We start from the raw sequence: 72,089 nt of genomic DNA on the forward strand, positions 1-72,089 counted from the left end.
GCATACATGGTGAAAGTACATGATCAGGGAAGCTGGAAGCTGCTCACTTGTGACAGTAAGGAAGCAAAGAGCGAGAAGGAAAGAAATTGACCATGGTTCTTCTTGAGGGCATTTCCTCTGTATTAGTGTGGATCCCAGAGATCAAACCAAATTTGCCAAGCTGGGTAACAAGTCCCTTTACCCATTGAATCTCCCTGCCGGCCAATGCGATTTTTTTTTTATATTCATTATTTGGCTTGTTTGTTCACCCATCAAACATGTTCTCTCTGAAGACTTCTGGGAGCCAGGTTATGAGTGAAGCAATTGGGAATCCCTGGAGGTTATAGATAAGAAAGCAACAGGATCCGACAGAAATTTGACTGAACTCTCTTCTGGATGGTTGGGCAGAGATTAACTAAGGATTAACTATTAAGAGATTAACTATGGGTGGAGTTTATGAATCTGGTGAACAACCAGGTTTGGAAACTATTTTTCTAATTTCAGTATAACAAACAAAGAAATGTACTGTAAAAAAAAAAAAAACTAATGGGGCTAGTATCTCAGACTTCTTATTAACTCTTATAACTTATATTAGCCCATCATTCTTATCTGTGTTAGCCGTGTGGCTTGGTACCTTTTTCAGCAAAGAGGTCACATCTTGCTTTCTCTGTGTCTGGGTCACAACTGATTATTCTTATTTATTGAATTTTATTGACAATTTTTCCAAGACTGCTATTGACTATTATATAATGGCGACACAGTTCCTTTGAATGAGACAATTGGATTATTTTGGTCACTTATTTGTAGTGGTTTTCCTCCTACATAAGTGGTAATTAATCATGTAACTTAAGGTGGAGTTTAGACAGTAGTTGTTGACATGCAACATGTAATAGGAAGTCAGAGCTGAAGAAGCTGCTGTATCTAATGCTAGAAACATCTCTAGATTTACTAAGACTCACAGGTGCTGGGAGAGGGCAATCTGAGTATTCTGTTGCCAGATTTCAATTCTGACACAATTGTGCTTTTATTATAGTAATCATTGCTAAAACAACATTAGTAATTATTAGATAAAAGTAAGAAATGTAATTTAAAATAAAAAGAATTATGAAGAGACAACTCTCTTAATTTCTTTATACTAAGTCCCTATGACAAAGATCCTTTTAGAAGCTAAAACTGAAGTCTCTACAAGAGACACATTTGTTTGTTAACCAAGATGATAAAGATGACAGCTACTTCCTTCTCTCTAGAGACATTCCATGGCAGTAAGGTCAATTTCCCTTTCTAGAAGGAGACACACAGGTTTACCAGAAAGCCTGAAAGATCAGGCATCCTCATCGGAGAGTTTCTTAGGTTTGGCTCCACTTTCTGTTACTGTCACAGATACTTGAGACGAATAAGCACCAGAGGAAAGGTTGGCTTTGGTTCACAGTTTTAGAGATCCCATTCTGTGATTGATTTGCCTCGAGCAAGGCAGAATCCCATCAGAACACTGTGCTGGGAAATGGCTGCAGGAACAAAGCTACTCAGTTCCTGCTCTGAAAGGGAGGTTAACACTGCATGAGAAATGATGTCATGCTTTTTTTTGGACTGCCATCCTTGAAATCAGAGGCGGACGAGTCTTTCATTAGCCATTGCAATAATGCAACTCGTCCATTGCCTACAACATGTAAGTGTTCCAAAGAAAACCAATAAAGACGGCCAATGTGCCACGATAGTTCTGTTTTTATTCATCTTTATTCAAACTCTAAGCAACCAGAAAGTTTAGATAGCTAATTTCTTTATCATTCTCTTAGGACAGAGAAGTGACGAGTTCATAGCAGATTAACTTCGAAAGCATCATGACAGGCTTCACTGTGATACAATGGTTTAATGGAGTTCATCAGTTCCACCCAGTCTATGTCACCAAACCAATAAGATCCAGTTCCCACAGTGAAGTCTATCAGAGCGGCCACACCCTAGCGTCAGCTGACCTCAATCGCCTAGATTTAGAAACTGTCAGCTGAAAGCCTGTGTCCACTTAACTGGGAGTCTGCTTTGAGTCCAAGACATGTGGCACCAGCTTTGGAAGTGATCCTAGAGGTGGGAACCAAAGCTGCCACTTGCATGGGTTTGGGGCTTGGTGGCAGCACAAATTTCATTCATTACATTTTAGACTCAAAATGTCCTCACCCATGCTTTCATCACACCAGTCTTTCTCTGGTGAAACACATTCCCAGATTTTTTTCCTTTCAAAACCCCCTTTGAAGCTTATCCTCAAACTTGATTGATTATCCATCGGTCTTCAGTCTTCTGTCTCCTTTTCTCTGGCCTAATATGAGTACTCATAGTTTAAATTATTATCTTATTTTATCAATATGAGTGTTTTCCCACATGTATGTCGATTCACTTCATGCATGCCTAGTGCCCAAGGAGACCTCCGTGACCTCTTAAAACTTACACACATCCATTCATACATACATACATATATACAAAGCAGCTCCAAGTGGAAACTGTCACGAAGTATTGCTGTCAGCTTGATATAAATGGGGCATCTTGTTCCACAGATGAAATAGCCTGCCTGCATAGGTGAACTGGTAAAAACCTTGCTGTAGGCAGTTGATTTCTGAGAGTACAACCCTGCCAATTGCGCCGGGGAGTACCAGGAAGATGTGCTCAAGGCAGGGAGTTCACGAGTTCAGGAAGACTGCCACCGTTCTTTGTTCGCGTGAATGTCTTCAAATGGATTTTCCATCTTAAATGCAGTAAAGCTCAAGGGATAGGGTCAAGGATCAGTCCTTTTGTCCTACAGCAAACTGGGTAACATCTCTTTAACTGAATTAAGCCACTCTGTCTACAAAATTTTAAACGTCCAGTCTGCAACGATAACTGAGTTCGAACTCATCTTCTCATCAAGCTGTACGCGTCCCGTGTCTTCCCGCTTCAGCTTCTGGATAAATTTCAGGACACGGGCAGAATGAAGCTAGACGTTTCGTGGGGTGTAACACGAATGGTCTCTAGTCCTAATTCCACTAACAGTCAGCAGAGAAAAGAATTCTAGCCAGAGCACAGACTGAACTATAACCCAGAATACCCACCCAAAGCAACCCATTTCTCAGGGAGCCCCCACCCCAGTAAGTGCTCCACAGTCTCCCAAAAATAGCTGTACCACCTGCAGATGAGGTGTTCAAATACGGAGTGGGGGTTGGAACATTTCGTAGCCCAATTCTCAGCACAATTCAAGGCCTCATGCTCTCTGCCAAGCCCTCTGCCACAGAGTCACACTCCTAGCCCTGAGCATTTAAAAGTTCCTTACTGAAACCCCAAGATGTAGTGGATGTGAACACACACAGCTTCTGTGTATCCTAGACCCTCAACAGTTGGTAATCACTACTATAAAATAGGACTTTTCTTATGTTTTCTGACTCTCTGCCTTCACTTATTACTACTTTATTTCTTTTTAAACATGTGCGTGTGTATGTCTGCATGTATGTGTATATTTGCACCATGTGTGTATAGATCCAAGATAGAGTCGGATCCCTGGAACTGCAATTAAAGGAGATTGTGAGCCACCTCACATGGGTCTAGTAAATGCCCTTAAGTACAGACCCTTCTCTCCTTCCCCACGGCTCTCATGTTTAATTTAATTTCTTTATTCTTATCTCTGACCAAAAACAAACCAACAAAAGTTGCAGAAAGACAACACACTCACTGTGTAGTGCATTATTGTGAGCAAAAAATATTTTAACTTTTTAACATACTTGTAGGTACTGTGTTCCCTATATGGGTCAGAAGTTAGGGATCCCATAAGAGATGAGCACTTAGATACAGTGTATAGTCAATTGAAAGTCTTTATTCCAGCAGCCTGTGACTACACCTAAGTATTCAGGGATCTAGGTAGAGTCTAGAATGTCCAGAACACAGGGGTTTTCAAGGTAGAAACTGTGTCCTTTCTCTAGCTGAGCAGCTGCTGGGGTGCATCACGGAAGCAGACAGCTTGAAGCAGGCAGTTTTAACAGAAGAGCCGGTGGTTGAATGGGGTTCTGCACGAACACATGGTTTTAACAAAAACTAAGATAAATTGGATAATACATTCTGACCTTTGGTTCCTAGAATAGAGTTGGGTAGTTTTCTGTGAAATTCTCTATCAAGGAGATCAGATTCTAGTTAAATAAGGAATGGCCTCAGGAAAAAATATAAGCTGCAAGAACCTCTGTACTATCTTGTCCTGCCATGTGGGTCTGTTAAAACCAGAGAAATCAAAAGGGAAAAGAAAATAGTGGAAATTATACAATTAAAGCATCCAACGATAAAAATGTGTGTTCTGTGCATACTCCCTCAACTTAATCCCGTGTGCACAATGTAAAATGCAGACATTGTACAATACAGAATGGAGGACGGGCCAACTACCAAGCACTTGCAGGAATAGTAGAGCTATAAGCTTAGACAGAAATTCCAGAGGTGAAGCTATCTGAGAACACTTATCAATAGGCAAATGCCATGTTTTCAAAATCATGCATTATATATATGGGAAAGAGAACATCCAAGGCTGATTTAAACTGCCCATTTTTGTTCCTCTTAATTGTTACAATGTTGCAATTTATTTTCTTGGTCAACATATTATTTAAATTTATTTATTTAAATATTTATTAAAAATAAAATAGATAAATATAGCAAATGGCATAGCAACTAAATATATTAAAAATAATTTGATAAACCCTAAAGCTGATTTAAAATTGCACTGAAATATTTGATCAGATTCTGAAGCTATACTGACCCTCCCAGAAAAACCAAAAAGTTGCAGAAAGACAGCACATACTCTGTATAGTGCATTAAATTGAGCATAAAATACTATGTAAATAAATTTATCTTATGCACTGATAAATTAATTTAACAATAAAGAAAGTATTAACAAAATTTAAAATGGTACTGTATCGGCCACATTCTAAAACAGTCTGGTTTAATAACAAAATGTTGCACTACAAATAAGTTCACAAAATGAGAAACCGAGACTCTTAAATAGCATATAGAAGAAGTTGGTGATCTAACAAAAGCCATACTTTTTTTTTTTTTTGGTTTTTCGAGACGGGGGTTTCTCTGTAGCTTTGAAGCCTGTCATGGAACTGGCTCTTGTAGACCAGGCTGACCTCGAACTCACAAAGATCTGCTTGCCTCTTCCGCCGGAGTGCTGGGATTAAAGGCGTGTGCCACCACCTCCCGGCAAGCCATACATTTTTAAAATTACAAAAAAAAAAAGCATCTCACCATTTTCTTAAGGGATATAGTTATTCTCAAAAAAAATGTAGGCCTAGTCTATGTCTTTATTACTAAAAGATCATATGAATGAAAAAGAAAAAAAATAACACTAAAGCAAGCTAAATATGGTAAAAAGAAAAAAAAATCACTATGATTTAAAAGTGACCTTAGTTAGTTAAAAACCAGCAAAGTTATTGGAAATAGACCAATCCAGGAATTTTTTCCCTAACATATTAAAAATTAGTTGTATTGAATGCTTCATTAAGAAAAAAAAACAGAGAGAAAGTCGTTATCTAAAATATGTGGAATTTTGAACATGTTAACTACTTCAGAAAAGATGAAAGTAGAGATCCTAAAATTCACAAAGATGGAGATGTCTGAAAAATCTATGAAAGTATTAAATGAACTTACTTTTCACTTGAACAGCAAAACAAAGCAAAGCTAAAAACTTCCCATGTACTGAGGAATTTAATATATTTAAATTTGGTAATTAAATTTAGAAGGACAGCGACGATTTTTAACAAGGAGCACCAGAAGCACAGCCAGTCAAAACATCAGTGACTCTGTATCATACCACACATAAACAGGACCTCAGGTGATGTAGAAACGCAAGGCTACAATCAAATAAATACGTATCTGAATAGCTCAAAGAATTTTTAAAAATCTGAAATGTTTACATTTAAAACAACTCAGAAAAAGGGGGTTTTCATCAGGAGCCTGGTGAGGCTGCTAGAAACTTCTGAACCCACTGGAGGCAGTGGGCCTTGTTAGGGTTGTTCTGGGCGGAGACCTTGTTGGTCTCATCAGTCCTGTTGCTTTTCTGCAGGAATTAAAGTACCTTGGACTGACAGGATGACTCAGCAAGTAAAGGCTGTAAGTAATTCAATTGCTTGACGATCTCTATGCTGCAATTTATAGAATGAAAGTTAAGACTGAAAAAAATGGGGAGGGAGAAGGGAGGATGAGGGAAGGACTGGGAGGAGAGAAGGGAGTGAGGGGAAACTGTGATCAGGCTGGGAAAAAATTAATTAAAAAAAAGAATGAAAATAAGATTGAGGAGAAAGGTGTTAACCATGTTACCATTTAATGGACATAACCCAAAATATTGCTTCCAGTGTATAATTTATGACAGTGCTCTAAATATTTCACTTAACAATTTATTCAAAACCTCAGGGTCTCTCACTGAGCCTGCAGCTCACCCATTTGACTTGGCTAACTGGCCAGTGTACCCCAGGGAACTTCCTGTCTGTACCTGTCCAGTGCTGTAATAGGGCAGGCACCGCTGCTCCTGACTTTCTACATGAGAAAAGGTGTGGTACACAGGAACATGGCAAGCCCTTGACTAAGTCACCTCCCGAGCCCTTTTGTCAGAGTTTAAAATCATCAATGTGATCACTAAAGTTCATCTATCTATCTATCTATCTATCTATCTATCTATCTATCTATCTATCTACCTACCTATCTACCCACCCACCCATTCACCTTAAGAAGGTAGAGGAGAAACACATAAATCTCTCTGTCATTTCAATTATTATGCACATTAAACACTTCAATTCACCCTGTCATTAATTGAGGAGGGTGTCTGATTCTGAAAAGGATGGAACTTCCTCATCTTGGAGAAAAAGACAGTCTTGACCTTCACCCCTGCCACCTTAGGGCAGCAGCTGGCTTGGTTCTGCTCTCTTCTTGGCAAGATGCAGTTCTGTTGTTTCAGAACTCACTTTGTTGAAGTTATCTTTTCCTCCTGGCATGGCCTATAAACTGCAAAGCGCTGAAAATAAAACGATGACACGTATTTTAGTCTTCCTGTTGCTCAATATGTGTTTTTAAGTTGTTTCAAGCAGGTTAAGTATTTCTTAAGTAGTTGGACTCAACTTTTACAACTTCTTTCTTCTGCTGGATGAATGTATCTGAAAGTGACCAGAACAACGTAAGAAATACGAAGTTCATCATCCACTAATGTAAGTGTTCACCCAGTGAAAACTACTCATCTGAATGCTGGAGAGTAAAGGGGGATATTTTGTCAACATTTAATAATGCGCATTGATTGATGAGGCAACAAAACCTCGGGTGCTTAGGGCTTCCGCTCCAGGACAGCAGAAAGATCAATTACACATAGCTTTAAGAAACATTTAGAAATAGGCAAAGTAATAAAGTTGGCCAACAGTACTCTTTAAACACAGCTGTTTGGGAGGAACCTCTGAGGAGGTAGAGTATTTACAAGAAAGAATTTCCCAGGCCGTGCAATGGGCAGTCATTAAGAAAATGCTGAAGTATTACAGGCAGAGAGGTTAGAAAGACACAAAGGCCATAAAGAGAAAAGGAATCTGGACAGCTTGGTGGGCAAATGTTTTCTGAACAGTGAGCAATCTGAGGAGTAAAGGATACGTGAGGCCAATCACACAGGGCTCATAGGATTTCACCACGAAGGATAAAAATACCACTGAGTGAGGTGTGATAAACAGGGAGGTTTCTTGATAAGGGAAAGAAAGCACCATGGTGAGGATTTCTAGGATACATTGCTGACCAAATGAGGAAGGGGCAGGAGGGACAGAAGCGGGACACAGCAGGAGAGACATTAGGATTCTATCTTGTGCAACAGTCCAAAGAAAAGAATGTGAAAATAGAGGATAGTTACTGCTAGTAACAGCAAGAAGAGATGATGGATGGTCCATTGGACAAACTGCAGGGGTAGATGCTGAGTCCAGGAGGGTACAGACATTGAGGTTATCAAGTTTGCTCCAGAGGGCTATTCCTGTTCTGTGGCCTATGGGAAAATTTCACCTCTGGTGGAACAAATGCTTCTCTAAATTGTTGCTTTCAAAGCTTGGCCTGATGCAACGCAAGTAGCTAGTGAGGTGGGAGTGGGGTCGTAGAGTAGAGATTAGCTGAGCAATTCACAGCTCATCGCCTTCCAGTCTGGACAGCTCACGTGTAAAACCTGTTTCTCTCCCTCCCATATTCGACTGCATTCACCATCAGAGAAGTCTCGCTTTCTCAGCTCCATTCAAACATTCGAAGTTAAAACCCGAAGTCTTTGCTTGGTTGTTAGGGTTACAGTTGCCATCAGGGCACCCACAGAAAAGTCACTAACCTTTCTAACCTCCTGTTTCCTTTTCTATCCCCAGAAGTAGCAAAATCTGAAAGCTTACCCTCACTTTGAAAGAAACAAGGGTATATTATATACATGCCAATTAGCTATTAAAGTATGAAGAGTAATTCTTTCTAATGTCATAAGCTCAGGAGTCCATCGAATTCTAGGATGTCCTATTATTTTTTTTATTCGTTATCTGAATAAAACTAGATTATTCCCATATTTGATATTTAAAAATGAAGAAAGTGACCTATAGCTAACAGGGAGCACATTTTCAGTGGTCTTCACGAATCCAGTCTAGGATTCATGTTGCGATCATATAACCATTCTCTGTCCACTCATCCCTACCATCTTGTGAGCAAGGCCACACATTTTTGAGACAGTTGTCCCTGACAGGATGTCAGGTAGAACAATATTCTAGCTGAGTTGTTCTTAGAATATATTATTCATGTGTTTATGGGGGTGTAAAAGAAATAAACACTGCTGCCAATCACACAACATGGCTAATGAACCATACAGTACATGCTATTTAGTAGCAATAGTCAATGTTTATCTTCTTTTGCTTTCTGACATAAGGTCTGATTTGCAGCCCAAGCTGGCTATGGTCTCTTGATCCTTTAGTCTCGGCCTCTCGAGGGCTCTGACTCTCTCTGTATCTGCAACACTGTGGTCAACAGACTGCATTCCTTCTTTAATTATTGTTTTAGAGGGTGAGACTTCTAGTTATTAGAAATCAGTAATTACTGCAACATACTATATTAATCATGTTATCAGTGCAACAACCTAGTCTGCCTTGTATGTATCATGTCTCTTCATTGTAGTAAAAGACCATTCAGAGTCATTGGCCTCGATGATCTGGGTTTTTATGGATATACTCTCTGGTGTTTGCCAACCTCACTCAGTGCACGTCTCAGGGTATATCTCTGCTGCGAGGAGGCACACACATGGAAAAAGTTTTGAAAAAAAGCATGTCGCTTGTCACCTTCAGTGTTTTGTTATTTATAGGAGGATACTGCAATGGCTTTGAACACTTAACAGCGTCTCTCAGTACTGGAGAGGATCTTTGCTTTAGAGGATGGAGGGGGCAGGTGGGGCCAGGATTCTGGAAGCTCCAAGGCCACCAAAGCTGCCCTCAGCCAGTGACTTTCAGGTTCTTGTCTTGCTAATGTAAAGAATGAAATTCGTGAACCACAAATGATGGGGTTGAGAGAGGAGTTTATTATAGACTCATACGTGAGAACGAGGGAGATGAAGGTGAGGGAGATGGAGGTGTGTGGTCCCCAGGAAACAGAGTATCATTGAGCTACTAGTTTGAGGGCTTTTCAAGGGCTTACGGCAGAAAGAGGAGTGAGGCCGGGGAGCGGATGAGCTGATCAATCCAGTTGGCCCAATCAGGATTCAGGTGCCTTTTTTAGGTTTCAGCCAGTAGACACGTAGTCAGGTGGTTTAGTGCAGCTCCTAGGCAGCAGTGTTCATGTTGAAGATAGTGAAGACACAGAACTCAGAACTCTCTTCTTGCCTCCAGCAAGGACATTCTGGGAATTGATGCTTGGGGGTGTCCGTGCCCTGCATGTCCAATTTTATCCCATGTTATTACCCTTATTATTAAATAAATATTTTTTAAAAAATTACTTTTCTTTCATAGTAGAATAAACTTCATTTTGGAGTCTTTATAACCTTCACGAAGCTAGCCGATCATGGTGACACTCATGTGATCCCTGAACTTGGAAAGCAGAGACAGGCAATTTGGATGAATAGAAGGCTTTCCTGGTTTGCTCAGTGAGTTTGAGTTCCAGGCCACCCATGAGTCCATAGTGAGATCTTATCACTCAAAAAGGAGCAACCAAAGGCGCTCTGAGCTGTGAGAAGAAAGAGAGTGAGAAAAAAATGTAACAGTGCAATTAGCTAACTAGGTAGCTTTATGAAGATAGCCTGGAATCAGGTGACCGTTCCTTCTGGCTTCTCTTCCTGCCTGCCTTCCTTTCATTCATTTTGTTGAGGAAATGAATGGGAAGATATTGACTAAGCGCTGTGATACAGCTTGATGTACAGAATTAATACCGTCCTACGGTGGAAAAGCATGAAGTCTTGTACAAAAATCAATCACATCACTAGGACGAACCACACAGATTAAGCAGGATGAGGGGAGTTTTGACCGCTGTCTAGAACACCGTATAGAAACACAGGAATACACCCAGACAGGACATTATAAAAACCCCAACAAACTACTGTCTCTCTTTTCCTTCTGAGGATACTTTGGAACACAAGTATCCCCACCCACCGTGGCCACCAGAGGGGCCCCACTAATTTCTTTTCCTTTCCAAAGCACCTGCTATGCAGTGTTCACAGCAAGACTCCAGGATCCACCTCAGCATCCTAATCAGGTCAGCCACTGAAAGTACAGCTCTCATGCCAGGGGTGGACCATTTCTGCCCAAGCTGCATTTTTCTATGGGCATTTGGAATACCCAAACTCCTTGCTGAACTAGCTATGATTACCTCAGACCTTTTTCCGAGGCTTCTTTTTCTCAATTCTTTGTTCTTCCTTCCTTACCCACCTTTCTTGGCTCTCTCTATACGTGTTCCCTTCTCACTTTTTCTTCTATAGACATTAGTCTCAAGTGAGTTCTTTGAACCTCTGTTTTACTAAGAATAAGGACAAAGTACATAGTAGTTTATAAAATTATGCCATACCTATTAAATAGGATGGTATATGTTTATTGCCCAGATATTATTTATTAGATAAGTTGGTAAATTGCCTTGGTAAAATATAACACACTAAATAAAAAGCTATGATGATCATCATCAATGCCAGAAGTATTGTAATATCAAATCCCATATCTAGAATTGGCATGTCCAGTCTTCCCTCTGCCTCTAAGGTCTTTTATTTTGATGTGAAGTCCAGCACCATGCTTTTCACGTTTATTCACAAGGCAGGGGATATGGAATTATGATGCCAAATATCATTATACTATTCATTCTTGTAACAAAAAATTGGAGATTAAATGTGTGACATGAATTATTTAGTATTAGTATTTTGAAGTCCAATGAGCAGGGAAAAGTTATTTAATGGAAATATATATAGTGACAGACTCTTGAGACACCTCAGTGGGTGAAAGCGCTTGCCACAGGCCTGAATACATAAGTTCGAGCCCTAGAACCCATTGAGGTGAAAGGATGGAACTTACCCCAAATTCTGTGTACTTCTTCCTTACACAAAACAAACACATAAATGTAACAAAAATGGTTTTGAAATATATAGTGTGCTAAACGTCTGATATCTGAAGATATCTGCTAGAGATTCGCTTAGTCATTGTAAAAACCAGGTGAGATAGAAATAGGAGATATAATTATGCACACATTATATATTTTACAAAATCCAAAAGACAATAACAGATCTACAACAGCTGAGTCACAGCCAGACTTCCAGTTTGAGTCTCAGGGCGTCCCTGAAGAAGTACCCTAAACCTTAAACTGAGCTACATTGTCCAAAAGATGGCCAGAACACACACTGTTGGAACTTACCTCAACCTTGTCAGTCTGACGGGAATAAGGTAGGACTCAAAGATTGGCATTTTTAGTAAATTCCAGATTGATGCTGACATTTGCTGGCCCTGGAACTCCATTTCTAGAACCATGCTAGATTGCCTCTGGAAATCTCCCAATGATTGTGGAAGCCCAGGGACAAAGGGTGCTTTGCCTAGAAACTCATTTTATCTCATATTATTCAATATATACTACACTTTGGAGCATAAAACATATATTCATTGTCTGCTTATTTGTAATAACTGGCAATGGCATTTAACAAGTGATTCGACTCTCTAAATCTTCATTTCCTAACATCAGAATGAATTCATTAATCCAAAGAGGCCCACACTCTCTCTTTGTCTTTGCAGAGCAGTTGCTTTAAATTTCTTTCACTACTAAGTGTTCTAATTTGATCCAAAGAAATCCCCAGATTCACTTTTTAGTTCAAGATATGGACCATTTAGTAAGATTTTTAATATTTTAGCAAAGGCAAATTTTGCAGAAATTTAGGACAGTAATATTACTATATAATGGTGCCTTTAAAAATGCTACCTTAATTATACAATGTCATTGTTAATCCTTTAAAGACCTATGAAGTGTCCAAAGTGTTGTCCCCTCCCCACTTAGTTCTTGTAGCTGAGTTCACATGTTAAAGAGCACTTTCATCCCTTAGTTCCCATGAAATACTCCTACCAAGCCTGAGTGTTTTTAAGGTAGAATCTGGAGACAGAAGTGGTTGGTTCTTCAACCACTTTGCTTCCTCATATTGCTTCTCTCAGTGAAAAAAGTCTGCATGCAAACATCTGTGATCTGTGAGATGGGACAAAAATGAGCAAACGTAATTGGTCCAAGAGGCACATTAAGTTTGCCTAGTGCATCCACCATATCCTCAGGTTAGCTCAGAAGGGACAAATCGCCTAGCCTACAACAGCCAGGCAACTCAGAACGGTTCTCACAAGAAGGGAAGGCGACTTCTTTAAAGATTGCTACCTAACAATTGTAGGCAAGTAGACTGAAAGAGGAGCTAAGGTTCCAAAAACTACTCTCCCATGAGGTCATGAGGGTCAAAACCTGACATGGGAGCTCAGACTGCTGCTGTCAGCTCACAGGGGACTAGCTACTTCCTCTTTAGCCACCTCTTGATTTCATTCTGAAAAGAGAAGGGCTTGAGCAACGTGATCAACGGAGCACTCTGTAACCATCTCTCCCCTCTCACCCAATTCAGTCCTAGAAGAGGGAAAAACAAAAACGGATGCACAGAAACTGCAAATAGGCGCTACAATTGAAATCTGGTACATAGGCAGAGAGGAAACCGAGAAGATTTACAAAGGTAGAGTTGGGCAACGGAACAGAAGTTCTCAAACGACTCGAGTGGCTGAGGTTAACAAGTAAAGTTGTTACACAGGCGACAAACAGCCGCACGCAACTGGACCGAAGATTAAGAGAAGGACAACAAGGGAAAGAGAATTACACTCGGTAGACCTAAGGTCAGCTCTGTCTTAGCCCGGGTTAGGTTCTATTTTAATCACACTGGCATTACAAAACTCAGCAATCTGGCCAGACCCCTCAGAGCCCTCAGCCGGTAAAGGGCAGAGGTTCTCCTGCCTCCCTCCCCCCCCCCCCCCCCCGCCCACACACACGTGGTGCCCATCTCCACCCCGCCCTATATCTAATTCCCTCTGGTCACCTTGCCTTCTACCCCACCCAGATCTTCCCAGCCAGTCCGGCCTCACCTAGTCACACCCTGCCCCGCCCTCAAGCCAGCCTCTCCACCCCCATCCTCGCAGCCTCGCCGCTCTCCCCGCCCCCCACTTCGTTCAGTTCTCAGTGCCCTGTAACCCCGCCCCTGGGTTTAGGGTTTCCGGGCTCTTGGGTATTTTAAGGCGCGAGCCACTAGGGTCGCCTGACTCCCATCGCTCTGCGCTCCAGTTCTTGCTTTCACTGCTCTCGGCTTCCCGGGCGCCATCAGCAATGGGTCCCCGGCTCTATTTGGCGCGCGCCGCCCTGTTGCTGGCGCTCCTGGGAGTGTGCACGGTGCGCTCCGACACACCTGCCAACTGCACCTACCCTGACCTGCTGGGCACCTGGGTCTTCCAGGTGGGCCCCAGACGTCCCCGAAGCGACCTTAACTGCTCGGTGATGGGTAAGCCGCGTCCCGGGGTCCCCTAGTCGTCCTTTTCTGTCCCGAGTCCCCTGCTTTGGGGCCGGCGTTTGTGGGTGACTGGGAAGTTAGCAGGCGACCGGTCCCTTGGGGGATCAGATGAGCCAGGGCCGCCAAGTTGAATTGGAGCTGATGAGAACTTCGCACTTAACTTTCTTGAATTTCTCACAACTTGTGTTTCCGAGAAAACTTTGCATTTTTAAAAATTGTTTGAGTTGATTTCTTAGAAGAAAGTGGAGACCTGCTTTCTTCACCTTCCTCTTCAGTGTGGCAGGTTCTTGTTTTTAAAAACCCTGTTGACCTCAGGCTCGGTACAACGTAGCACGTTGTTGTTAGGGTTGTTAGTTGTTTTATTTGGGCATCTGGGAACCCCCGCTCGCCACCGCGAGACGGTGGGACAGGACCATTTTCTCAGACGATTATAAACTCAGTCTCTGCTACCTGCTTCTTTCCTCGATACTTCAGGTTGTTCTATTTGAAGACTGCAAGAGAGATACAAAAACTTTTTTTTTTCCTTTCTGTTTCTTTTGTCACCTTTACCCTGCAGTATTTGGATATGCCTGGAACCGAGCACTGTGCCTAGCTCAGGGAACGCTCTCTGGGAGTCTGTAGTGAGCAAACACCGGGGCATTCCACGTGCCGCAAGACTAACTGCTTGCCCTAGGATACTAGTACTGAAAAGGCACACTTCTGGTCTTCGCGGTCAGTCTTGACTTTTACAGACTGTTCACCTCTGGGCTGTAGTCTCCTTGTCCGTGGAGTAAATGCTGTCACATACCGTCATCCCCACCCCCACCCCGTCCCCACCCCCCTACTCAAGCAAAAAAAAAAAAAACTCATTTTAATTAATTCCAGGTGACTAGGGGCTTTGCCTAGTCCTGAGCGGTATCTACTATTGTTTCTTTTCTAAGTTTGAGCGTGGATATAATAAGATAGAAGGAGTTTGCATAGCCATCCTCCAGGGTGTTGGTCTGAAAGCCAGAAGTGTGGATCTCTGCGGATGGACTTAGCTGAATGCTTCTCTATGAGTCTCTCTGCCTACAAACCTCCTTTTGCCCCTAAGCAACCATTAAAGGCACCCAAAGATCTGACCCCTCCCTGCTCTTATGAAAGTTAAACTTTAACACCTATCAATTCAAACCATTATACGTATTATAAGCCTCGTGCTTTCTGAGTCTTTGGAAGGATTCAGACCGGGGTGTTAGCTTTTACAGAGGTTGAGGAGAGAGGAGTGTCATCTCCTTGAACAGACCGCTTCCTGTCTCCACAGGTTCAGCTTAGGAGTTGAAAGCTGCCGTGTTTCTATGGTCTTCCTTATTTAAATCAGTCGTTTTTGTCTTTCCCCTGTTCCTTTTGCAGTTTTGAATAGTTCCCTCCCCATTCTTTGCTGGATTAACATTCTACTACTGAGTCACAACACAGAGGCACACTTTTTTTTGTTGTTTGTTTGTTTGTTTGTTGTTTTGGTTTTGGTTTTGGTTTTTCAAGACAGAGTCTCTGTTGTCATGGTTGTCCTGAAGCTTGCTTTGTAGACCAGGCCTGCCTCTGCCTCCTGAGTGCTGGGATTAAAGCTCCTGTGCCTCCCCTACCTGGCAATTCTTCTTTTTTGTTTGTTTTGTTTACTTATGTGTTTTGGTGTTTTTCCTTCATGCATGACTGTATGAGGGTGTCAGGTACCCTGGAACTGCCAAGTGGGTGCTGGGAATTGAACCTGAGTCCTCCGGAAGAGCAGTCAGTGCTCTTAACCATTTGAGCTATCTCTCCAGCCTCTTCCCCACTCTTTACAAGGAAATTGTTTTTCTCTTTTTTTCCTTCTCTCTCTCTCTCTCTCTCTCTCTCTCTCTCTCTCTCTCTCTCTCTCTCTCTCTCGGAGATGGTGCCTTGCCATGTAGCCCTGGTTTGCATGTAACTTGCTATGTAGACCAGGCTGTCTTAGAACTCTCAGAGATGCACCTACCTCTCAGTCTGGACTGCTGAGATTAACATACCCAGTTAGGGAACTATTTTCAATGTTTGGTTGCATGGTGGTAGCTCTGTATTCTTCAGAACCCTCACTTCATAGGCTTGCCCAGACCCCTCCACCACATTACAGAGGAAGCAAAATTGAAACTTTTGAAGAAGTCTTTCTGGACAGAGTCTCACTATGTAATCCTGTATGGCCTAGAACTCACTTTGTAGTCCAGGCTAGTCTCCTAGAAACCTGCCTGTGTCTGTATCCCCACTGCTGAGTTTATAACTGAAGATTTGTTTATTTATTATATATACAACATTCCGCCTCCGTGTATGCCTACAGGCCAGAAGAGGGTACCAGATCTCATTATAGATGGCTGTGAGCCACCATGTGGTTGCTGGGAATTGAACTCAGGACCTGTGGAAGAGCAGCCAATGAGTGCTCTTAACCTCTGAGCCATCTCTTCAGCCCCGTGGGTTTGTAATTAAAGGCTTGTGCTATGGGGTCCAGCAGAGCCCAATTTTTTCATGAGCCAGATCATGAATCCCAGTTAGGTTGCAAGGTAGAAAAATACCTTAACCTAGAAATTATTGAGGCAATGCACTCCCCTAGGTGTTCAGTTAACTTTCATGTGTTTTCTGTTTCATTTTCTTTAGATCCTACAGAAAAGAGTGCAGAGGTGGTGGTACACCTTAAGAAGTTGGATACGGCATATGATGCATTTGGCAATTCTGGGCATTTTACCCTCATTTACAACCAAGGCTTCGAGATTGTGCTGAATGACTACAAATGGTTTGCCTTTTTCAAGGTTAGTTTACCATTCCCAGTCTTTGCTTATCTAGAATGTCTCCTGATTAGGGACCTCCTGGAGTGTTATTTTTAGACCAAGTACCGAACCAGAATAGACGTTAGTTTTCTAAGACAAGTTGGATATTATAAAATTGACATTTCAAAATTAAAACTTGGGTAAGTTTGATTGTACATTTTAAAATGTATAGTCTTTTGTTTATATATATAATCTAACTGTGGAAAAGTTTTTTATTAATTTTAAATGTTCCCTCAGTCACTGGCTTTGTGGTGAACGTGTAGGAAGGATAGGAGATGATGAATTTCATTTTCTGGATTGATGCTGTCCTAATCACGACCTCCTGGCTCTGGGAGACTGTCCTCAAGAGCTCATTGGAGTATTAAAATGTATTACATATGCTAATGTGAATAATTTCTTGGCTCTCTAGCCAAGAGAGAGAATGCACAAAAGTCATTATGCTCCTTGGGCTGATTAAAGCAAAAGACAAGCTATGTGACACAGCAAGAATTTGATTTCTCGGACTACTAGTAAAGACCCATTGTGTGTGCCTGTATTCAAACGCTTCTAGGTAGGAGCTCTTTCTGGGTTACAAAGGGTGGGGCTCTCTAGATTCTGTCCCTCCCATGTGTTCTTAAGGAAGAGGTGAAACTCTCCCTATAGGCTTAATATTCAGTGATTCAAGTAAATTGACACTGAAGCAGCTGTTTCTCATTATTCTTGGAATGTATATATATATGTATATATATATATATATATATATATATATATATATATATATATATATATATATATATATATATATATATATATATACAGAGTTTTCCATGGAGCCTTGCAGCCGCTGGAACATCTGGTAAGGATACACCGTTTATAGAGACTTCTGGGAAAACGGGGAATGCATCTGTTAAAAGTGGCAACAGACAGCATAGGAACAGAGGCCTGACCTCGCAGTTTGATTTCTCATGTGACATGACTTATCACCAGGATATAGTCTTCTGAGCCAAACATATTTCGTAGAATAATAACTTCCAGAAATATTTTAACGCAGACTTCTCTTTAAGTAAGTAAATAAAGTAAATACATGAAAGGAAGAGATCCAGAATGCTTAATTTCTCTCTGGTAACTATCTAGCTAGTAAGAATCAGTCTGGGAACTGTTAGCTTGGAGCCCATTTGATTAGTTCAAGCCCAAGTATGACTAGCTGTGAACTATTTTTGAGGACATCTAGCATTGCACTAAAATTCATCCTAACAGCATCTGAATCTCCTGTTTCGGCTGTATGGTGGGCGTATTCATTCTGAATTAGTTCTCAGTGTGTATTTGAATGGGCCTAGGTTTTTCTGTTTGTTTGTTTGTTTTGTTTTGTTTGTTTTTTGTTTTTTTCGAGACAGGGTTTCTCTGTAGCTTTGGAGCCTGTCCTGGAACTCACTCTGTAGACCAGGCTGGCCTCGAACTCACAGAGTTCTCTGTCTCTGCCTCCCGAGTGCTGGGATTAAAGGCATGCGCGCCACTACCGCCTGGCCTGTTTGTTTGTTTTGATATACATTATTTCTGCCTTCTGTTTCCTCCCTCCAAACTCTCTTATATACCCTTCCTTTCTTTTTTTCAAATTCATGGCCTCTAATTTTCATTATTTCTTGCTACATATATCTATGTATGTATGTATATATGTATACACACACACACACACACACACACACATGTTCCTAAATATATAAGTATAGCTTTCTCAGCATGTTTGACATTATTTGGTATCAGCTTCCCTGAGGAAGGCTTTCTCCCCTTCTCAGAATTATTTAGTTGCCTGTAGTTCTTTGTGTAGGGTTGAAGATTCATAGCCTTTCCCTGGGCCACTTTAACATGTCTATTGCTGTTCTGGTCTAGCTCATGTTCAGGGCCTGGGGCTTTTAGACCATTGGCATAGGTACATTCCTTTCAAAGTTCTTAGCCTTCAGATCAAACTTGCCTGTTGACTTGGCAAAGAAAAGCACAAAAAAAAAATGCCTAGTTTTTATTATCAGCCCTGAGATGTGCCACAATTTATTGTCTCTGGTTTTCTTCTTCCTCTATCTCTTACTGACACACAGGAAATAATCAGTTATATTTGCTAAAAACCGAAGAAAGAATGGAATGAATGAACTTGAACTCAGTTTGGAAATAAGTTGAGTAAAATATTGGGAAGGTAGGAATGGACTATAAATAGATGAATAAATAATTTATCCACTTGTCTTAGAAAACTACTGCCACATCCTGGGGAGGAAAAACTGGTAAGATCACCGTTTAATTACCAGAGGCATAGTAATCAGAAATAGGCTAGGGCCATTTCCCACAGTCTTTTTTCAGATCAGTGTAGGCAGGTTGAATATTTTGCCAGAGCATGGGGGTATTAATCACATTAGGTCCAAAGAACTAATTTTAAAGCCAAATAAAGGCAAGTGTGTCGTCAAGCCCAGTGGAAAGAGGCAAAGTCTAAGGAAACAATTGTCGGGGCCCTCACACCTCTGGATGGTGTTAGACACATGCTTATTCTCTCATTAAGTATGAGGATGGCTCTTACCTAACTGTGTGTATGTATATATATGTATATGTATATATATATGTATATGTATGTGTATATATGTATATGTCTGTATATGTATGTATATGTATATATATATGTATATGTATGTGTATATATGGACTAAAGTGGCCATCTTCAAGAACCATTAGTAGGGCCATGTTTTCTTTTGCTGAAAAAAAAAAAACACAAGCACGGTGTTTAGTTGGGTCAGGTGATAAAGATGATACTTTCAACAAGCGGTGGATAAAATATATGGGACTTTTCTTTCTGAGACATGTTTTAATGTAATCAAGTAGTTCCAGATGAGCATAGTTTGCAAAGGTTGCTACACAGACCTGGTGACCCGAGTGAGAGCCCGGAAGCCGTGTAAAGGTAGACAGAGATCCACAAAGGTGTCCTGTAAGCTGCACACAGGCAGCATGGCCGAGTACAGCCCTTCCCACTTACACAATGTAATATGTAACTAAACTTTTAGAGCATTTTAATAGCAAATACAGCAGCAGTACTGGGGGAAGGTGTTTACAATTTTAAGCAAAATTGTAAAGTGGAGTGGCTATATATAAACAGGGAGTCAGATACCTTGGGTGACTTTGTTGACCCGAAGCTGGTTGGATTTTATCATAAGCATCAGGGAGTTTCCTACAGCACTGGGGAACAATGCTTCGAGGAATGTGTAACCCAAGAAATATAAGCCTGTTCACTGAATAGAATACATAGGGTTTTTCCTAATGGCATAGAAAATTATCTTCTGAATTAGTATTTAAAATTTGGTCCTCCATTTGTTTCGTATTTTCGAGAGAAGGTCTTGATTTGTTGTCCAGGCTAACCTTGAACTTGAACTTCTGTCTTAGTCTTCTAAGTACTGGGGTTGCAGGTGTGGGCAACAGGCCTGGCTTAAAATGGATAAAGAGCATCAATTTTAAGTGTCTCACTTAAACTACATTTGCTCAATCCAACTCTTACGTGAATATCTAACAAAAATTTGCTGCATGGGCTGCCATTGCAATTCTGTCCTTTATTATGCTACAGAACAGATGGATTTCTAGGACTTTCCATTAGCTGAGACTGTCACGTGCTCCCCGTCACATTTGTGTGATATCTGCCTGCTGGAGTTTATTGAGTAGGTGGTGCACGCATGCAGGACAGTCAGTCCATTTGTGTGGCGCAGCAGCAGACCTGGCCTCCCCCTCATTCTCTGAATTACAACTTTGCTAAGGGTGGTTAATGTCAATCTCTTTGTGGCACCTTGCATTATTCATATCTTACTCGGGTATTAGCTGAAAGAATAGCATTTCTCACGAAGATTCCTAAACAATAAAAAAAATGAAGAAAAAAATTTGTTTTTTAATGACTTAAATTACAGTAGGTTGAAATCGGACTAGCCCCTCTATGGTTTTGCATATGCCTTCAAGTTTGCATAGTTCACGTTGAACAGAATGCTCCTAAGAGGCCTCCTTTTCCTATTTCTTCAAGGCAGTTTCTGACCTGAACTCCCATCCAGGCAGGGACCTACGCCCTTTATAACCTCCTGTAAAACAAAACAGGAATTAGGCGTGTGACGGAATGGAACCGCCTTGGAAGTATGAAGGTCCTCCCTGTAGCCATGTTCTACACCGGCGGATTATAATGGCAGTTATCACCCAGTTCTCCTTGTCCCCGTGACACATTTACACCCCTGTGAGGTATCTGCATATTAACAAGCAGCAGCCTCCTATAAAAACACACAGACACACATGCAAAGAAACACTCAGGCAGAATATAAACAGCGGTGATTATGTCGGACTTTATGGCATCGGCGGTGGCTACTGTGCCTTTCTTTGTGTTTTTATGTGTTTTCACCAGTTTTTGTGATAAGCTATATAAAGCTCCACTGTATAAAGCCCAACCAAACTGTCCAGAGGACACGTAAACAAACTCAGCTGGCCCCAAACAGTGTCTTCGAGGAGAATAAGTTCCTTTTTCTCCTTTTTCTCCCCCTTGTTTTATCTCCTCTGAGGCAGTGCGGAAGAGAGGGGTAGGAAAGAGCCTCATCTTGTTTTGAAGAAAGCTATTCGAAGGGTAGAAAAAAAACACAGAGGGAAAATAGATTGTTATGGCTAAATATTTTTGTTATATTTATTTGGGGAGGGGTCGTGAGTTTGGTGGGGGTTGGGAGGAGCTTTGTGGGTCACAGCCCCTGTGTAGTCAGTCAGAAGGCAACCTATAGAAAGAACCACAGTTTCTTTCCGTCCACAATGAGGGTTCTGAGGAGTAAACTTGGGCCTACAGGCTTCCCAGCAGTCACTGTCACCCAGTGAACCTTCTCACTGGACCCTTGTTATGGCTTTGCCTTTTATTTTCGTGGTAGTCAAGTTAAACTTTTCAATTTTTGAGCACTTTGTTTTGCCTCCCCCCCCCCCCAGTTTTAACTGAATTATAGAACAACAAATAATAATAATAATAAGAGATGCCACCATCACTAGTAGCTTCATAAAACAAGCTGTTATTCAGAGCCAGGCCAACATATGGAGAAGCCCATGTCAGGTTTTGAATTCCGCAGTTTGTTTGCCAGCAATTGGCAAATGGATTTGAGAACTGTGTACTAGCTTTCTACTGTGCCTTCTGGGTTTATTTTTTAGGAGAATTGTTTTTGCAATAGATGTTCTTTTTTAAAAAAAATATATATATAAATTCTATATATTAAACACAAGGGTTTTTTTAATGAGATTTACTCGTTTGGTGAAGGGTCGATATCAAAAACATTGATGCACATCTCGTGTATTTTCTAATTGATGCAAAATTGTATTGTGACTCAGTTTACCAATGTAAACTCTTCATAGGATGTCACTGATTTTATCAGTCAGTTGTTCATGCAGCTGGGAACTGTGGGATTATATGATTTGCCACATCTGAGGAACAAACCGGGTGAGCACAATTGAAATATCTTTATCTTCCCTGATAAGCCAGTTTTCTGCTGCCCTGTTGTCTTATGCAAATCAATGCCTATTTATTCCTGTGGGGAAGGAGAATGCACAGATTGTTGCTTTCCTACGCATCGTTGCTTGAGCTGGCTTTCCTACCACCTTGACTTTCTCTGCTGCTTTATGTAATTTGTCAATCTCATGTGCTCCGATTGCACCATCAAATCCCAAGTGTCATAGTAGACATGAACCCAAGGAGAAGACCAAGCTGACAAGGGCTGGCTAACATGCAGGTCACGTTTGTAAAGTGACTAAGCTGTCCTAGCTTATTTATTCTTTTTCCCCAATGACTCCCTCAAGGAGGAACCATGAATAGTATATCCCCTAGTGCCAAGACATACGTGCAGGCAGCATGAGAGCTACATTCACATGTATAGGAGACACGTGCTATGGTTCTAAGCTGTAAGAGTGAAGTCACAGTTTTGTGTGTCTGCCTTTTAGAGAGGAGGTGGCTCTTTCAAAATGAATTGGCATGCTGGTCCCCCATCACCAAGTTGCCTTTCATCTTTTGTAAAGTAGCTTCTACTAAAGGAATAGAATGTCGACTAGGAAAAGAAGGATCCCTTTGACTCACTCACTTCGTATCTTCAGAATGAATATTTAAATTGTTGCTCACGTAGGATTTGATGGGAAGAAGGGATGGTGAGCAAATCAAATCGATGAGATGTCTTACCCCTTTTTGTGTTTTAAAATAATATTGCTTCTCCTCATCCTTCCTCCTTTTCTTGCTTACTAAGTCCTAAAAGTCAGCTGAAAAAAGAGAAGTCAGAATGGGTCTTGAAAGCACCACCATCATTGTAGCCACATTGCCCAGGCTTTGTAATGGGTCCGCAGCAGTCCGTATTACCAGAAAGGAACTACTCCTAGACTGCATCTTCCCGTAATTTAGAGAATGTCAGGCATCCTTTAAAACCAGTTCGATTTGAGCACAACGGGCAGAAGTAATCTGCGCCTTCTCGGTTCTTCAGGGACCTGGATGAGGAGAGAGTGTGTTAAGTTTCCTTTAGTTTGGAATGGCACCGAATTTTAAGATATTGCACGGTGGTACTTGAGGAGGAAGACTGAACTACGCCCCAAAGTAGATCCACTGGTTTCTCAGTACCGTTTATAAAATTCTGCCCTAAATTTCTTCAACCTTCCTCCCACTTCTGGGTAAACATCAACCAGTAGAAAAGTTAAACTGTAGTCTTTTTTTCCTAAGCATATAACATGGTACCTACAAACACATCTAAGCAGCACTAGGGCTATATTTAGATGTGTAGGAGATGCATGCTATGGGCCTAAGCCGCTAGGATTTAGCGTGTTGCTTTAGCATACTGGCGTTTTAGAGACACAGTCACGTAGATGCATGTGCTTTGCAAGCGTGTTGCCTGGATGCATATTACATGCTTTTTCAGTATTGAGCTCAATAGCTACCAACACCTAATATAGTAGTGCTGGTTTTGCTTTTATTTTTCTTTCTGCTTGATAAAGGTGACTGCGATAAAGTGTTAAGAGATGGTGTGATCTTTGTTGGCTTGTAACCCTAGCTTTTGTCTTGTAGTTATTAAATAGATCGTCTGTTGGGAGGCTCTTTAAATACCACAGCCAAGAACAGACTTTGGTTTAAGAGGCAAACACCTGGATCTACCTCTAGCAGCTAGCGGAGGCCATGGCAGCTACAGTCCCTTCTGGAATCTGTTTGCATGTAACATGCAGAGGAGTCCTGGTGACCTACCTCCAAGGCAGCTGCCATCCTGAACGTTTCCTTGGAAAACAGTAATCACCACTGTGGAATGTGAGCAACCAGAAACTGCAAAGAAAGAAGGAAAAACCCCGTGGAAGAGATGAAGTCTCAGGGGGCTTCAGCGTTTTTAGCACTTTCCTAAGTCTTATTTCTTTCTTTCCTTAGATGAATACTGTCGTGTTAAAAAAGTTTCTCCAAACTCGACAGGATTTGGGTTTTGGGTTTGTGGGGGCTTTCTTTTTCTGTTGTGTCACGGTGAACATTTTACTCGCAGTTAACTCACTCTTCCTGGGGGCCTTCACTTTCTCTAGTTACCTTCAGGAACTCCCAAACCTATAGTAGAAGAAAAGAAGGCTTTGGGATGACCTGAAATGGGCAGATGTTAGCTCTTGGAGGGAAGATGTTTTCTTAGCTAAATGCTAAAAGGTGTATCTTCTTGCAGACAGTGGTCCCCCGCAATGCCCCCAGCCAGAAAGATGATGTGATCAATGCCTTCCTTTTCTATTCTTTTTCTCTTCTCTTTTCTCTTTTCCTTTTCTGTTTCATTTTTTTTTAATTAGGTGCTAGCTTTTTGCTAAGATGTTGACATTCTATATATCTGAAAGTCCTATAAAATTGTTGGGCCTCATTTCCTTTCACAGATAGCAATGGTTAGCCTCTTAGAAAGTTTAAGCTCATAAGAGTTTCTGACAGTGGGGCTGGAAAGATGGCTCACATAGTTAAGAGCACTGGCTGCTCTTCCAGAGGTCCTGAGTTCAATTCCCAGCAATCACATGGTAGCTCACAACCACCTATAATGAGATTTGGTGCCCTCTTCTGGTGTACAGGTATACATGGAGGCAGAACACTGTATACATAATAAATAAATAAATCTTTCAAATAAAAAGAATAGACAAAATTTGGGTAAAGAAAAAAAAGAGGAAAAGAAAGAAAACAACCAAAAACTCACCTAGCGAACACTGTGTCATGTGCTGTTAATATCAAGCACTTAGGAGGCAGAGGCAGGAGGATCACAAGTTGGAGGTCAGCCTGGTTTACATATCAGCCTGATTATATATATATATATATATATATATATATATATATATATATATATATATATATATATTTAAAAAAGAGTTTCTGACTGTAAAATGATACTCCTAATCTTTCAAACTTACAGAATTCCCTGGGGCTAAAAGTAAAAGAAAAGCAATCTCACCGAAGTAAATGGTATTTAGAGCCACAGTTGGGTAGTTTTTCTGGTGAATTCCAGCACAAAAGCATGGTGAAGGTTAGTTTTGTGGGGTGGGGGTGTGTATTGCTTTGGCTGTTACTGAAGCCTAAGGAGACTGTTTTTCCAGTTTAGGTCTCTGACCACCGAGCCCTCTCACTTTCTTGCTTTGAACCAGAGTTCTTTCACTAAGCAGGTGACTAACTTGTCTTTCCCCTTTGCTGTCCCACACACTGAGAATCAGGCTTTTGAACTTAAGTGTAGGGCCCAATGAAATCCCTCGTGAACTGGCCTTTCCTTAACAGCGCTATTGTTCAGCCTGATTGCTGTCTTGCAGCTCTTTCCTGCTAAGCAGTGGAGTCATTTCCTTCTCCCTTGGTTTAGAACTGACTTGGAAGATCGAAAAGGTGCTTGTGTACATAGTGTATTGTATCCAGCCCACTCTTCTCCCGTGGCTCAGTTAGCTCAGAAGATTTGTGATCTCTGAGTCATCCTGGTGGTTCTATGCCATGTCAGATTAACTGGTTTGGTGATTTTTTTTTTCTAAATCCTACTTCTAGTTTCCATAGTCTTCAACATCTAGAATGTAGTCACCACTCCATTAGTGGGAGAGAGGCCATTAACAATTCCCCATGTCTTCTGCAGGTGCCTCTGGTGTGTTCTTGTAAAGAAATGGCCTGGTGACTTTATCCATCAGGATGCCCGTCTATTTTTCTCTCTTTATCTTCACAACCTAATGCAAATAGAACTTTATAAGTCTCTGGAAGTGAACTACACTTTTCCTTCTGCAGACATTTTACAAGTAATGCTAGCCGACAACGTATCAGCTACTTTTCTATTGCCCTCATAAAACACCAAGACTAAAGAGACCTATAAAAGAAAGGGTTAAATTTGGCTTCCTGTTTCAGAGGGCTAGAGTCCATGGTGGTGAAGTGATCACCTCTTGAACCACAACAAGCTCTAGGCAGAGAGAGTCAGCCGGGTATTGTGGAATTTTCTGAAACCTCAAAATCCATCTCTAGTGACACACCTTCTCCAACAAGGCCACAAGTCCTAATCCCTCCCAATCAGTTCCACCAAGTGGGGGACAAAGTATTTACGCCAATGAGCCTATGGGGGTGGGGAGGTATCCTCATTCAAACCAGCACCCAACACATCACTTTTCTTGGGTTCTGGAACATTGACCAGGGATGTGCTATATCTTTAGTTCTCTGTTCTAGGAAATATCAAGTTTCCAGCCTCTAGACCCCTCAAAAAGTTAGATATTTTAAAGCTGATGGTCAAGGTCTATAAATATTGTTGGCTACACACGCAGATGTACTTGCTATGGAAATTTTTTATCTTTCTCTGTGTAATTTGGTTTCTAAATGTTAATGGAAGCAAAGTAGTGGACACGAAATTGTAGTAATGCGCCAGAGGGACTCCCGGTACACTAATGCTTAGCATTGTTTGTCGTAATTGCCCGTTTGTCTTCCCTTCTGCTCTGTAAGAGACGGGATTATTGGCTCTGTATTACAAAACACTGTATTCCATGTATGTCAATCAATATGTGTCAAATAGCTGGAAATAATGGGCTTAATAAATGATTTTGTAAGAAAGAAGCTTGAAAAAGACACCTCATTGTGAAATTGTTTTTAATGGTTCTCGAATGTTCCTACTTCGGCGCCCTTAGAGACTATGGCAGGCACTCAGGCCATTTGTTAAATGACTTAAAAGAAAAGACATCAAATATACTTGCTTGTGTGAGAGTGTGCATGTGTGTGTGAGTGTATGAGTGAGTGTGTGTGTGAGTACCTATGAGTGTGTGTGTGTGTGTGTGTGTGTGTGTGTGTGTGGAGTGTACATGTGTGTGTTCATTTACTTATGCCTTAAACTTCTTGTGTTGATAAATCCAAAAAGGGTTCTAAGCTTAAGATAGTAAAGTTCTAGCTTTTGGCACAGAGACTCAATTAGTGGCCCAGGAAAAGAGAATTCTCGTCTGTGCTGCTTCCTGTTTTAACTAGTCTGGAAGAGGATAGGTTATGCCCTACTTCTGCTGAGCATAGGAAGGAATTGGAAAGGATTAATGGTTTAAATAAGCTTTCGTCCTGATAGTTGAGACTTTGAACAAGGCACTGAGAATGAGCCCATGGATGCTCACCACTTTAATGGGTGGTAACTGATACTTTTAGCTATTTCTGGAAGTTTTTTAAGTGTAAATCAAGTGTCTTCAGCATAGGTAATAATCAAATTTAACATCCTCCATTCTTATATTTGAATCTACATGCCAATATTTTCTACTTAAAATGTATCATTATTTGGTTGCAGCTTCCTGGCAGCTTTGCACTTGATCAGAATTCAACTTTTTAGATGAACTGTTTAGTCTTGTTAATAGGCAGAAAGCCCATGCTTATTCTTGGAACCAAATTAGGGAAGTTGGCTTCTTTCTGAGAAGGCTATGGTAGTCTGGAGGGATTTAGTTAAATGTGAATTTGGTCAATTAGCCTTGTCGCTGTTTTTCCCCCCCTTTGGTTTTTGGTTTTTCAACAGGGTTTCTCTGTAGCTTTAGAGCCTGTCCTGGAACTTGCTCTCTAGATCAGGCTGGCATAGAACTCACAGAGATCCGCCTGTTTCCACTGCCCAAGTGCTGGATTAAAGGAGTGCTTCAGCACCTCCCAGCTGCCTTCCTGCTTCTTAACACTTCCTTCACACTGTAAACAAAGCAGCAAATGAAGTGGTTTACTTTACACTGAAGTAAAGTCTCTGCCTACAAGGGAGGCTAAGAAAGGCACATAGCTGAGTAGCCTTCCCTGGCTTTCGGTGTTTTTCAGATACCACAGCTCTCCAGATATATGTTTATCATTCAGTTCTCAAACATCTCTGAGGGACTGCTCTGTGAAGTAGTAAATCAATGTGATGGCTGGGACTTTCATGTCCAGATTTTTATTTCTTTTATGATTTGTGTAGACTTCTTTTAAAACTGCATGAGTGGACCACTATAGCAATGTTATAATCTATAATGCATATGACATATTAAATGATTAAATGAGTGGGGTAGGCTGTAATAAGTCATTTCAGATGATGTCATTAATAATGAAAAAGTCACTGCCATAATCTTGCTGCCAAAAAAAACAATGCTAATGTGTTACTGCCTAAATTTGCATTCCAGGACCCTCTGGAGTGTTGTATTTTAGGTGGGCACCACCACCAGTATTTTAAATACACAGCTCAGTTGACAATTTGAAAGGAAATATGAGTTGTCTGAACGGATAGATAAAATGTTAGACGACTCTGTTGCCTATATATCTACACAGCCTCAGCAACAGATGGTGTCCTAGGAACTTTTCTGTTGTCTTTAGAAATGTTTATACATGCTTATATTGTTACTTTTGGGGAGCTTTTTTTAAACTATTAAAATGCTTTCGGCTTTAGTGTTATTTTTAATCCGTCCTAGCAATCCAGCAAAGAAGGATGAGTCACGGCTGTCTTGCCCATGTCAGTTGAAAACAGAGAGAGGCTCCCTCGTCGTCACTAAAGCTCCATGGCTGAGAAGTTACAGAACTGGAACTTAAAAAGCAAAACTGAGTCAGGCGGTGGTGGCACGCACCTTTAATCCCAGCACTTGGGAGGCAGAGATGGGCGGATCTCTGTGAGTTCGAGGCCAGCCTGGTCTACAAGTGCTAGTTCCAGGACAGGCTCCAAAACTACAGAGAAACCCTGTCTCGAAAAACAAAAACAAACAAACAGAAAAAAAAAACAAAACCAAAACCAAAACTGTTGGTTCTTGGTGTCTCTTGACCAGTGTACTGTGTGAAACAATCATTCAAATATTTTCTGTAAAGTGTATGCAGAGAAGCAATGGAAGGATATTCTAGTGACTTAAAAAATATCTTTATCAAAAAAACAAAACAAAAAAAATATCCCAGCAGGTAGAGTTTATTACTAGGGAAGGTGGTAGGGGGTGGGGAGCGAACGAAGGACGTTAGAGAATATGTGGTGATTTGATAGGAATTTTTGAAGAGGAAGAGGAGCCCCCGGGACAGCAGTTCTCTGAACTTGAATGCTGAAAGGCCTTTGAATTGTAGCAGATTCTCTGTTGCAGTAGGAATTGGCAAACGCTAGTGGAAACTTAAATTGTCTCATCTATGCACGTTGGTCTTCAGAGACCAATGTTTATACAATTGAAAGAAATTCTTTGGGAGTGGGGGAACAATTAACTACACTTGCTGTGGGACAATGTGGCCAAAATTTTTGACTCTTAATCCTCACAAACATTGAGTTCCCTGTGGCTGGAAGAGACCCTGAGAACTTTCAAAACAGGGAAATAATAGAATCCCTCTGGGGAGGTCCCTTAGGTTAGCCTCCAGCACTGACCTTTGAGCTAACCCAGTCAAGGCCTCCTTTCTCCCTCTGAGCTGCATGGTACAGGCCTGCCCTATCTGTGCCAGCATGCCCTCCCTTTCACAGGGTGACTTCAGGTTAACAAAAGAATGAGAGAAGATTCTTCTATGAATTCTATAAAATACAGTTTTAAAGGATAAAGCAGTTCCACGAATCCAATGCATCAGAAGTGATAATAATGCCAGTTCTACTACATTTAGAGGATTTGATTTACGATAACCAACTTATATTTTTTAATTACCCCGAAGTGTATATATTAAAGTGTCTTTAGTAACAATGCTAATTCTGTGTAGAACCACAGAAGTGAGATTGTATAGGTTGGTAGTTCCAAGGGCTTCTAGGTGAACCCCAATTTGCAGCACAAACAAGCTTGAAAAGGCGAATGGACATTTCTGAAAACACTCTTTACATCTGGGCTCTTGGATGACTTGGCATTACAAATCTGACTTTAATTATTAAGTCCTTATCTTTTCTGAATTTTGTAAGTCCATGTTGAAATCAGGCTTCCTAGTCTTTATCATTCATTTTTTGCTTATTCATTCATTCATTCATTCATTCAATAATTAATTGCTTCCGACTGTCATGGAGCTAGGTAGTAAATAAACAAAAATTTGATTTTCAAAGTGCTTATGTTTTTGGGGGAAAGAATAAGCATAGAGGTTTCTTGAGGCAGAATACATAAACACAGTCTGTGAGATGGACCCTCTCATTAACAACCCCACTTTACCAGTGGACCAGAGGGAAGACACTGCCACAGGATCAGACAGGTCCAAAGCGGCAGAGCTGGATGCTGTCTAGACATTCCAGGCCTCCAAGGTCCAAGCTCTCTCCTTCACCTCTGCTCTGCAGTCGTAACTCCCTGCTATGAGCTGGAAATAGTTGTGGGCCACAGAGTGAAGCTCTCCCTGAGTCAGCTAATCTAAAGTGTTCTCGGAGTGCCCAGGGGATTGAAAAATAAAACAAAAAGCAAGAACAACAAAAGAGTGTTAACTGTGACTTCCACCTAGCCTCACTCTGCTGGACGCTGTTTAACGTTTAGACAGCAGAGAGATAGCTCTCCTTATCTGTGTTAGGATAACACGGGTGGAGGAATCATTTGGAACTTAGACTTCTTTGTAGTTTCTGCCTTCTCTTCTCTGTCATTGGCCACTCCAGCCGTTGTGAAGGAGTGGTGTATGATGTAGGAACACCGCTTGGTATAGGGAACAATGTTTGGTTGTGGGAGTGGTTGGTATTAAACTCTAGTTTAACAAACCTTTTAGATCTTTTATTTCTGCCCTTTGAGGTATTATTCCTATGTTGGCTTGGACCCCTAGGATGGATAAGGAACCTGTACAGTGTTTGTAAAATAAGGGGGTTTCTGCCTTTGTGGTAGAAAAACAGCTGTATGCAATGTATTAATAGATAGCCATGCTTTCTAGGAGTCCAAGGAAACGGTCACATTTCCCTGTGTTCCCAAACCTTACTTGGCTCAGCTTTTCTTACAACTTATTAACCTTGCAAAATGTTATTAGTTAAAATTTTTCTCATATTTTGTACTTGAAACTTTTTAGGTCTTCTTCCTTTTTACTTTTCTATTATACTACAGTAGCCGTTTACTGACATACCCGGAAAGAGAGAGAGAGAGAGAGAGAGAGAGAGAGAGAGAGAGAGAGAGAGAGAGACTATGCTGTAAGGAAAATTTCAAGGCTCTTAAAACATTTCAGGATGCTCTCCAATCAGCACTGCCCCCCACCCCAAGGTCTACCTGACCTGTCTTAGCAAACAAGAGAAGATAAATGAATATGACCAAAAACTAGTACCAAAAAGAAACAAATGATTAAAGTCTAGGGAATTTAGGTGTATTGTGTAAGGTCACCAATATTTAGTCTACTGATAACAGAAGTTTTCTATAGTTCAGTATGGCTGTATCTGAAGTTGGCTGAGATCTTGAAAAGTACATTATAAGTTGGAAATCAATGTGTCAAAAATATTTTTATTAAACTCAACCTCTCCAGCTATGTGGCAGAGTCCAGCAGATACAGTTAACTTTTACCCTCTGCATAGCCTAAAATATTTGGGCTTGTCCATTTGGGGACATGTTAACTGGATCACTGAGTCCCAGTGTTATACTTTTGGGTGTGATTTTTTTTCTAGTGTCCTTCTTTTATAGATAAATATATCCTAATAGAGTCTCCTTCAAATTTCTACCAGTTAGCCCTATGTTCAAGCCTTTCTTCTTTCTGCCTGCCTCCCTCCATGCTCATTCTGGTCACGTTCTCTTCCTTGATGAGATGTCGTTACACGAAAGTAATGGGGCTGTAAAGCCAATGCATCTGAATGCAAACCTGGGTCGGTCACTGCATAGTGTTCTTTCCGTGGTCATATGGAAACATGCAAAGGGCCATATTACTGAAATAAAGTGGAGACAATATTAAGTACCTCATAATGGACATATTCTAGTACATCAGGAGATTAACTGCAAAAGAGGATTTTGCTTGGCTACACAGAAGGCATTTGCCATCTGCTCTTAGAGTCTACTGAAGGGAGCCTCTTCTGACAAAAAAATCAGAGGAGGAAAACCCTATTTCTGCCAGCTAACAGCCCTGTGGCTTTCAAGAGGAAGGATGACTCCCTGAATGATCATGGGAAATACAGAACTGTTTATCGTTTCTTCATTGATTGATTGTAAAGAAATAAATGCAAATCACCTTGGCTATGATAACTGCTTTAAGTATTTAAGCTTTTTCCATAGACATTCTTTCCTTCCTGGAAGCACATTTTGTTTGGAGACCAGCAATGCTAATCTTAAAAAAACTGGCTTTTCTGCTTTCTAGAATAGTCATCAGGCATCGTCAGTGAGCGTAAAGTTTTTATTTTGGAGGGCAGAGGGCTACAGTACATCTTTAGGGTAAATGGAAGCCAGGGAAAGAGACCTGAGAGCTGACCACAAATGTAATTGGTCTTTTTTTTTTTTTTTCACGTGGTTGCAGTATGAAGTCAAAGGCAGCACAGTTATCAGTTACTGCCATGAGACCATGACCGGATGGGTGCACGATGTGCTGGGTCGGAACTGGGCTTGCTTTACTGGCAAGAAGATGGCGAGTTCTTTGGAGAAGTTTAACGGGAACATGGCACACCTTGGAAGTCTCCAGCAAAAGTGAGTTGTGGTGAGGGATGCGTCCATGTAGCGTTGTCTGATGGTATGTGTGGTATGAGTGTGTTCACTTTGAGCAATTGTAATATTGGCTTATGAACTTAGCCATGTTACATAAAACTGTACTGGAACTCTATGTGGGAGAAAGGTAATATTTCAACACATTTCAAAACCAATGGAACAGGGGATGGTTAAAAATAAAAACAATGATCAAAGGAGCAAAATTGCTAATGACTAGTAGAGAAAAATTATTTTATTGACTGTGGTATAGTAATGTATTTAATATATGTATATAATGATGCCACAAATGAGTGTTCAGGTAATACAACAAACTGGAAACACAGCAAACAGCTGACGTTAAAGTTCTTGGTATTTCTGCAGTGTGTCATTGTTGGATAATCATGTAGCAGCATGGCAGACTGGGTGGCCTAAAGAAAAGGTTTCACTGAACATTTTGAAGGCTACAACTTGAATTCTTCGTCGCTTGCTGCTGGTGCTTCCTCTCACTGTCTCCTCACTTGGCCTTCTTTGCTTTTCCTAAACTTTTCATTGCGGGACCTTAACTAAGCTAGACCAGTGCCCAAGCTAATGACCTAATTTAGCTCTTATCACCTATTTAAAGAGCGGATTCCAAATCCAGTCTAAAGCTGAGATATTGGAGGTAAGGGTTTTAAGTATGGCCATTTACCTCCCTACTTAGTATTTGAGATTATAATATATTTGCAATATTTCCCCCATCCCTATCCAAGGGATACAATTCAACTCTTAAAATGCATTTACTGTTTTCATTCATTCAGGTGTCTGCCGTAAGGAACCACACAAACAGGAACTTCCAGATATTATCAGTTTTGCAAGAGGGAGGACCAACAAATATTATTTATTTTTTCATTTTGTATAGCCGTAAAAGCCACTAAAAGTACACAGGACCCAACATTCAAGGCCAAGTGACCTCGGTGAGGAGCACCTGCAGCCGAGAGGTCATGGGAGATGTGGCTAGAGAGACGACTTACGCTCATCTCTCAGTGGTCAGAATGAAAACGATGCGTTCTTCCTTTTGAGCTCAGTTTTAGTGGATCTATATAGCACAGTTCTTTTTTTTTAAAATTTTTTTAGAGAAATCTTTTTTAGTTTCCTTCATTTTTTAAAAATGTGTACTGGTGTTTTTCCTGCCTGTATGTCAGTGTGCCGCAAACACGCCTTATGTCCCTGGAAGTCAGGAAAAGACCTTTGGACAGAGTTACAAATCACTGTGTGTTGCCATGTGGGTGCTGGGGATCGAACCCAGGTCCTCTGGAAGAGCAGCCTGTGCTTCTAATCCCCGAGCTAGCTCTCCAGCTCCTGTGGCATGGTTCTTTAGCATCACAGTATCCTCTAAGCTGTCCGTTTTGTAGGCTCTCCGCTGTGCTCTGCACAGGCAGGCCTGACTAGACCTTTCAAAAATTGCACCATTTGGTAAGGAATCTCCCTATAATGCCTTCTACTTAAAATAAACATTTGTGACCAAACTAACTTTAGGATCTCCTTCAGCTTTTAGCTATCTGTTACCTAATATTCAATACATTATTTCAGCTTATTTTATTTTATTGATATCTGTTCTTTGAGAATTTGATACATGTATATAATGTATTTTTCTCATATCTACCCTCCACTCACCCACTCCAACTTCTCCTAGACTACCCTCCCATGGTCCCTTCGAACTTCATAGCTGTTTCTTTCCTTTGTAGCTCACTGAGTCCAGTTTGCCCCAGCATCCTGCTCTGAGCTGGGCAACTTTTCTGAGGCCACACCCCCGAGGAAACCTGACCCTGCCTCCTCCAGAGCCTCAGCTGGCGGCAGCTCTGAGCTAGGGATGTGGTCACAGGAGTCCCACCCCAGACATACTGCAATGCTGGCTAACTTGATTTTCATTTTAATCTCCTTGACTCTTGAGTGCCAAAAGTAGCCTTTAAGAGCCATAGTGGCATCCTGTCATTGCCGTGATGCATATATCAGCATACGAAGGAAGCTCTCCTGACTATTATGATCAAGTGAGGAAAGTAGGGAGCAAGCTTCTCAAGACTTTACCCGTCTGGGAAAAGCAGAGTTGATGGAAAGTATTTTAAACTATTTCACTGAACATTTTGAAATTTACTCTTATGTAGCGTATTGTAAATGTACAGTTTGAAAGGGCCCACGTAGGGGCTGGGGATTGGCTTGGCAGGTAGAGTACCTGCCTAGAATGCATAGAGCCCTGGGTTCTGCACTCAGCGCTGCATTAACCAGGCGTGGTGGTGCATGCCTCTAATCCCATCACTTCAGAAGTAGACACTGGAGGAGTAGAAGTACAAAGCCAGCTTTGGGTGCATAATGATTTTGAGTTCAGAGCACATCTCAATAAATAAATAAACAAGTAAATAAATAAATAGGGCATGAAAAACAGCTAATACTGTCTGCCAACTCCAAAATAAATGTGACTGCCAGGCAGTGGTATTACACATTTTTAATCCCAGCACTGAGGAGGCAGAGGCAGGCAGATCTTTGTGAGTTTGAAGTCAACCTGGTCTACAAGAGTTATTTCCAGATCAGGCTCCAAAGCTACAGAGAAGCTCTCTCTTGAAAAAGCCTAAATAAATAAATAAGGCTTTAAAAATAATTTATATACTGACTTTAATAAAAATTGATTAATTCTATATAAACTTTACCTTTTAAAATTAATACAATGTAAATTCTTCACATCACTAAGTAATCTTATATATTCTCTAGCATGAAATGCATATAAATGAAGTGTCATTTGCATTTAAGTTCCTTATTTTAGGGCACTGATCTAGGTTGTTAACAATCTATCACTAGCATATAAGTATTCTACTGAATGTTGTCATACATCCTGCTTGGCTAACTTGAAGTTTTGTGGGAAACATAACAGCTTTCAGCCCTTCTCTGTGGCCAACTGTGTTCCTCAGAGACCAGACCACGCCCTACCTTGATGCTCGGTGTGAGCATCAGTTTCACTGGCGAGTAGTTTTACCAAAGAAGACTACATCTGAAACTCTGTCCTTTCTTCCCAGATACTCCAGTAGGCTCTACAGTTACGACCACAGCTTTGTGAAGGCCATCAATACTGTTCAGAAGTCTTGGACGGCAACTACCTACAAGGAATACGAGAAACTGAGCCTGAGAGATCTGATCAGGAGAAGTGGTGGCCACAACCAAAGGATCCCAAGGTAACAGGTCGCCTCCCCTAATCACTAGTCACTTCAGTACTGAAAGTCACCCTCCCTTCACTCAAGCCCCACCTGGATGGCTCAGCTGTGAACTAGTAGTCCGAATTTTTCCTCCACCTTCCTTCTTATTCATGCATATTTGCCCAAGTCATGTTTTGGGATCTTTCCTGTGCTGTTGGTTTACATACTTTCCCCACTCTTTTTGTTCCTAACTCTTGTCTTGTCTCTTCTTAATGTCATTTTTAGCTGTTCTTTGAAATGTTGCCAGTTTCACTTTTCTGTCCCCAGCTACGGTTGTTACAGACCACAATCTAATGACTAGATTCATCCTTGGTATCCGAGGTCATCTAAATAGGACCATAACTGTGTTACTACATAACCTGCTTTCAAAAACTATGATAAACATTCTTAGAAACTTCTTTTTCTATTACCTCTATTTTACTCCACCACTATCTATCTCTCAGCTTGCTAATCATAACTGTCACATTTGCCACTGAAAACTTCTGAAACCTAGTGCTTAAGACTCAGGAAAAAATAATAACTCCTTATTCCTCAGTACACCTCCACCCCCACCCCACCTCCTTAGCATTTGCCATTTTTTGTTTGGATACTTCACCTTCCTGCTTTGGGAAGATATATATACTATTTTATATTATATTTATAATTTATATTATAATAGTATGTATTATAAATATATATAATATATTTATAAATATACATACACACACACTATTTTGTATTTCTATGAATAAGAATGTGAGTATTCTGCCATCCCTTTCTAGAACTGTGGCTGGATCTAGATAGGAGTGGATTTGTGCTACCTTAGCATTTGTTAAGCTTCTGAGGCTATTCCTATGATGTCAAGCCTCTCTTCAGAAGAAATCATCATGGTTAAAGACAAGGGAACTCGAGACCACTAGAGAGATTATGGGGTTGATAAGTTACTTAGGATGTTTATTTTCTCTAGATATGAAAATATTCTTCCATTCTCAGGATATTCATAGGTTAATTCCTGGATATTTATAGAATCTGTGAATTTCTTATATAATTGAAATATGCCACCCAATGATGGAGCTCTTTGAACTAGCTGAGATGTACCTCTAACTGTTCTGTCTTTGGACTAATGACCCATATTCAATGAAATTCTTCAACTATGAGACACTGTGGACTTTTTCTTATCCAACTAATAACACCCTTCCCATAATCTGCCCCCTTTTCAAACGACTGTACTATGGTGTTTCTCAAAGCCCGTTCTAGAGGCTGCTAGTGCATGAGTTCCTTTGGTCAAAACTGGGACAATAAATGTATCATAGTATCCCCTTCATGGATTTATTAAGCAGAGTTCTAATGATCTATGAGAAAACATGAGACTTATTTAACAGAAACCTAAAACAAAGGGAACTGACAATGGAAGCAGAGGCTTGCTCTGAGAGTGTGAGCCTCGAGCTGCAGTTCTGTCGTGTGTTCCATGAAGTGTTTCGGGGGGACTCTTTCTCCTCTTAGACTCTGCACACCAGCCGTTGTATTATGAAAAGTTGTTACCATTAGAATGCCATAGAAAGTTTAAGATAAAGTCGGAAGTCGTATGGAGAAGGAACTATTAAAGCAAATACGGAACTCTGACTGCATGATTTCTAGTAGGATTCTTTTTTGTCTAAGTTGGTTCTGCTGGAAATATGTAGTTGTGTAGTAGAGTCTCATATTATTAAGCTGAGGCTTCAGAAGTCAGGGAATTGCTGCAATCACACACAAATACTATCACTCCTGAGCAACTCACTGATACAGAGATTGTACTGTATGCAGACACACATTCTGAAACAGACATTGCCTGGATCCCTAAAGCATTGAGGCCCAAGGCATTAAGACCAGATAATGGGCAGTAACTCTATAAAGTGTTTCTAATTCTCATGTTAGTACCCCTAAACTCCTCTTTCTCTTTCTGTCTGTGCCCATATAATGTTGCTTCCCAGCTTTTATTTTCTTTAGTATGTGTGTGTTGTGACCAAATGCTCTTCCTTATGGAATGGAAGAAAGACAGAAGTTAGTGATTCAGTGTGTCGTTTGTACTGGAAATCATTTCACAGTGCCAGTACCTTATTTAGTACCCTTAGTGACGTATATGATGGTGGCAGTGGTTATCATAGTTACCGTTTACATTTTTGAGTTATTTTTATTATTACATTGAATTTTTTTTAATAAAACCTTCATGGGTTTTTAAGATTTATTTATTTATTATGTATACAGTGTTCTGAATACAATTATTATACCTGCAGGCCAGAAGAGGGCACGAGATCCCATTATAGATAGTTGTGAGCCACCATGTGGTTGCTGGGAATTGAACTCGGGACCCCTGGAAAAGCAGTCAGTGCTCTTAACCTCTGAGCCATCTCTCCAGCCCCCTAAATAGAATTCTTGTAAAAATTCTTTGAAATAGATATAAGTGGATCTATTTTCTTAAGAATAAACAGTAGTATGCAAGGTGGTGGTGGCGCACGCCTTTAATCCTAGTACTCAGGAGGCAGAAGCCGGTGGAGTTTTGTGAGTTTGAGGCCAGCCTGGCCTCAAACAAGAGCGAGTTCCAGGACAGGCTCCAAAGCTACAGAGAAACCCTGTCTTGAAAAACAACACAAAACAGCAACAGCAGCAAAAGAACAAACAGTAGTTTGTGACATTCCAGGTTTTTGCAGAATATCACATAGTAAGTGTGAAGATGTTGCTACCTCTTAAGTCAAACACCAGTTAATCCAATGTTTTCTATAAAACATCTAAATGAAGATCCTTAGCCTATGTCTCCTTTCTTGATCAACGTCTCCCAAACGTAAGAGAATGTTACTGTTCAAGTATATTAAAAGTAGCTTTCATGGTACAAGGAAAATGAGTAGATCCTGAACATCTGTTGTAACTGAACTCTCTATTCGTGCCGCCGAGCTCTGTAACCGACATATTGGGTAATGGATGCACTGAGCCACTCACGGGACCAGTGGTCTTTGGTTCTCCATGAAGACACTAGCTACTCTGGTGGCTTAAACCCTGGGATCAGAGGTTAGGAGATGATCTTCTAAGGAAAGACTTTACATTGGTATTAAATATATCTATATATATTTCCATTCTAGGCCCAAACCTGCCCCGATGACTGCTGAAATACAGAAACAGATCTTAAATCTTCCAGAATCTTGGGACTGGAGAGACGTAAATGGTGTCAATTTTGTTAGCCCCGTTCGTAACCAAGGTAAAATTAGCATGCCCCAAGCTGTTGGTAAAACTGAGTGCTCTTTGTATATTAGGCTCTAGAGTGGACTTAAGGACACAGGGAAGGGATGGCATGGTCTTTCTACTTTAGTAAACAGAGGGACACTCTACAGTGTCCCATGCTGTGGAGACTGAGGAGGGAGAACGGCCAATTGGTTGGTAGCCTACACTACAGACTGTATTTTAAAAAATAACTTTTTTAAAAAAAGTGTCCTTTGAATTCTTACTCCCTTCCTTTGTGTCACTATTTGCTAAATTTCTTAAAAAATTTCCCTGAACTCAACATTCTGAGTATGAATTTCCTCAGAGTGGTAAGTAGAACTCACTTGCCTGACTGATAGGAGATTCTTCTGTGGAAAGAAATAATTGTACGCAATTAAACTGGTCTTCTTTGCAATGGAAGTGAAGCTGGTTTGTTGAATCTCTTCTGCTATCTGTCCCCCTGTTTCTCCCATTATGTGATCTTTAATCACTACACAAACTTAGATTTCTTAAGCTGTATATGGACCTTTCAATTTCCTTTATATCAAAATATGGCTTCTGATAGAAAGGACTGACTCTCTTTTACTGCACTTGATGACAGAGAATCTTACTTTTCTACATTTTACTCAACAATTGTGTAGAGACTCATTATTACAGGTTATATAATCACGAAATATAAAGCTTTCTGAACAGTTTGGTGTTGCTAAAATAAGTTTCAAAGTTTGTTAACATGTTAGATTGCAGATTTTTTAAACTACAAATACATTCAGCTTGAAGATAATCTACTTGTTAGTTACTATGAAATATAAAACTTCAACAACAAAATAGTTTTCTCTGTAGAAGTTGCATTTTTGTTAAAGGAGACGACTAACTTTGCATATACCCTCAACAATTTGTGTAAATATTCAAGTTTTCAACATAGCAAATAAATTATCCATAGTTTTGTCAAATTAAGATCATAATTACAAACGTATGATTTTGAAGGATAAACTCTTCCTCTTTTCTAGAAATACATTTGTATCAACTTCTTCCACATATTACTATTAATCCCATCACTTCAAGCTTCATCCTCATTCAATGTTCAAAGTTTTGATCAGGTCTGGCTTCACCCAGTCCAAAAGACCTCCATCCTTCATCTGATGCGAGGGGTGTTCTCCCTTAACATTCTAGTCTCTAGAGAAGGTGTCCATCCAGAAATTCTTTACCTTTGCCATTTCCTAAAGAGGGAAATGAAGGAAAGTGGCAAGTAGTTGATAAACCAACTTTTTGACACACACACAAAAAAAATGGTCTTAGGTTTCTCTGAATGGCACGTTCTGTGGTAAAGCGCCATTACATTTTAGACATGACCTTTTATCATCACAGAACAAGACAAAGTTTGAAAGACTCTAAATGCATTTGTAAGCCCCCCTCAACCCTAAGACATTTTTCTAAAATCTTACACTCACTCTCTCTTGGAAATGGGATAGTCGCCCACACAAACACATGTAGTGATGAGGCAAGCAGGCCTGCTTTTGTCCCTCCTGGCTCCCACATGGCTAGCTTTTCACCTGAAATAACAACACACAAATTGTATTCATTTAAACACTGCCTGGCCCATTAGCTCTAGCCTCTTACTGGCTAACTCTCACATCTTGATTAAACTATTTCTAATAATCTGTGTGTCACCACAACACAAGGTGGTGGCTTACTGGGAAGATTCTGACCTACGTCCATCTTGGGCCGGAGCTTCATCGTGTCTGCCTGCCTCTACTTTCTTTCTCCCACAATTCTGTTCTGTCTTCCCCACCTACCTATGTTCTGACCTATCAGGCCAAGCAATTTTCTTATTAATTAACCAATGAAAGCGACAGGTAGATAGAAGACCCTCCTACATCACACACATGTTGGACTGCTCATCCTCCTGTGTCCTTGTGAATAATCTTCAAACATAACTCCATTCTGGGAATTGAGGCAAAGACAACCCACAGATGTTGACTCAGTTCCTGATTGGTTTAGCCACTGGAACAAGGTCAGGATGGCCCACAGATGCTCCCCTTATCTCACCTGATCACGTAGCTATTCTCCTGCCCTGGAATAGACCAATCACAGTTGTAACCCTTTGAATAAGCCAATCCAATAAGTTGGAAAACAACCTTCAGGATCCCCCCTCGTGTCTGTGGCTTTTTGCTTTAAAAGATGGGCTGTAACAGCTATCAGATGTTCTTCATAGCCCGAACCTGAAGGGCCCTGTCATGACAGAATAAAAGTCTTCTTGCTTTTGCATCAATTTTGGTTATGTGAGTGGTGCCTGGAGCAACTCCTCCCTGATGATGATTTATAACAAGTTATAAATGAATTTGCAAATATGTTGATGGGTTACAGCAAAGTTGCCAGTTCTCAGCTGTGAAATTCAGATGCTATCTGATGATACTCTTGGGTTTGGAGTTAATGGAAGTCCGTGGTTTGCTATTAACAGAAGTTGATTAATACATTCCAAAGTGGTTACCTTACAACCAAAAGAATATTAGGTCAGATTACTGCAGTGGTATGTTGGGGCCACTAAGGACAAGAGAACCTGGACACTCAAACAATTCCCTGGAATCGTGAATGTGCTAACCAGTCACTCAGCCTGCAGAGGATTTAGAGTTTAACTGATCATCAGATAGACCAGGTGCTGGCTAGTGTTTTGTCAACTTGACACAAACTAGAGTCTTGAGAAGTGGGAACCTTAGAGGCAACAATGCCTCCACCAGCTTGTGGACAAGCCTGTAGGGCATTTTTCTTGATGGGTGACTGATGTGGGAAGGTCCAGATCACTGTGGGAGGTGCCACCCATGAGCTTGGTGGACCTGGGTGCTAGAAGAAAAGCTGAACACGCCATAAAAAGCAAGCCAGTAAACAGACATCTTTAATTTCTTCTGCTTCGAGTTCCTGCCCTAATTTACCTTTATAATAAACCATTAACCGGAAATGTAAGATGAAATGATCCCTTTCTTCCTCAGGTTGCTTCTAGTCATGGTGTTTACCACAGCAGTTGAACCCTAACTTAGAGTTTCTGTGGTTACTTGACAGACTGGAGAAGTAAGGAATGCCCTGTGTTGACGTCATTATTGACAGTCTGACACGTAGCGACTCGTAAATGATGTGAGCTGCTGATGCCTTGATAGTGCTTCTCTCATTGCTTATAGTATTTATTCTACGTTAGGGAGCTTGTGTGTGTGTGTGTGTGTGTGTGTGTGTGTGTGTGTGTGTGTGTGTGTGCTGTATATGCATCTATGTGTGGTTGCATTCACCTGTGTGTTTGGAGACCAGAGGTTGCTGAGGGTTTCTTTCTCATCACGCTTCACCTTACTGCTTGGAACTCCATCTCTCACTGACCCTGGTGCTCCCCATTTAGGCCAGGCTGGCTGCCCAGAAAGCCTCCTACCTGATTCCATCAACCCAGTTCTGCGGTTACCACGCCCAGTGTTCTTGTGGGTCCTGGCAATTTGAACCAGGTTTTTGTGTTTGCATAACAAGCGCTTTGCCCTTTAAGTCCCTTCTCCATCCCCTCAGAAGCTTTTTAATAATGACAGACTATTTAAAGATTAATAGCTTTTGTTCACAAGATTTAGAGTTTAGAAGGAGACATAAGCAAAACATTGAAGTAAAACATGAGATAATTACATTAATAAAGGAATTGTGGAATCCGGTGGGGAAGGTTATAATTTATCCCTGCATGTGTGGCTAACAGGTGAGGTGAGACAGCCATCCAGGGGAAGGAAATGAGCCATTCTGAAGGAAGTTCTTTGAAATTGCTTCCTGGGACATGAGTAAAAGCTCTTATGGTCTCCAAACCTCCCCATTCTCTTCCTGTTAATTGAGGTCCTTGAAAATGCTCCACTTTCACGATTCCAGTGTTCCATACAGTACAGAATTCTAAATTGGCCACAGTTGAGGGAATCACAACTTTTCTTCAGTGCGTGAGCAAATTAAGGTTTTAAAGTAAAAGGAAATATTGGAAAGGCAAGTGAAGTTTTATATTTACACTTTCAAACAGCTTTTTAAAATGCCTTATTTATAGCTAGATTAACTTTGAGGTGGAAGTGGGGAGAGAAGGTAGGAAACTCAGTGAAGTGGATTTACCTTGCCTTCCACCAGGTCTTATTGTATCTGGGAGAATGAGAGTAGCTCTCCGGGGTCATATTAGGTAATGGGGAGGACTTTCCTGTTATTTAGAATCCACTCTATTCAAGTCCTGGTTATAAATGTTCATTAGAGCAGGAAGACAAGGCCCTTAAATTGTTCACTCTACCCAATTTATCTTTGTACTAAGATTCAAAGAAATGCCAAAGGCTAAGTGCCTTGCTCTGGGTCACATGGCTAATGAGGGGCAAAGCAAGAGAGGCGAGAACTGTGATTCTCTTCTGAGCTCCTGCAGTGTCTTACCCACCGCTGGAGGGTGTGAACTATGGAGACACGGTGTTCTGTCTCTGTATAGAAGTGGGGGGTTCCCATATAGAGACTTTTGAAAGACAGACCCCTTCTTATTTATTGCATTATAGTTGTCTTAAATACTATGTTTCTTTGAGAATCTAGACTGTGTTTTCTGTTTGAGAGGAGGCAATGATTGTCTTAGCAGTTGACAGTCTTCCCAGGAAGTCAGGGACATAAGGGCTTTTAACATTCCTGTAATTTCAAAACAAAGCACTTTCTGAGCCACGGGCCCCGTTCTTGTGACCTGTCCCTCCCATCATAGCAGATGGTCAGATAACGTGGGTTTAATGATTAATACTTACGAGCTTTGTCTCCATGGCTGTTATAACCTGGAGAAGCTGGATGGCTAATGTCTCCAGCGAGCTGTAGGGACTCTGGCTATTTGTTCATAACCCGTTCTTTGATTTTCCCTTGGTTAAAGGAAGAGTCCCAAGGACGTATTTTCTAGATGGCCTGGAAGCCGCAAAGTTGAAGTTAATATTCTATGTACTTATTGATTGCATGGCAAGGAGAGACAATCGGAAACAGACTGTTGCAAAAGCCAAACAAGACAAGAAAATACGTGACTTCCTTTGTCGTTCTGTGAATAAGGCAGATGACAGTCTTTCCCCTTACATAGCTTGTCCTCTCCCTTCATGAATAAACGAAATAGTGATTTGTCATTCTGTTAATAAGGTGAATAACAAACAGTGTTTCCCCTTACAGTTTGTCCTTTCCCTTCATGAATAAACAAAATAGTGATTGAAAATTACAATGATTAAAAAAGAAATGCAAAGGCCCCTAGTCCAGCACAAAGAGAAAATACAATGCTAACATCTGCTATTGGTTAGCTCAGCGGTTCTCAGCTTTCCTAATGCTGTAACCCATTTAATAAATACAGTTGCTCAAATTGTGTGGCTGGTGACCCTCAACCATAAAATTATTTTCACTACTACTTCATAACTGTAATTTTGCTACTGTTATGAGTCGTATTGTAAATAGTTATGTTTTCCAGTGGTCTTAGGTGACCGCTGTGAAAGGGTCATTCGACCTCCTGCAAGGGGATACCACCCACAGACTGAGAACCAGTGGGTTAGCTGTCGGCTCAGGTCATTGTCTCAGTTCTAGGTCTCGGTTATTAAGTGAGGAGACTATAAACTAGTGACTTCTAAGTCACCATTACAGGTGTTTATCTTCTCATCTTCATAATTTAGATGGTCCCGCAGCAGCAAGAGCAGTGTATACAACTGATAAATAGAAGACTTTTAGAAGGGAGAATTTGTGGGAACCTCAGACATGACAGTAGTTAAGAAGAAACGAGGCTTTTGGAAGATTAGGGTCAGGGTCCTGTGACGTTGAGACCTGTAAGGAGACTTACACATGAGGACCCAAAGTTCTGCTTTCTCTAGAGCTTAAAAATAAATGATTGATAGTTTGCCTTGAATTTGCTTCATTTCTCAGTTGCAAGAATGTACCTACTTGTTATCTCTTGACTCATTCTTTCCACAAACATGCTCTGAACTCCTTTCCGGTATCACGTGGCAAGATAAAGAGCCCTTGGGGAAATACCCAGCTTAGTGCAAGAAACAACAATCTAAGTATTTCAAGCAGGGTTTATGATGGTGGAGTTTGAACAGAGTCTTTGCTATTCTCTCCCTCCGGGGGAGTTCATAAATCATTACCTGCAGAAAGAAAGACAGTATTCTTGCTAACATTTAAAGGCATAATAGTTTCATAGTACTTTTCTGTACAGAAGGTAGCTACCAAATTATTAATAATTAGATTTATTGAACATACCTCTATGCAAAATTAGTTAAATTGACTTCACAAATCTTTAGATTCATAGTGGAATGCTGAGCACTTAAATAGTTTTGTGAAGCTAAAATAATAAAATTAATGATATACATCTTGTGTAGAGATGGTTTTATCTTGGATGTGATATAGGCATAATCTTCATGTAATCTTTGTAGCAATGGCAAAGATGAGGGAGGCTGTGGGACAATAGAAATATAAAGCTATATTGCTTTGTTTAAAGATTATAGCAAGGGGAAGTCGGGTTTACAATATGTTGTTACATATGCTTATTTCTTTTACCCATGCAATTTGAGGAAACAGAAAAATAGCACTGCTTATATACACCATCTCAGCACACAGCCTTTCTCCTTTTCTTATAATGGCAACTGTCTGCACAGCAAAATTCATTTGGCCTTGTCCAGTAAATCCCAGGGTGTCTTTTCCAGGACATGAATCCCACTCATAAGGACTCCTCCAACTCCTAGAATCAGAGCTCGGAATTTCAATATAAATTTTAGTGAACTCAAACTTTCCACTGCATTAGAGATTTTTTTTTAAGTTTAGCTCACATGTGTCCCACCATATTTCTCTCAGTCTGTTGGCTAAATCTATTATAGACATAAACCCACTCATCACTGTCAAGAAGTATCTCAGGATCAGTGATTGAAAATTCAGTCTTCTATATTGTACTGATTTTTGTTTAAAAAATTTATTATGAATCTATATTGAGGTGTCTCATTCACTCAGGTTTTCATGTTTCTTTGTGAGATTATAAATAAATAATATATGTATATGTATTGTTTTTTTCTTCATCTACAGAATCTTGCGGAAGCTGTTACTCATTTGCCTCTATGGGTATGCTAGAATCAAGAATCCGTATACTAACCAACAATACTCAGACCCCAATCCTGAGTCCTCAAGAGGTTGTATCTTGTAGCAAGTATGCCCAAGGTAAAGGCTATATTTCAGAGCTATGTTATGAGCTATTTGGCTGCATGTCAGCAAATATCACTGGCAAAAGTAAAGGGGGTGGCAGAGCAGAAGAGTACAGTGTGTATAGTCAGAAAAGCCTGGTGTGAACCTAGCCCAATCAATTACCAGGGGACAGTTTATCATGGAGTCTACTGCTTCCTATAGCGAGCTGTCAGTATGCCTCTTACAGTACCACCTAACAGTGCACAAACTGTTTGAATAAGGCATAGACCTTATTAAAAGCATAAAAATGAGTACGAGAAATTTTTCTTTGGAAATCAGACAGCTTTTAAGCATTACAACTTTAGGTTCCAATGGTGATCTTTTTTTCACGATGCAGTTCCTAATAAAGCTATCGTATCTATTTGTTTTTAAGAGAATTTAACATTCTATACTTAGCCTTTCAGAACTGGCTATAGAGGAGAGTCAGATATGATTTAGAAGAAAATCCTATTTAAAGTACTATCATTGTAAAGTTTCCTGATGCCAGTCTAGAGGTGGCTACTGGTCTCCAGTGAAACTGCTGTTGGCTCACTATAGTGAGCTGTTCATTTTTGGGGGTGTGGAGGAGATTTTGTTTTGTGTGTTTTGGTGTTTCCAAGACAGGGTTTCTCTGTAGCTCTGGAGTCAGTCCTAGAATTCTCTCTGTAGATCAGGCTGGTCTCGAATTCAGAGATCCACCTGTCTCTGCCTCCCCAGTGCCAGGATTAAAAGGTGTGTGCCAACACCGCCCAGCCCCCAAAAGGTTTTAAGGTTTCTTTTTAGTAATTAATTATAGTTATGTGCATTAGTGTCAGATCCCCTGGAACTGGAGTTACAGACAGTTGTGAGCTGTCATGTGGGTTCTGGGAATTAAACCTTAGTCCTCTGGAAGAGTAGCCAGTGCTCTTAACCAATGAGCCATCTCTCCAGTCCGTGAGCTGTTCTTTCTCTCAGAGCTACTGCATGCCATGTTGTGGAATCTAGACCCCGGAAGGTGGAAGCTATCAAAAGTATCCTTATGCTCGTGAAGTGTACAATTAGGCAACAGAAACAACAGTTAAGTAGGTACAAGGATGAGAATAACGATGGAGATACAGACCTACTGATGTGTGTTGTAGGTCCAGGGTGAGGATGGAGATGGGAGAATTGATTGAGAAAGAATCGGTGTGTGTTGGGGAAGGGGCTATGTGGCAATGACAGCACTCACTAAAATGACTATATGTGAAATGCCTACTTTACAACTTGAGGGTGGCGCTGTCACCATCTACATTTTCCAGATAAGAAAGAAGAGGTACTGAGGCATTCAGTGGTTCATGGGGTTTTGGATTTGAACCTATTTTGGTTTCCACGCCTCCATCACTCAACCTAGAGTTGCTACCTTCCTTACTAGGTGTTGAGTGAATGCCTAGCAAAGATATATGGTCGGGGGATTGTTAGATGAATATCTGGAGGGAGAATGAGGTGATTCTTTAAACCCAGAAAAACTTCCAGAGAACAGAGAAGAAAAAAGCAGGACATAGCAGAAATTGGGCCCGCCTTCTTCCAGCGGAAGTGTAATAACCATGCGTGTTCTCATTCTTAGGTTGTGATGGAGGGTTCCCGTACCTCATCGCAGGAAAGTACGCCCAAGATTTTGGGGTGGTGGAAGAAAACTGCTTCCCTTACACAGCCACAGATGCTCCCTGCCAACCGAAGGAGAACTGTCTCCGCTACTATACTTCACAGTACTACTACGTGGGTGGTTTCTACGGTGGTTGCAATGAAGCCCTGATGAAGCTTGAGCTGGTCCAGCACGGGCCCATGGCGGTTGCTTTTGAAGTCCATGACGATTTCCTGCACTACCACAGTGGCATCTACCACCACACCGGGCTCAGTGACCCTTTCAACCCCTTCGAGCTGACAAATCACGCTGTTCTGCTCGTGGGCTATGGAAGGGATCCGGACACGGGTATAGCCTACTGGATTGTGAAGAACAGCTGGGGCACCCAATGGGGAGAGAGAGGCTACTTCCGGATCCGCAGAGGAACTGATGAGTGTGCCATTGAGAGTATAGCCATGGCGGCCGTACCCATTCCTAAACTGTAGGGCACAGCGCCCAGTGTTCCGTATGAATCCTCGTTACTTCTGCAGTGGTTTCTTCACAGGCTTGAGACTTCTAGAACAGCAATTTCAGAAGCGTGTCACGAGGTTTCCATGAAGATTGTTGCCTTCAAATTTAAAACCGCCTTTGATTTTTTTTTCTTTTCATATTCTCTACCAACCACTGAACCTCTTTTTAAAGTACTTAGTTAAGTAAGACTTTTGTGAGCAATGGTTAAGTTGCCACATAATGAATTTTGCTGGTCTTCTACAAGGCAACCAGATGTTTCATGTCAAAATCTATGTATAAGTGTAGGCTTGTTTTTAAATTACAAAATCGTATGAACACACAACGGGAATTTTAAAGATTTTAAAATAAATGTTCTTTCAGTGAGTACTATGGAATTTCTGTGTGTTCCAGGGAATTTTTGTCAGTGAGTCCTTCCGTTAGCAGCATCTCTGCCCCATGGGAGTACTTCTTTAAGGAGGAAAAACACTGAAAATATTTCACCGAGAGTACAACCTAGGGAGCAGGGAGGAGAGGTCGGCTGCAAAAGTGTTTGCTGTACAGACGGGAGGACCTGAGCTCAGCCTTCAGGATCCGTGTCAGAAAAATGAGCCCGTCAGGCTGACACCTTTGTAATCACAGCCCAGGGAGGCAGGGACAAGTGGATCCCTGGGGTTCGCTGCTCAATCAGCGTAGCTCAGTGGACAAGTTCCTGGTCCCTGAATGACCCATGTCAAAGCCGAGTTAGACAGTGTTCCTGAGAAGTCATAGACAAGGTTGAACTCTCACCTTTGGCTTTGGTACCTGCTTGTGCTTCTACACACACATGAACACACAAGTGAAAATAAAGCAAAAAAAAAAAAAACAAAAAACCTTTTAAACTTCTGACAAGACCTAATGAACCCTCAGATCCATACAGGAAATAAAGAGGGAGTTTGGATAATGTCTACATATTTAAACTATTTCTTGTGTGTCTCCTACATTTGGAAATGTTGATGGGTCTTTACTGCTGAATAATAGTCGCTTAGTGTGTGAACTATGCGCTGTTTAGATTTGAGTAGCTCTTCGGAACCTCTCTGGATGTTTCACAATGATGTGAAGCTGTTATACTTCGTAAACAGTTGACATCTATTAAAAGTAACGTGACAGGCAATCGGAGCTCTACCACAGTGTCACAAACCAGAAGCTGTTTGAGGCTCAAAAAGACCCCAGCAGTTATAAGCTCCTTACACAGATAAAGACAGTAATTTAGACAAAGGGCAAGAGGCTGCATACTGAGTCTCGAAGCTAATAGTCATGACCAAGACACAGATTCGTTGATTCTGCTTTTCCCAGAGCAACTTAAGAGTACCAACAGCATCTAATCTCCTAAGATGTTAGCTGTCTAGTCAGCTTCTCTGGGCATTCTGAGTCTTAAGACTTGTATGTTAAAACCTATTCTTTGTTTTGAGATAGGGTCTCTGTATATAGCCCTGGCTGGCATGGAACTTGCTATGTAGACCAGGCTAGCCTTAAACTCACAGTGATCTGCCTGCCTCTACCTCGCAGGTATTCTTATTTATTTCAACTGACTAAAATAACATTTTCTCTACCCTTGAAGGAAAGAAACACTGTAGAAACATGCACTATGAATTCGTCTTTTGTTACTTTGTTGTTGAGATTTTTTTGTACGTTTATTGGGTTTTTGGTGTTTTGAGATAGGACATTGCTATTTAGCTCAGCCTAGCCTTTGACATATAATCCTCTTGACTCTGCCTCCTGTGGCCTAGAATTGTAGATTTTCTTTACCAAGCCCACAAATACCATGTTAAAGTGCAGCTTCTTAAACCTCACAGAGTTTGCCAAAAGTCTTTGACTTTCTTGTGTTGATAAGGAAGTGGATAGATATTCTGCCATGGACACTAAGATCATTACAAAAAAAAAATAGGCTTCCAACAATACATATAGTCTTTGTGACTGTTTCCAAATGTAATTTTATTTTTATTAATGCCTTGTCTTTCTCCTTTGTTAGAGCTGTGTGAAGTCTGAAATATAATTGCTAACAGTCATTAAATGCTTTAGGAAATTTTGGAAGGTATATTATAGTTTGGATCTTCACTGGCTGTGAACATCACTTCTTACAATTATGCTGAGTTAAGAACAAAGTTTTGAAGAGACCCTAACTTTTCAGGCAGTCAGAGGAGTAGTGAGGAACAAGAGCTCAAGTACTTGTACAAGTATTCTGTACTCAGAGTGAAGATAAATCTCTACTGGGGTGAGGGGAGCAAATTTTCTAATAAGGCAGACAGCATCTTCTACTGTGGCTGATGGAATTCAGTAATGGCAGTTCTTAAGTGGCATACCGTCTTCCAGACTGCTCAGCCATCCAGCAAAGGTTTGTTAGATGGATTTTGTTTAAAGTAGCACCCTCCCCCCAAAAAAATCACAGTCTGAAGACACAAGGAACTCTGGAAAAACCAGAATGAGTTCTCTGGCAAACCTTCCCAAACACATGCCCAGAAAAATCTACAGGGAAAAATCAAATTGAGCTTTCTAATCCTGGCACAGTCCAGAGCCATAATGTTCAGAATCTTCCTGGTTCTGGCTGATAATCTGCTAAATCCTAGGAAGTTTCCCTACCCAGTCTATGCATTAGTTTTTGCATCTGTGAAATGGATAGTCTTTATTTTACTTTTTAGTCTTGATACACAGATCTTACTTTTTAATCTTAATTAGAACAATTGCACCACCTTCCCCCTTTCTTACGCAATCCTTTCTCACCACCTCCTCCCATGCTCCCCATTCTCCAATTGATAACCCCATTTTCTTTGATCATCACTGTGACATGTATATGCATAAATATAGAAATACAACTTACTGAGTCCATTTTTGATGTCTTTGTCTATATGGTTTGGGAGCTAACCACATTGTATTATGTCCCGCGCTACTGTCTCACCAGCAAGAACGACGCGGGGCACGTAGGATCCTTCTGCAGAACAGCTTTTTAATGCATCTTGAGAGCGAGAGCATAAGCCAACATGGCGGAGACCCAGAGCGAGGCGAACCCAGCCCTTATATAGGAAACAGTCCCCGCCTCGGACGTGTCACTCTCAGATTGGTCAGCTGCCCATCATCCCAGATGATGCCTCGGGAGAGGCAGGGACTACAGCGTTGGAAATTTGCCAACACATGCGCGTTATCCTGTTCACCGGGCGGTGGAACCGGATGTCAGCGCCATCTTGGAATGGCGAATGTGGTTGCAGTCCTCTACATCTCCCCTTTTTTTTTTTTTACTTCTTTGCAGAAAGGCAATTCCCTCAGAAGGCAAAGATAGAGGTTGCACTTCCCAAAGTGGAAACATTATAATGGGCTTGCACGGAATCTGCCCCTAGGTTCATGACACCTGGAACTTATCCGGCCTGCCCTCTGCCATTTTTCTGGGAAAGGGAATATACGGCAGGAAACCCTTATGCAGGGTGACATATCTCTCAGAGAGGGCCATTCTCTGTGCGATGCTCTTTAGCTCGACAACCTTCAGGGCTAGCTAAGCCAAGCACTCCACCCTGTGCAATGGACAGAGGTGTCCTAGGGGTGCAGGAGCTGGTTGACATAAACCTTACTGCTTCAGCATAGATAACCACATCAGTAGAGGTTCCCTGTTCCAGGGGAGCCAGCGCTTGTGCAATAACCACACTTTGTCCCTATGACTTTGGGATTTGAGTCAGCAGACCATCCAGAGGAGAAACACTGATCCTCAGCATAGGGCTGTTCCAAACATTCCCACCCCCACCCAATCTTAAAGTAGGAGATGAAGGACACAACCCAGGACTGGAATCCTTCGGCTAAGCTTATAAATAGAAGGTAGGGGAGCCCCAGAGTCTTATTGGTTGTAAAATAAAAAAAAACGAGGAAACACTGCCACTCTATGGCTGACTGGTGTCGGCTTCAGGAAGGCTGAGAGTATCCCCCATCGCTGCTCCTTCGTAACCATTGTCATCCATCCACAAAATGGTAGGAGGAACAGAAGCCAAATCTTCAGGCAAGTCCGTGTGTTGTGGGTCACCCCTCACCGTTCGGGTCAGTCTTTCTGGCACCCAGAATGGATTTTCCTGGTCCTGTGGGAACACACAAACAGCTCCCCTGGATCTCAATAGGATGGGATCCGGGCCTTTCCATTCATTAGAAAACACATCTTTCCATATAACCAAATCCTTAGGCCGCTGCGGATCCGAACTATGTCGTGTTGCAGCATTCTGGCCATTATCGTCCAGATTTAAAAAAATTTATAGTGAACAGAGCCATGGCAATGGCTACTCTTGGTGTCGGGGGTAATTCCTTCAATATTCCCCCTTTTTGTTTAAGTAGATAAGATTTGAGTGTGCGATGTGCTCGCTCTACAATACCTTGCCCCTGGGGGTTATAAGGCAGGCCTGTAATGTGTGTGACTTGCATCTGTGCACAAAATTATTTAAACTTTTGAGAAGTATAGGCAGGCCCATTATCTGTCTTTAAAGATGTGGGCTTGCCCCAAGCACTCCATGCCTCAAGACAATGTTGAATGACATAAGAGGTTTTTTCTCCTGTAAGTGGTGTGGCATGAATAACGCCAGAGCATGTGTCAATTGACACATGCACATACTGAAGTTTTCCAAAGGCAGTGATATGAGTCACATCCATCTGCCATATTTGCAAAGGCGCAATCCCTCTGGGGTTTACGCCAGTGTGTCTGACAGGGAGAAACTGGCAACAATTGTGACATTGGGTTACAATATCATGAGCCTCCTTTCTGGTAAGAGAAAAACGTTTACGCAGGGTTTCAGCTGTAACATGAAAATTATCATGAAAGGTTTTAGCGGTCTGTAACGGGGAGGCAAGAGCTACCGCAGCAAGCTGCGTAGCACGATCAGCCAGATCATTACCTAAACTCATGGGGCCCAGGAGCCCCGAATGTGCTCTTATGTGTGTGATAAAAAATGGAGCTCTCCTATTTAGTAAACAGTCCTGTATCCTCTGGAAAAGAGCTGCCACTGTACTAGTAGGTTTTATAATTCCAGCGGTCTCTAATAATTTAACAGCATTAACCACATAGGCAGAATCAGAAACAATATTAAGAGGACAATGAAATTTTTGAAGAACCTCTAAAACCACCATACATTCCACCACCTGGGGTGAGGTGGCAGAAAAGTTCTTTGTATATATTTTAGAATTCACAACATAGGCTCCCACACCATTTTTGGAGCCATCTGTATACACCATCACCCTGTCTTTTAGCGGGGCAGAAGACGTAACTCGGGGAAACACAATGGGATGATATGCAGCAAACTGCAGCAGAGGGTGTTTGGGATAATGGTTATCAATTTTTCCTGAAAAGGTGGTAACCAAAATTGCCCAATCGTCAGAGGTGGCGGCCAAAGTTTGTATCTGAAAGGAGGTATAGGGAACTATCATAACCGCTGGATGCTTACCAAAATGACTAACAGACATTTTAAGGCCTTTAAGGGCAATTTGAGCTATAGCAGCTGGATACCAATCAATACTTTTGTTAGGAGAAGCATGCGGATGGATCCACAGTAACGGTCCATCCTGCCATAACACAGCAGTGGGTAGCTTTCTTGTTTTAAACACACATAGAACAAATGGTTGAGTTTCATCAATACGGCACAGCTGTGCCTCCTTAATGGATTCCTCCACTAGTAACAAGGCTGCTTCTGCTGCTGGCGTCAAGGCCCGAGGGGAGGTAATATGAGTATCCCCTTCCAAGATATCAAACAATGGTTTCAAATCAGCAGAGGGGATTTTTAAAAACGGTCGCAGCCAATTAATGTCTCCTAACAACCTTTGGAAATCATTTAATGTTCGCAAATCGTCCCTATAAATTTTTATTTTTTGTGGTAGAATCTTTTCTGGAAGAATAACAGAACCTAAGAATTGGCCAGTATCTGTAATCTGGACCTTCTCAGCGGCTATTTGAAGACCCCATAGCTGTAAACTCTTAATGAGCAATGGGTAGGCTTCCCTTAGGACCTGTAAGTCCTCATGACACATGAGTACATCATACTCCACAGGCGCATACACTCGTCCATTTTCCCCTTCGTAAACGGGGAAGGCCAGGTGCAGCTTTTTCTTGACCTTGTCAGGGATAAATGAAAAAGTCTTTTGCCCAAGGTGTTCCTCATAAGGAGGCGCCGAAGGGGCAGTAGGGCGAGGGCGCAGCTCGTAAGGAGGCGGATGGGCCCTTTGGGATGACCTCATGGCCCTACCGCTGGTTAATTCTGCCTCCTCCTCTGTACCTAGTTCTTCTGCCTCTTCTCCTGAGCCAGAACTTCCATGCTCACTTTCATGGTCACTTTCAATTTGCGGAGCTTCAAGCTCCTGCAGAGGATATAAACTACTGTCCTTTCCTTTTTTCTTATTGTTGGTTCCAGAAATCTTTCGACCTTGTAAGTCAGTCCTCTCCCCCATTCTTATTTTCTTAAAACCACTGGAGGGTCCTTTTTCCTTATTTGAGACTGTGCGCGCACCTAACCTCTCACTGTACTCAGTTTCTGGAATGCTATCCTGGACTTCCTCCATTGCAGCAACCGCCTGGCAGGATTCATCTTTTAAGCAATCTTTGGCAAAAAATAAGAGGACTACTAAAAGACGTAGCAAGGCCCCTACGAAACCTTCCCAATGCGGAAACAAGTCAAGCTCAAAACCGAAAAATACAGGAAAAGCCATATCTCTCTGAGTATACAGACCTGCAGTTCTGAATCCTCCTTGTGTCCAAGGGGTCTCCGGAGGTGCGAGCAGTTGTCAGGGCCCCTCAGCGTCCCGAGGGATTCGGCACCAGATGTCCCGCGCTACTGTCTCGCCAGCAAGAACGACGCGGGGCACGTAGGATCCTTCTGCAGAACAGCTTTTTAATGCATCTTGAGAGCGAGAGCATAAGCCAACATGGCGGAGACCCAGAGCGAGGCGAACCCAGCCCTTATATAGGAAACAGTCCCCGCCTCGGACGTGTCACTCTCAGATTGGTCAGCTGCCCATCATCCCAGATGATGCCTCGGGAGAGGCAGGGACTACAGCGTTGGAAATTTGCCAACACATGCGCGTTATCCTGTTCACCGGGCGGTGGAACCGGATGTCAGCGCCATCTTGGAATGGCGAATGTGGTTGCGGTCCTCTGCAGTATTATATAGCCAGGTTGGAGCCTCAACCCTGAGAGAGATAAGTTCTCCTTCCCCCTGTAGTCCTTAGGTGCCTGTAGTGTTTTGTCTAGAGGCCGGACTCTATGAGTTAGATTGAGGTTCTCCCCCGCCCCGTTGCGCTATTCTTCATTGGCATGTCCTTTGATATTGCCATTGTCTACAGTCTTATTTCTGCAAACATTTTGATGGCAGACTTTGACAGCTGTGTTCCTGGTGCTTTGGTTCTTCAGTCTTTCCACCCGCTCCTGTGCACATTGCCTGAGACAGACGCAGGAACTGTGATGATTGTTACTGTGAGTTCTCTACTTCTAAGATCTTATCCAAGGACATGAAGGTTTTCAGTTGCCTTTTAAATTGGACTTGGGTGGTGGCACATGCCTGTAATCCCAGCACTCCTGAGGCAAAGGCAGGCAGGTTCTGTGAATCTGAAGTCAGCCTGGTCTTCACTGTGAGTTCTAGACCAACTAAGGTTATACAGTGAGATCCTGTCTCAAAAAAAAAACCCACACACAAAAACCCAATTAACAATAAGTTGATTAAAATTAGACTTGCTACTTTGTTACTTAAATCCTTGGCCTTTTACCTTAGAACATTCCACTCAAGTAGGGGAACTAAAGTAGACTTAAATAATTCAGTTTCTCTGGATATCTAAAATTGCTCATGAATTCCCACCTGACCTCTCACCACTGAACTCAGGAACTGAGTCAGATTTGATCAGACAACTCTGAAGATCCGATGCCTTCTTCAGTATACACAAAATGTCCACAATGACGCTAGGCATTCAGTAAGGACTGCATGAGTATTAGTTATTGTTCAAGCTGCATTACGTAAACTGAACTTTAAAATACTCTGCTATGGGGAAGAGCTGAGATATATTCTACAAACAAAAGAATTTTATGAGAGAGTTTATGAATTCTTTTTTATGAATACTTATTTTTTAATTTTAATAGTTTTATTTTCCTCTTCTCCTTTCCCTCCTCCCAATCCAACCCTCTCCTCTTTCGCCCAGATCCACCGCTTGCTCCTCCATTTTCCTTCAGAATAGAACATGCCTCCCAGTGATATCAACTGAACTTGGCATAACAAGATGCGAAAAGACTAGGCATATACCCTTATATCAAGGCTGGATAAGGCAACCCAGTAGGAAGCAACAGGTCCAATAAGCAGGCAAAACTGACAAAGATATACCTGTTCTCATAGTTAAGAGTCCAACAAAAACCCCAAGCCAAGGAACCGCAGCGTGTATGCAGAGGGCCTGGAGCAGACCCATGCAGTCTGTGTGGTGATTACTTCAGCCTCCCTTAGCTCCTGTGGACCCTGTGGGTCATTACTTTGTGGGTTATCTTCTCCTGGTATCCTCAACCCATCTAGTTCCCACAATCTTCTCCCATTCTTCTGAGTTCCCCAAGCTCCACCTAACATTTTGGATGCTGTGAGCTCTCATCAGCTGCTGGCAGAAGCTTCTCTGTCAACAACTGGGCTAGGCACTGATACTATGAGTATAGAGGAATATCATTAGGAATCATTTCATTTAGTTTTTTGTTTGTGTGTTTTATAAGTCATGCTTGACTCTACCTTAGGGCTCTGAGCCATCCAGCTTTCTGATCCTGACTGTGTAGGCAGTGTTGGGCATGGGCTGCCTCTCATGATATGGGCCTCAGTCTAGACCAGTCATCGGTTGGGCACTCCACAAGCTCTGAGCCACCATTGCCCCTGTATATTTTGCAGGCAGAGCAGGTTGATGGTCATAAATTTTGTGGCTGGGTTGGTTTTTTAGTACCACCACTGAGAACCTAGTCTTGTTACAGAAGATGGCTGGTTCAGGTCCAAATTCTCCGTTTCTACTCACTAGGGTCATCCTCATAGGTTCCTGGAAGTTTCCACTGTACTAGGTTTCCATATAGCCCCCTATATGCCTGCCTATTTCAGTCCTCTCTCCCTATACTCTCTTCCTCTGTCCCTCTGTCCCACACCTGATCCCTCCTCTTCCCATCCCCACCCATCCCTAGTCCACTCACTGTCGGGGACCAGCCTTGACAAAAATACCTCTCGCCAGGGAAGAGTCATGGGTATTTAGAAATATAAATAAAGAATATGAATATGAAACATGTAATGAAAATAACGGAACAGAGAAACATGGAATAGTATCAGAAGGGAGTTCCAGTGAGTACTCATTTAATTTCTGACTGCTTAAAAGAGTTCTGACCCCAAAAGGTAGGAGTAAGACAAAAAACTACATTAGCATGGTACAAAGAAATGAACAGATGAATTGAAGGTCACAGGCTATATTCATAGTTAAACATTCTGATATTCTTAGTTAAACATTCTGTTGTAGAGCAAAACAAGTCACACTCACACCCTAGACCAAAAAAATTCTGTAGGCAAACCACTTCCTGGGTGGAATCCCAAGTTATCTGCATAAAGAAAACTGAACCCTTAGTTGGATCCTTAGACTTCTGTTTGAGGTAGAAACATATCTATTTCTCTATTCCTGAAATACAAGGTCTGACTATTAACCACATCTGTTGATGACAACCCTGTGAGAGGAGAACTCTCTGAACTAAATCTAGGTGGGACCTGTGTTTGTGGTAGAAACACAATAACCTTGAAGGAGTAGAGGTTAAGTTCCAACTCTCTGACCTTTGGTCAAAAGGGAAATAGGCTCATATTTTCCTACCTCCACAACTCACAAGATTTATTCTATTTCTCCTTCCCAAGGAGATACATACATAACCTCTACACCTCTTCTCTGCATCTGCTGATTATAGCATGGTTATCCTTTACTTAAGAGATATATCCACTTACAAGTGAGTACATATGTATGTCTTTGGGGTCTGAATTGCCTCACTCAGGTTGATTTTTTTTTCTAGTGCCATCCATTTGCCTACCTACAAATTTCAGGATGCCATTTTTTTCCTAACAGTTGAGTAATACTCCATTGTGTAACTCCATTGTGTACCATATTTTCTTTGCCCATTCTTTGGCTGAGAACATCTAGGCTGTTTCCAGTTTCAGGCTATTATGAATAGCACTGCTATGAACATAGTTGAGCAAGTGTTCTTGTGGTAGGATGGAGCATCTTGGGTATATGCCCAAGAGAGGTATAGCTGAATCTTGAGGTTCATGAATTCCTAACTTTCAGAGGAACTTGAAATTACCTGGCACAAGTGAGAAGGAAACAGGAAAAACAAACAAACCCGCTTAGGAGTTTATTAGATGGGGGGTGCATATAGGCTTAGGGATCGGTGTGCAGACAGACAGAGAGAGAGAGAGAGAGAGAGAGAGAGAGAGAGAGTCTAGCTTTTAAAAGCTGCCTAACACATGCGTACAGAAGGTTGGCGTGACTACGTCACACTGATGACACAGATGACGGATGACTCATGCATGCGTGCAAGGGTTTAGTTGAATCATACATGGATGTAACCATGCATGCGCACAAGGGCCCATCTGCTTGTGCCTGCCTTTAGAATCCGGAAGTGGAGCCTTATCTGTGGCTGAATAATTACAGAACTGACATTGGTTTCCACAGTGACTGTAGAAGTTTGCACTATCACCAACAATGTAGGAGTGATCCTGTTGCTCCACATCCTTGCTTGTATGGGCTGTGACTTGTGTTATCTATCTTAGCCATTCTGACTGGTGTAAGATGGAATCGCAGAGTCGTTTTAATTTGCATTTCTTTGATGGATAAGAATGTTGAACATTTCTTTAAGGGGTTCTCAGATAGTTCAGATTCCTCCAGTGAGAATTCACTGTTTATGTCTGTACCCCATTTTTAAATTGGATTGTTTGGTTTGTTGATGTCTCGGTTTTTTAGTTATTTATATATTTTGGATATTAACCATCTATTGGATGTGGAGTAGGTCCTTTGCCATTCAGTAAGCAATCATTTTGTCCAAAGGACAGTGTCCTTTGCCTTACAAAAAAAAAAAACTGATCAATTATATGAAGTTCTATTTATTGCTAATCTTAGTGCCTGCACTATCAGTCGTCTCTTTAGGAAATTGTCTCCAATACCAATGTACTGAAGGCTATCCCCCAATTTCTCCTCCTCCTCCTTCTCCTCCTCCTCATTCTCATCCTCCTCATTCTCCTCCTCTTCCTCTTCCTCCATTTCCTCCTCTTTCTCCTCCTACTTCTCCTCTTCTTCTTTTGTTTTTTTTTGAGACAGTGTTTCTCTGCATCCGCTTCCTCTTCTATCGAGTTCATTATATCTGGTTTTATATTGAGGTTTTTGATTCACTTGGATTTGAGTTTTGTGGAGATAAATTAATATGGATTTATTTGAGTTTTTCTACGTGCAGACATCCAATTTTACCAGAAAATTTTGTCAAAGATGCTTTTTTTTTTCCAGTATGTATTTTTGGCTTCCTAGTTAAAAAAAAAATAAGGTTTCTATACATGTGTGGATCATTGATTTAATTCCATTGATCAACCTGTCTGTTTTTATGTGAATATCGTGGGGTTCTTTTGTTTGTTTTTTTTTTTTTACTATATCTCTATAGTATAGTTTGAAGTCAAGAAAGGTGATACCTCTAGAAGTGCTTTTATTATTCAAGATTGTTTTATCCTGGGTTCTTTGTTTTTCATATAAAATTAAATATTGTTTTTTTAAGATCTGTAAAGAATTGTGTTGGATTTTGATGGTAATAGCATACATAAAATTTGTAGATTGCTTTTGGTAAGATGTTAATTCTACCAATCCATGAGCAAGGTAGATCTTTCTATCTTCAGATATCTTTTTTTTATTTTTATTTTTTAAGTAATTTTATTAAATTATAAAAGTTTCCATTTCTGCCCCTCCTCCCACCACCCTCCCACTCCCCCCACTCCCTCTCCTCCTGCCTCTCCATCCCTAAGAGCAGTCAGGGTTTCCTGCCCAGTGGGAAGTTCAAGTTCCTCCCCCCTCCCTCCAGGTCCAGGAAGGTGAGTGTCCAGACGAACTGGATCCACAAAATCCAGTATATGCAGAGGAAACAAGTCCCAGTGCCATTGTCAATGGCTTTTCAGAAAAACTCCGGGCCAGCCACATTCAGAGAATCCGGCCACATTCAGAGAATCTGGTTGGATTACGTCCTCGTTCAGTCCCAGTCCAACTGGCCTTGGTAAACTCTCATTAGATCCGTCCCCTTGTATCAGTGGGTGATCGCATCCCTCGCAGTCCTTATTTCCTTTTTCATTTTCTTCCTCCTTCTGTTCCTCATTTGGACCTTGGGGGGCTCAGTCTGGTGCTCCAATGTGGGTCTCCATCTGTATCGCCATCCATCGTGGGATGAAGGTTCTCTCTGATCTTGCCTTCTTTGCTCACGTTCTCTTTCCTTCTGCTTCTCGTTTGGACCTAGGGAGTTAAGTCCAGTGTTCCGATGTGGGTTTCTGTCTCTATCTCCATCCATCGCCAGATGAAGGTTTTATGGTGATAAGCAAAATATTCATCAGTATGGTTATGGGCCTAGGCCGTTTCAGACACCCTCTCTTCTGTCCAGAGAACAATCTGGGGATCTCTCCTTGGACCTGGGATCCCATTTATAATCAAGTCTCCAGTAAACCCTAAAATGACTCCCTTAGTTGAAATATATTCTTCCCTGATCCCATATCCATCCTTCCTCCTTCCCCCCATCCCAGTCCACCTAGCTTTCCCCATTCCTCCCAAACTCTCTTCTCTCTAACCCTCTCCCCTTCCAACAACCCTCCCCCCCCCCCCATGCACCCGAGGTTACCTGGGACTCTTGTCTATTTCCAATCTCCAGGCAGATAGCTACATGATTTTCATCAGGTTCTCCTTCTTATTTAGCTTCTCTAGGATCACGAATAATAGGCTCAAAGACCTTTAATTATGGTTAGAATCCACATATGAGTGAATACATACCATATTCCTCTTTTTGGGTCTGGCTTACCTCACTCAGTAAAGAGTTTTCTATTTCCATCCATTTGCATGCAAAATTCAAGATGTCATTGTTTTTTACCGCTGAGTAGAACTCTAATGTGTATATGTCCCCCCCCCTTTATTAACCATTCTTCTATTGAGGGGCACCTAGGTTGTTTCCAGGTTCTGGCTATTACAAATAGTGCTGCTATGAACATAGTTGAACAAATGCTTTTGTAGTATGACAGGGCATCTCTTGGGTATATTCCCAAGAGTGGAATTGCTGGGTCCTGAGGGAGGTTGACTCCCAGTTTCCTGAGAAACTGCCACACTGATTTCCACAGTGTCTGCACAAGTTTGCATTCCCACCAACAATGGATGAGTGTTCCCCTCATTCCACATCCTCTCCAGCATAAGCTATCATTGGTGTTTAACTCTTTCTTTAAAGACTTGAAGTTTTTCATACAAATCTGGTTAGGATTACCCCAAGATATTTTATACTTTGTGTGGCTATTGTGAAGGGTGTTGTTTCCCTGATTCTTTCTCAGTCCTTTTGTCATTTGTACCTAGGAGGGTTACTGATTGTTCTGAGTTAATCTTGTATCTGTCCACATAGTTGAAGGTATTTATCAGCTATAGGAATTCCTTAGTAAATTTTTTGATATCACATGTAGATTCTCATATCATCTTCAAATGATGACACTTTGACTTCTTCCTCTGCCGTTGCTATCCTTTTGATATCCTTCAGCTGTCTTATGGCTCTTGCTGAAACTCCAAGTTCTGTATCTAATAGACAGGGAGAGAGTGGACAGCCTTGTCTTGTTCCTGATTTTAGTGGAATTGCCCATGAAATTCTATCTACTTTGATGTTGTTTATAGACTTGCTGTGTGTTGCCTTTATTCAGGTATATTTAGGTATAGCTTTTGAATCCGTATTCTCGCCAAGACTTTTATCATGAAGGGATTTTGAATTTTTTAAAGGCCTTTTAGATGGTCATGTGGATTTTTTCTTTCAATTTGTTTATAAGGTGGATTACATTGACAGATTTTCATATGTGAACCATCCCTGCATCTCTGGGATAAAGACTACTTGATCATGGTGGATGATCATTATAATGTGTTCTTGGATTTTGTTTGCAGTACTTTGTTAAGTATATTTGCATCTATGTTCATAAGGAAAACTGATCTGGAATTCTCTTTTGGGGGACAGTCTTTGTGTGTTTTAGATATTCAGAGTGACGGTAGCCTCGTAAAATGAATTTAGCAAAGTTCCTCCTGTTTCTATTTTGTGGAATAACTGAGGGGTATTGACATTAACTATTTTTGAAAATCTGGTAGAATTCTGTGCTGAAACCATCTTACCCTAGACTTTTCTCTCTCTCTCTTTTTTCTTTCCTTTCTTCTTTTTTTTCCTTTCTGTCTTTTTCATCTTTTTGAGGGGGGGGTTGGAAGAATTTTAATGATGACTTCTGTCTCCTTAGAGGCTATCGGGCTATTTAAGTTGTTTACCTGATCCTGATTTAACTTTGTTAAAGGGTATCTATCGAGAAAATTGCATATTTCTTTTAGATTTTCCAATTTTGTGGAGTATACTTTTAAAAGTATGACCAAATAATTCTTTAGATTTCCTCAGCATCTGTTGTTATGTGCCCCGTTTCATTTCTGATTCTATTAATTTGGATCTTCTCTCCCTATCTTTTACTTTATTTGGATAAAGGCTTTTCTATCACGCTGATTTTCTCAATGAACCAATTTTTTGTTTATTTGATTCTTTATATTGTTCTCTTTATTTCTATTTTATATTTTTCAGCCCTCAGTTTGAGTATTTATTGCTTTCTACTCCTCCTAGGTGTGCTTGGTTTTTTTGTTCTACAGCTTCAGGTGTGTTGTTAAATTGATAGTATGAGATCTCTTCTTTTTTCAAATGTAGGTACTTAGTCCTATGAACTTTCCTCCTAACCCCATTTTCATTGTGTCCCATAAATTTGGGTATGCTGCACAATGATTTTCACTGAATTCAAGGATGTCTTTAATTTCCTTCTTTATGTCTTGACCTAGTAGTCATTTAAGAGAGAGTTGTTTATTTTACAAGAGTGTGGAGGCTTTCTGTTGTCTTTTAAATTCATCTTTAATCCATGGTAGTTTAATAAGATGCAGGGAGTTATTTCAATTTTCCTGTTTATGTTGTCTTATTTTGTGACTGCATGTGGTCAATTTTGGAGAAAGATCCATGAGGTTCTGAGAAGATGGTATATTCTTTTGTATTTGGATGAAAAGTCCTGTAGATATAATAGGTCCATTTGATTGCTAATGCCTATTAGTACCATTTTTTCTCTGTTTAGTTTTTGTCTGGGTGACCTGTCCATTTGTGAGAGGGGGGTATGGAAGTCTTCCACTATTAATGTGTGAGGTTCATGATGTGTGACTTAATAGTTAGTAATCTTTCTTTTTTCTTTTTCCTTTTTTGCGACAGAGTTTCCCTGTGTAACAGTCCTAGCTGACCTGGAACTAGCTCTTGTAGACCAGGCCTTGAACTCACAGAGAATCACCTGCCTTTGCTTCCCTAGTGCTGGGATTAAAGGCAAGCACCACCACCACACAGCTTATAATGTTTCTTTTACAAATGTAGGTGCCCTTGTGTTTGGGTCATAGATATTGAGAGTTGATATGTTTTTTGGTGGATTTTTATTTTATTTATTTATTTATTTATTTATTTGTTTGTTTGTTTTTTCGAGACAGTGTCTCTCTGTAGTTTTGGAGCCTGTCCTGAAACTAGCTCTTGTAGACCAGGCTGGCCTCAAACTCACAGAGATCCTCCTGCCTCTGCCTCCCGAGAGCTGGGATTAAAGGCATATGCCACCATTGGCTGGCTGGATTTTTCTTTTAATAAGTATAAAATGTCCTGTTCCATCTCTTTTGATTAATCTTATACGTGGTGTTTTTCTTAATATTTATTTATTTATTATGTATACAATATTCTGTCTGTGTGTATGCATGCAGGCCAGAAGAGGGCACCAGACCCCATTTCAGATGGTTGTGAGACACCATGTGGTTGCTGGGAATTAAACTCTGTACCTTTGGAAGAGCAGGTAATGCTCTTAACTTCTGAGCCATCTCTCGAGCCCCTTGTTTTGTTTTTGTATGCAAGTGAGGGATGGATCCTGTTTTCACATCCAGTCTGTTAATCTGTGTCATTTTATTGGCAATTGAAGTCCACTGATATTGGAAGATATCAAAGACCAATGACAATAATATCTGCTATTTTGTTGGTGGTGGTGGTATTGGTTGTGATGTGTGTATGTGTGTGCAAGTGTGTGCTTCCCTTCTTTTGGTTTTGTTGATATGAAATTATTTATTTCCTATGTTTTTATGGGTGTAGTTAACCTCATGTTGGAGTTTTCTTTATAATATCTTCTGTAGGTCTGTATTTCTAGATAAGTAATGTTTAAATTTGACTTTCTCATGGGGGTATCTATATCTTCATCTATAATGATTGGAAGTTTTGCTGGGTATAGTAGTCTAGGATGGCATCTGTTGTCTCTTAGAGTCTGTGGTACATGTGGTTAGGCCTTCTCTCTTTGAGATTCTCCACCGGAAAGTTGCATATAATTCTAATAGGTATGCCTTTATAAGTTAGTTGACCTTTTTCTTTTGCAGTTTTTAATAGTCTTTCTTGGTTTTGTGTGTTTAGTGTTTTGATTATTGTGTGGTAAGTGTACTTTCTTTTCTGACCCAATCTATTTGGTGTTCTTTATGTATCTTTATAAGTATCTCCTTTTGGTCATAAAAATTTTCTTCTGTGATTTAATTGAAAATGTTTTCTTGGCTTTTGAGCTGAGATTATTCTTCCTCTTCTATTCCTGTTATTCTTATGTTTGGTCTTTTCATAGAGTTCCAGATTTCCTGGATGTTTTGTGTCAGGAATTTTTTAGATTTAACATTTTCTTTGACTGGTGCATAGTGTGGGAGGTCCTTCTGTTTATGTGTTGTTTTTATTGGTTAATAAAGGGACTGCTTTGGACCTATAGCAGAGCTGTAGGAGAATAGAGTTAGGTGGGGAAAACTAAACAGAATGTTGGGAGAAAGAAGGTGGAGCCAGAGAGACACTATGGAGCTGCTGCCAGAGTCAGACATGCTGGAACTTTGCTGATAGGCCCCAACCTCATGGTGCTATACAGATTAATAGAAATGGGTTAAATTAAGATGTAAGCGTCAGCCAATAAGAAACTAGAGCTAATGGTCCAAGCAGTAATATAATTAATACAGTTTATGTGTGATTATTTTGGGTATAAGCTAGCCGGGTGGTCAGGACAAACAAGCGGTTTCTTGCAACAGCTGTATCTAATTTTTTTTATGTGTCTTCAATGCCTGAGAATAACTCTTACATCTCTTGTATTCTGTTAGTGATGCTTGCCTGTACACACAGAGATAGATGATACAGATGGCAGATAGATGATAGAAGATAGATAAATAGATAGATAGATAGATAGATAGATAGATGATAGATAGATAGATAGATAGATAGATAGATAGATAGATAGATAGGAGGCAGAAGATGATAGAGAGACAGACAGATTAATAAATAATAATGCAAAAACTAAAATTAAAGATATATATATATATCTTTCAATATATACACTTCAAGTGCATATGACCTTGTGTGTTGGTGACCAAGCAGCCACTGTACCCAATAAAATATTAGCTATAATAGAATGATCTCTTTGAATAATAATTCTGATTCAAAAGAGACATTTGCCTGAAATTTACCGGGTTATATGATTGAACCTCAGCCAACCTTCTGGTCAGTCAAACCACACTTTATTGGTGGTGACAACATTAAAAACCACAGAAGATATACAAGTCCTTGGACAGAAAATGCGACATATGGTTTGGTCTGTATCTTTTACTTTTTTTCCTTCAAGAACATATTTATCAAAATCCCTTCTCCCCAGTGACATTTAAAAGTAAGTAAAAGAACTAACTTAACCTTTCTCTTTCCAACTCTGAGGCTGTCATGCTCATGTATCTCTTAGATTCTTGAACTTTGTGTCCTAAAGGAAAACTCTTTTGTAGAAATTCTATTCCATAGGTGCTTAAAGGTGGGAAAGTGCGGTAGAAATTTCAAACTCCCTAAATTGAGAAAAAAATAGCAGACCTCTTCCTTCCTCTAATGCAAAAGGTCTAAACAGATTGAAATTCTGCCAATCAATTGGAAAGAAATAAGCTGGAGAAATAGCCTGCCCAGAGGTAATGAAGGAAAAGCCAAGAAGTTCAAGCTGCGCATACAAAGTAATCAGGCAGAATGTTTTCCTTGTGATATGTTTTTTGAACAGTCAAGCACATTAAATAGTCTTGTTGTAATTTAAGATGAAGAATAAAAATGAATGTTTTATTATCAGATTTTTATGCCCCTATTCTGTTTGACAGGGGACAGGACCCAGAGTTAAAATAAAAGCTGTGACTGTCCTTGAAATTGATCACTAAGTCATCATGAGAAATTGACACTGTCCCCAAGAGAATGCAGACACAATATTAGATCTTCAGTCTGAGGTCCCCTGGTGGGGGGATGGAACATCAACAAAAAGAAAGTGTGGAAGGACAAGATTGCACTGGGAAGATGTCATGACCCTGAGAATCAGCCTCCTAGTTCTGAGTATTGGCTTCTCTGAGGTTTCTTAGTTGGGCTTTGATCAGTCATTGAAGAAAAAGGTCTATATGTCAGTCTCTTTGCCTATTAAATAAAATACTAAAATGTATTTTAAAGGATTGAGTGTTTAAAAATGAGTGTTGATTGACACGTGTACGTACTTGGTATATGTGTATGATATTGGTATTGATATGTACATGTATGTTAGAATAACAACACACTTGACATGGCACATGGCATGAGAATCTAAGAGAAGGCTAGAAAAACATGATTAAACTAAGAAATAAAGTTTCCATAGACTTATCCATTGCACCTAGAGGTCTCTTTTCTCCAAAGAGTTCCAGCTGAATGTAGTCTTATCCCTTGGGACAATTTGATAACATGACATTGAGGAGTGTCACAATGGGAAGAGGGGAGCATGCTATAGCACTCAGTTGTTAGAGACCAAATAGATAAGAGTGCATGGAACAATGACAGGGCATTCTTCCACATGGAGAATTGTCTAAACAAAATGCCAACAGAGCAGTGTTGAAAGTTAAGCCTGCAACTTAGTGACTTCCTTCTACTCTTTCCCAGCACCAAATAATTACTATGGTCTTTGAAGAGAAGGTTAAAGTTACAACAGCAACAGAGGCTGGAGATGGTTCAGCAGTTAAGAGCACTGACTGTTCTTGCAGAAGGCTTGTGTCCAAGTCCCCGAGGCCATGAGGCAGCTCACAACTACCCGTAACTCCATTTTCAGGGGATCTGTCTCCTCTTCTGGCCTCTGTGTGTATCAGACAGGCATGTGGGACACAGACACACATGCAGGAAAAGCACTCATATAAAAAATAATAAACATTTTTAAATGAAAAGAGAAATAAAGCTATCACAAAATCTTTCAATGAGAAGAAAGAATTGCAGCTACCTTTGCAGCTCAGAAGGAATAGTGAGCCACAGACATGGAAAAGGAGCAGGTGAATGCAAAAGCAATAAGAAAAGAAACAGGCACGTTCTTTCAGATTCCAGGGGTAATCTGAGTTCTCGTTCCATAGAGGAAGAAAAAGAAAGTCTCCAGCCAAAAGGAAGAAACTGAAATTTTAAAATTTTGTAAAGTTATTAAATACACAGCTATAATGTATAAGAATGAGTCATTACTAGGCCAGAAATGGAAGTGAATCCTGTGTGTGTATGTGAGTGTGTATGTGTGTGTATATGTGTGTGTGTGTGTGTGTGTGTAGCAAATAGGAAGGTATAAGGAAGATTGGAGGCCCAATCTTTTTTACTTCCAAAGAGCACTTCAGGAGGCAGAGAAAATGTTTCAGTCAAGAAATTTACTGCTCTTGAAGGTTCAATTCCTGGCACCCACATGGTGGCTCAAAACCTGTCTGTAACTCTAGTTATAAAGCATCCACCACCGTCTTCAGGCTTCTGTGGTTTCCAAGCATACATGTTGTACACAATCATACCTGCAGGCAAAGCAATCCACACGCGCAAACTAAAAACAAAAAGTAAGGAATACTAAAAAGACTGCAGAAAATGATAGCTCATTCTGCTAGAAAAATGGCTACATTTCTTCTACATTTTGAACACAACTTCAGGAGACTCATGGAAACAGGAACCTGAGTGCAGGGGAACATCTCTATAAACAGGTAATTTTTCTCTAGCCAGCCGTCAACCCAAAGCTTAGGGATTTTCATTGCTATAACAATGGAACGGAATCAGTGGTGTGACTTGGCCAGTGATGTCCAGGAAGCTGTAGTTAGCTGACTTGTCTTTAAATAACAATTCCACTGGACATCACCTGTGTGGAGACTGGGCTTCCTGCTTATTTCTTGTGTCTTAGTGGATCTCTTTCAGTCCCCAGTCTCTCCTATTTTCTCTGAGATCAGGGTGCCTATCTGCTATCATCACCTCTAGATTCGAAGTCAACCAATAAAGCCTGATCGGATTAACAATACCAATAGGGTCAATTGAAAAGCAATTCTCACGTCCCTTGCTTTGGACTTAGTCATTTTGTGCCATGCCTGGACTACTCGTCACATCTACTGTTGCTAACCACAGGAGCCACACTGCTGCCTTTCCAAAGCCTCCCCGTAATGTGTGCTATTGCTTACTCTGACAGACTTCCAGCAATTACATCCAGTGAACACTTCCAAATAGTCAATTCTATTCTGTTCTTTGAAGCAGTTAGTTCTGTCTTCATAGCTAACATTGACAGCTCCCATTCACAGAAGTCTCACTTCAGCCAATCATGTAGTTAAGTCCTACCTACATACACTGTCATTTCTCATGGAGTTTGTCTTCTACAAATAAGGAATAAGACCAGTTAAGTAACTTGTCTTAAACGGGTGAACTCATACATTTGGATAGGATTTAAATTCAGTCCAAGCCTGACAACCAAGCCTGTTAAATACTCTATAATTTCTTCTGTTTGATATGATATTTTTTATTGATTGTTTGGGAATTTCACATCATGTACACCATGACACTTAACTCCCCAGTCCTTTCGTGTCTGCTCCCCACTCTTCTGTCCTTCCCCCAAAACAATTAAAATTAAAATTTTAAAAATGTCTATTTTCTGTTATCAATATTCTCACTGAAGCATGGACAAACACTCAGTGGCCTGCCCCTTAAAACCATCAATATGGAGAACTAACTTCAGCATCCTTACTACACTTTTGAGTTCTCTTTGATGTCTTCCAGTTTAGGCTACTACTTTTGGGGAGAGGGGTGGGCATTGGGGTGGGAGTAAGGGTTGTCACACAAGACTTCCATGTTGTTCTTTCTCAACTTTGTGACTGCAGCCATTGATATCACAGTATAAGTAGCTCCTTGCTCTTTATAGTCAGTGGGAGGATGGGTCATTGTGTCATGGGTTTCCACATTGTTTCTTTCTTTTCTTTTTTCTTTTCTTTTCTCTTCTCTATTTCTTTTCTTTTTCTTTTTTCTTTCTTTTTTATGATTTTTTGTGACAGGGTTTCTCTGTGTAACAGCCTTAGCTGTCCTGGAACTAGTTCTGTAGACCAGGCTGTCCTAGAACTCACAAAGATCCTCCTGCTTCTGCCTCCCGAGTGCTGGGATTAAAGGTGAGCCCCACCACCACCAGGGAATTTCTTTTATATTTCTATAAGCCATGACATGTAAAAAGATACCTTTTCCATCATAAACCAGGATTCATTTTTAAAAGCTAAGGAAAAGAGGAACTGTTTTCTGATACTATATCAGAATATGTGAGGCTGAATAATTTATGAAGAAGAATGTTTAGAGACTGCATGTTTTGTGAGTCTTCGATTATGGGAAGACTCCTGTGTTATTTCATCTCTTGGTAGAGACTAAATGGGAAGCAAGTGACAGGAAGAATAAAAGAGAGGAGGTTTTCTTTGTAACCATTCAGCCCTCTGGTGACTGATGAAGTTCCATCCAGGTATTGACACCTGAGGGCTCTGCTTTGATCCAAATTCCAGCCACTCAGTTCTACCTCCCAAGGCCAAGCATCAGCATGAATTTTGGGAAAGACAAACCGGATGCAACCCATAGCAGACGGTCAGAGGGGATCTGGTTAGAAAGAGATGTATATCTTTCTAACAAAGATGGGGCATTCCAGCCGACCACTGCAAAGGCAGAAAAATTCCTGTCCTTTCAACCAGCACTTACCAGAATCGTGAGAATGATTTGGCAGATCTGACTCTGAGCAGATGTGCACCAACTGCTGTGTGCTTGAATGAAGATAGTTTCTTGCTGTGTACTCAGCCCTCCTAGAGGATTATATGGCTTTCCCAGCAATAGCTGGGGAAGCATTGAGAGCACCATTTCTCCTGATACCGTGAATATGCACACAAACTGTGAAAGATAATGGAGGGTCTCTCTGTTGTATTTTACATTCCTAGGGTATTTTTAGAAAGACAACAGCCAAGAGCAGTCTCCCCAAAATGCAGGGTACGGAACAGTTCAATTCAGTCTGGACTACTCATAATTGTCTTCTGTTTGTTTGAAACACCTACCTGCTGTTTGAGGTAATAAAATAATAAACACAAAGGAGATCTAGAAATTTTTTGCATGCCTTTTTATTTAAGGCCCTTCAGAGCCCTTTAGACTGACTGCTGACTTTGAATGGCATCCCCGAAGCTTCTCCCATGGGAAGCCTCTCTGGCTTTGTTTGGAGAAAGTTTATAGAATTAACCCAGTAATATTTACACTTACAAAAATGTTGGAACAACCTAGACTTCCAACAAGTTTGAAATGGATTGTTTACAGCATACAAATTTGAAAGTCTGTACTATCAAACGTAACTATGCCACCAATATAATGACATTAAGAACTGTTTACATTACAAATGTGGGTAAATGACCTTGTGTTTATTATAAATAGCAGAAAAAATAATCTAAACTTGCGTGGCCAAAGACCTTTGTCGCTTTAATGTGCAAGTTTTTCTTCTAAAGGGAAGAGTCGTCACCTTCTGCAAACATCACCTTAATCTTTTCCTCTATCAAAGGCTACCCCTCTTCAAGGAAGATCTTTTGCCTGCTTACTTTGATTTGGCTATTGAAATCTGCCTGCCTCCAGGTCATTACTTTGAAACTGCTCTTATTAAAGTAAGCAAAATTCTCCTTGTTGCAGGAAAAGTTTTTGGGTTTTATGTCAGCATTTGATATTCACCAAGCTTGCAGTCAGTCTTTCATCCCAGGTTTCTGGTCCTCTAGCCATTCCTCAAATTTGATGTTTCTTTAGTCTCTATACCATCTTCCATTTCCCTGTCTTCTCACTGTCCCTCGGGGAGACCACACATATTTAATATGTACCACGTATGTGCTGGTGAGTCCCAAATATCGCCTCGATCTCTAAAGCATTTGTATTCATTATCTACTGTGGCATAATACATTTCTTATAAATTCTAGTTACTTAAATCAGTATCCACTTGTTGTTTTACAAATCTGTGGGTTAGGAATTTCTGGCATGGGAATTTCTGGGCACTCTTGACTGTGTGCCTGTCACAAAGCTA

The 72,089-nt window shown here is 40.9% G+C and overlaps 1 protein-coding gene across 1 annotated transcript; it reads left to right on the top strand.

The window, feature by feature from the left end:
• Window positions 1-13,721: 13,721 nt before the first annotated feature.
• Window positions 13,722-48,827, top strand: Ctsc (cathepsin C). The gene is made up of 7 exons (XM_048435233.3): window positions 13,722-13,975; window positions 16,601-16,752; window positions 32,564-32,730; window positions 35,772-35,927; window positions 39,041-39,156; window positions 46,209-46,340; window positions 47,926-48,827. Exons 1-7 carry the CDS (start codon window positions 13,804-13,806, stop codon window positions 48,426-48,428), a joined length of 1,398 nt encoding a protein of 465 aa, XP_048291190.3. The 5' UTR covers window positions 13,722-13,803; the 3' UTR covers window positions 48,429-48,827.
• The last annotated feature ends 23,262 nt before the right edge of the window (window positions 48,828-72,089 follow it).

This window comes from Myodes glareolus, chromosome 24 (assembly GCF_982192425.1).
Source record: "Myodes glareolus chromosome 24, mMyoGla1.1, whole genome shotgun sequence".
Classification (NCBI taxonomy): domain Eukaryota; kingdom Metazoa; phylum Chordata; class Mammalia; order Rodentia; family Cricetidae; genus Myodes; species Myodes glareolus.

Excerpts from the sequence above, each read along its gene's own strand:
- Ctsc (XM_048435233.3), top strand. The coding sequence starts at position 13,804 with ATGGGTCCCCGGCTCTATTTGGCGCGCGCCGCCCTGTTGCTGGCGCTC. Across the intron at positions 13,976-16,600 it reads CCTTAACTGCTCGGTGATGG|ATCCTACAGAAAAGAGTGCA; the intron begins GTAAGCCGCGTC and ends CATTTTCTTTAG. Across the intron at positions 35,928-39,040 it reads CACAACCAAAGGATCCCAAG|GCCCAAACCTGCCCCGATGA; the intron begins GTAACAGGTCGC and ends TTTCCATTCTAG.